The sequence below is a fragment of the Rosa rugosa genome, chromosome 4 (genome assembly GCF_958449725.1).
Source record: "Rosa rugosa chromosome 4, drRosRugo1.1, whole genome shotgun sequence".
NCBI lineage: Eukaryota > Viridiplantae > Streptophyta > Magnoliopsida > Rosales > Rosaceae > Rosa > Rosa rugosa.
Genome location: NC_084823.1, coordinates 15137876 through 15209964, shown reverse-complemented (window position 1 = coordinate 15209964; position 72089 = coordinate 15137876). Strand labels below are relative to the sequence as shown.

At 42.7% G+C, this 72089-nt stretch overlaps 2 protein-coding genes across 4 annotated transcripts; both read left to right on the top strand.

Moving 5' to 3' along the window:
• Window positions 1-13793: 13793 nt before the first annotated feature.
• On the top strand, window positions 13794-17398 carry LOC133707089 (immune-associated nucleotide-binding protein 9-like). Of its 2 annotated transcripts, none has more exons than XM_062132622.1 (6): window positions 13794-13894; window positions 14435-14681; window positions 14830-15107; window positions 15741-15905; window positions 16031-16165; window positions 16923-17398. In XM_062132622.1, exons 2-6 carry the CDS (start codon window positions 14450-14452, stop codon window positions 17142-17144), a joined length of 1032 nt encoding a protein of 343 aa, XP_061988606.1. In that variant the 5' UTR covers window positions 13794-13894; window positions 14435-14449; the 3' UTR covers window positions 17145-17398. The 2 variants fall into 2 exon arrangements, with proteins under 2 accessions (XP_061988606.1, XP_061988607.1); XM_062132623.1 differs by having other exon boundaries at window positions 13796-13868.
• Window positions 17399-64183: 46785 nt separating this feature from the next.
• LOC133707092 (immune-associated nucleotide-binding protein 9-like) lies at window positions 64184-67907 on the top strand. Of its 2 annotated transcripts, none has more exons than XM_062132629.1 (6): window positions 64184-64320; window positions 64955-65201; window positions 65329-65606; window positions 66262-66426; window positions 66524-66655; window positions 67452-67907. In XM_062132629.1, the coding sequence occupies exons 2-6, from the start codon at window positions 64973-64975 to the stop codon at window positions 67659-67661; spliced, it is 1014 nt and encodes a 337-aa protein (XP_061988613.1). In that variant the 5' UTR covers window positions 64184-64320; window positions 64955-64972; the 3' UTR covers window positions 67662-67907. The 2 variants fall into 2 exon arrangements, with proteins under 2 accessions (XP_061988613.1, XP_061988612.1); XM_062132628.1 differs by lacking the exon at window positions 64184-64320 and adding an exon at window positions 64539-64876.
• The last annotated feature ends 4182 nt before the right edge of the window (window positions 67908-72089 follow it).

Genomic DNA, 72089 nt, shown 5'->3' with positions numbered 1-72089 from the left:
AGTTGTGCTAGCGGGATGCTAGATGCTACGGGCCTATGCTGCTTAGCAGGGGCCTGGAAGAGATGAACCTGATCCAAGTAGAAATCATCATCTCTATGAGTTGATGTGCAAGACTAGCTACTCCGGGAATGGACCTTGATTTTTGGACTTGCCGCACCTTGGTGGCTTGTGGTACCCGGAAGCTCATGTACCCGTACATGACCCTTGCTCAAGGTCGGAGGCTCGTTACCCAAACTTAGGGACCCTCCTTCTAGCGCCAATGTTTCTGTTGAAGAATACGGAACGGGAAGTGTGTGTGGATCATGATGGAGAGAGAGAGAGAGAGAGATAACACCGCATGTATAGTGGTTCACCTTGCACTTGAGGCAAGGCTACGTCCACTTAGATAGTTTACTATGAGTGAGGCCAAGTGACCTTTGTAGTGATACAAGTATAGGGATCATGGATCCATCCTCTCTAAGAAGGGGAGGACTTCCCTTTATAGCTAAAGGAAGTCCCCATCTAGTTTACATTTCCGATGTGGGACAGAATACATATATTTACTTCTCTTGAAGGCCTCTTGGAGAGCATGGGAGGGTGGCCTCCCTACGAGGTACCGGCCGACCTCCACCACAGCGAGGTAGCTCGGGTGTCGGACTACCGGATGCATGTCGTAGGCGGGACTAGCCATGTCGCGGGGCCCACCTAAGAGGTCGTTGCTTATGCTTGGCGGTATGTAATATAGGTGGTATGTACAGCCATCATCCTAATGACTCGTCATATGGATGATTCGCTCCAGTACGAGTGTATGAATGAAGAAGACCCCAGAAGGCTGTGGGTCTCACTCGAAGAAAGATTTGGCAACGTCCATGACTCCCTGCTTCCTGACCTAGAAGTGAGATGGCATAGCCTCCGCTTCTGTGATTTCAAGTCAGTTCTTGACTACAACTCGGAAGCACTTCGCATTAAATCCTTAATGGAATTCTGTGGTAAAGACATCACAGATGCGATGTTGATTGAGAAGACTCTCTCTACCTTCCCCGTCTCTGCATTGATGGTTGCTAAGAACTATCGAATCGATGTTACTGCAGGACGGATCACAAGGTTTCATGAGCTCATTGGAGCTATGAATGTCGCTGAAAAGCATGACAACATCCTTGTGAAGAACTATAATTTGAGATCCGTGGAAATAGAGCATATTCCGGAATCCAATTATAGTCGCGCCCCTAAGAGAAGGCGCCAAGAGCGAAACCCTAACCTTAGGGATACCTCAGGACGTTCTGGTCCATATAATCGCTCTACTTGGGAAGGTAATCGCCAAAATAGGCGAACACGGAACCGAAGAGGTCAACGTGGAAAGAGAGAGGGAGGCAACGCCTCTGGCCATGTTGGTGGCGCCACCAACACTAAGAGCCATCTAAATGACGCTTTCAAAGCGCCTCAATCAATGGAGTTTGAGCAAAGAGATGTATGTTCTCGATGTGGAGTGTCTGATCATTGGGTACACATTTGTAGAGCTCGTGAAGAACTTGTCACCACCTACAAAGCATATTGTGAAGCAAGAGAAGCTCACTATGTGGAACAAGAAGATCAAGAAGATGATCTAGAGTGAAGGGTTGAAGACTACAAATCTGGCTGGGATCAATAGATCGCCAATTCTGTTTAAGTCTTTATTTTTCCAAGAGATGTAATAGGCAATTGCCATATTATTTTTGTAGTAGATGCCTATGGTTTAGTCTTTCTTCAAAGTAGGCGTACTCAATGTAAATGTGATGTCTAGGAAGGTTTTGAGATAAGTGGTAATTAAGCGAGCTTTGCTCCACCGACATCTCCCTACTCACCTGGTCACATTTGCGTTGGAATTACCGAAAGAAGTTAGACGATTATCATTGTTTTGCATTAGCTAAGCATTTGGATTAGATTCTCCTAATGGTTAAGAGACAATGATGTACTCCGTTGGCTTATGAATAAAATTTTGAGTTCTTTTCATTATGACTCCATTTTTCATGAGCATGTTACTTTGTGACTACGATGGCTGGGCCATCAGTATTAATTCAAGAACATGGAATAGCCCAAGTTCCCTTTGCCAAATGGCACCTTGATTACTGTCACAAAATCTCTCTACGCTCCTAGGGCAAATCGCACCTATGAATAGCCAACGGATTCCATGCGAAAATGCATGTACATAACGGAAATGAGTTCCTTTCCAATACCTCTAATGATTGCGAACAAAGGCGCATCTTAGAGAAGTTTATGTGTCTCTCTAGTGGACCCTATGTCACTATTCGAGCTATTAAATCCAATAAAGTTATGAGAGAAGATCTCTTAGATTTAGACACATATTGGCTTTGTCACGACAGGATAGGTCATCCTAGTCATGATATGATGATCCGTCTACGACAGACTTCACATGGACATCTTTTCTCTCGAGCGAAATGAAGCATGAATCAAAAGTTGATTCCTGGACTAAGTGTGACCAACGCTGCTGCCTAGGGCACTGCCTCCGTCCACCACCAGCTTAGGGCTGGCGTAGTCCCTATCCATGACGCCATGGATGGCATCCATCATGGTGATGGCGCCCCAGGTGATGCTGCAATCACCAACTTGCTTCAAATAGCGTTTCAAACGCTCAGGCTCAACCAAAATCCTCATTGGTTGCTTTTAAAGCCTCTCCCTCGTTTTACAAAGCCTGTTCCTTAGGGAAATTAGGACTCAGACCGTCCTATGCAAAGGATATAAAAATACTCATTATGTTCTTACATAGAATCTGTGGACTAGTTCAACCAACTTGCGGACGTTTAAATCTTTTATGATGTTGGTTGACACGCAAACACACTGGTCACGTGTTGTGTCATTGTCCACTTGTAATGCTGCTTATGATACACTCCTAGCACATATCATATGACAACGGGCTCACTCCCCGAATCATCCTATTTCGTCAATTGGACTTGACGATGCTAGAGAGTTTACATCGAAGACTTTCGATGGTTATTGCAATGGGACTGATGTTGGACATCATATTCTCATGAACACACCCAAATGGTCTCGCGGAAACGACTACGATGGTAGTCCGGACATTGGTAATGCGCACCAATCTCCTCATATCCGTTTGGGGTGATGCAATATCGCATGCAACTATGCTAATTCCTCTACGACCCACCGCCACTCAATGAACCTCTGCGTTACAGCTAGTGACTGGGTACAAATCTTGTACTTATGCATATTTGAGTGTGCCATTTATGTGCCAATTGCGCCGCCACAGCGCTCTATGATGGGTCCTTACAGACGAATGAGCAACTGCGTTGGATTTGAGATTCCAACAATCGTCCGCCACTTAAATGCCCTTGCTAGGCGATCTCCTTATCGCTAGATTTGCGGATGTCACTTTGATGAGACAGTCTTCCCGTCGTTAGGGGGAGATAAGAACATGAATGTTCAGCAGGAACGACAGGAACTGTCGTAGTCTTTCCCTACTATGTCTCACCTCGATCCCCGTTAAAGTGACGAGATCACACACATTTGCTGCAAATATTCCTACAAGGAAGTACGTCCCTACAAGAGGACGTAGCGCCACCCTACACGGAGGTAGGCATGGCGCCAACGCCAAAGAGAGTGGTACTCTGGCGTTACAGGCCATGGCCCCAGCTAGGATGCGTGTGAGGCCCGTGAGTTCGAAAGATATTTTGGCACATTCCAATCCTTTGATCATCGACACTCAAAATCGGTCTCATGAGAATCTTCTGGGTTATGGTTATCGTTGGGGGACGCCTCAACGTCAGAACCTATTCCTGAGAATGTAGAGCTCTATGAAACTTACACTAGTGTACATGAGATGTGCGATAGAAACTCCATCATAATTGATGATGTAGTTGCGTATTTCGTTGCGCATGAGTTTGTTTGAGTTCGATGATATCGAACCACGCTCCGTTGATGAAGAATGCCAACGTAGAGAAATCTGGCCTAAATGGAAAGATGCGATCCAGGTTAAGTTGGATTCTCTAACGAAGAGGAAGGTTCTCGAGCCAATGATGCCAACACCTCCTAAAATAAAACCTATTGTCTAATGGGTTTTCGTTAGAAAGCGTGATGAGAAAAAGAGATGGCAATCTCGCCTTATGGTGCAAGGCTTCTCACAAAAACGCCCTGGAATCGACTACGATGAGACATATTCTCTCGTAATGGATGTCATTGCACTCCACTACCTTGTCAGTTTGGTAGTTTCCAAATAACTGAACATGCAGCTTACAAATGTGGTCACTACGTAACTCTATGGGGATCTAGATACGGAATATACATGAAGGTTCATGGTGAACTTCATTTACCCAAGTCAAGTGGCTCTAGACCACGGAGCGCGTTTGCAATAAGGTTAAAACGCTCACTAAAGTGACTACTTGATTGGGAAGAGATATGCCCGCGCGTTTCCATAACAAGTTTCGGATTCTATCGCGGTTCATGTTGGACATGATCTTCATTAGAAGCCCTTAAAGAGTTAAGGGAAACCGCTGAACACTTGAAATTCGAGTTTGAGATGAAGGATTTTGGGAGAACACGATTATGACTCGGTTTGGAACTTGAGCATCGTGTCGATAGATGCTTAGGCATTTTGACAATGTCAAACCTTCAAGCACCCCATGATCGTCCGTAGTCTTGATCCTGAAAAGGATCCTCTTCGTCCAAAGGATGATGACGAAGATGTGCTAGAGGCAGGAGTGCCTTACTTAGTACAATAGGCGCATTATTGTACTTAGTTCAATGCACAAGACCGGACATCTCATTTGCCATGAACTTGTTAGCTAAGGTATAGCTCTGCGCCAACGCGACGCCATTGGATTGGTGTAAAAGATATCTTTCAATACTAGATGTACGACTGATATGGGCATGCTTTATCCCTACAGAGAGATGATGGATTCAGACCCATCACACACTAGGAACGCTGCCAACATTGGCCTGCGTCCACTATCCCCATCCCAAAACAACATGTGTTTTGGAAGGTTTTGCTGATCTTGGGTATCTCTCTAACCCACACAAAGGTCATTCCCAAAATGGTTAAGAGTTCACCATGGGTAAAGACCGTGATACCCTGGAGGTCTACAGAAATAGACCCTAGTCGCTATATCTTCGAACATTGCAGAGATCATTGCTCTTCACGAAGTGTTTCGTGAATAATGGATTGGATCCATAATTACGCATGTTCGAACAATTGTGGTTGAAGTCTACCACAGATGAGCCTACAAGCATTTAGAATAATGCTACTTGTCTTGAACAAATGAAGCAGGGCTACATCAAAAGCGACAACACCAAGGATAATCAGCAACAACAGACTCTCCTCAAGATCAAAGTGAACTAGGTTCAATCTGAGGACAGTATGGCAAACTTGCTCTCTAAGTCATTGCCTAAATTCCACTTTCGAGAAACATGTTGGTAGCATCGTTTGCGGAAGTTATCCAAACTCCCATGACCGTAGTCATCAGGGGGAGATGTCTACATGTATCGTCTCGAAGCGTGAAGGGTGTGTTGTGCTCTTTTTCCCCTTCGACCGAGGTTATTTTTGTCTCACTGGGTTTTTGTTACTCGGCAAGGTTTTTAATGAGGCAACGAGAGAAGCACCGCGTTTGGGCAACACAAGGGGGAGTGTTCAAGTAAAACCCTAATTTGTGTTTGGCCCAAACTCTAGGTTACTTGACCTAGTGGTAATAGGGTTAAATTAGAAGGATCTAGATTTCTATTCAATGTATGATTACTTTCCTTGTATGATTGAGATTCTATACATTGTAATCCTCTATATAAAGAGGCCCCTATTATCAATGAGAATACACAACGATTTCCTCTCAATTTCAGTTTCTCTACAACAAGAAGCAAAATTTCCCTCAAAGAATTCATTTTTATGTAAATTCCAACCTTGTTAAGGCTAGCAATTATTAAACAAAATTATTTTTATTCTTTTATTTTTGTTTTTTTTGTTAAATTTCTTTTGTTTTTCTTTTATTTGTGAATTGATCATTTTATCTTTGTCAAATATTTCAGTTAAAATGTTTTTTAATATTTGAGGGATATTTTGGTAAAATTATTCTGTTTTGGCTGACAAACTCTCTTCTCTTAATAATAGTATAGATACCGAAAGATGATCCAATTCCATCCATGAACAAAAACCCCAATTGAAGTTTGGCATACAAATCAGAGACCAAGCAAAACCTAATTTTGATTACATTCGCTCGAGCTAACCCAATTTAGAAAATTAACAGAAGAAGAGTATAAGCTTCGATACAGAAAATTAGAGCGATCAAAGATTGAACAGAGGACTGAGAAATGGGGAGGGAGGAGGATGATTACCTAAAGGCTAAAGCGAAGAGTGGAGATGGTTCAGATCGCAGTGAAACGACGGCGTTTAAGGGACATTGAAACCCACCAAAACCACAGATTCGCTCTCCCTCTCTCATTCAAAGTACCACAGACTTACCAGTTACCACAAAGCAAGGATGCCAGCCGACTGTGAGATTGCGAGAGAGAAACTGGCAATAGCGATGGAGGAGTCCTCTCATCACATAAAGCCCATGAGTTATAACCGATAAATCTTCACAATTAAAAAATTGAACTAAGTATTACTCTATTAGGGTTTCAAATCAAATCTCACAGGAGACTTACCACAGATTCAAAAGATGTGAGATCACAAAGCAACTATGATGGAGATTGGCGGCGAGTGTGAGACGAGATTGATACTGTCAGCGGTTGGAGGCTTCTCGAGAAACTGGAGATGATGGCGGGGAGAGAGAGAGGGGGTTGATGCGAAAACCAGAAGTGAAGCAAAATAGGCAAAGTCGATGGCTTTTCTTCTAAAGAAAATAAGATGACGTCGTTAAAGGAAAAGAAAGCAGCGACGGAAAACATGCACAATCGCAAACATAATCTACTTTTGCGACCGCATTGGTGTAGCCGAAGCAAGCACAACCTAATTTCGCGATGGCATCATTTGCCGAAGTAAATATCGGAGCAAAGGCGACGGCGATTTAGTGCCGACGCTGGCTATGTGTAGCCATTGGAATTCTTTTTTGTAGTGTCATGGCGTGGGGCCATTCTGTTTGGTAGACACTGTAGCTATTTGGAGTTTATAATTTGAGGAATCATCTTGTGCCACTGAATAAGTCAGCTTGACTGCATCCCAAATCTGTTTTGCAGTTTCGAGTCCTTCATAATTTTCTCTGCCATCCCTCTGCATGGAATTGAGAAGCTAAGCTTGAACAAGACTGTCTTCTTGGACCCATGTTTCATATTCATCTTCATCATCTTCTAACGGAGCCTTTTTCTTCCTCGTAATATATCCGAGTTTTCCTCTCCCAATAATATTCAATTTAGCATGTTTGGACCATAGATGAAATTTGTGCTGTCCAACTTATCAAGAGCAATTGGACCATGATCATTTGAGTAGGATCGTCCCATAACCTGGGATGAAAATTCAGCCTTTCTCAGAGAGTCTTTCTGGGACGAGTCATTGTTGACTTCTTGGTCAACCATAGTGTTGGTTTTTTTAATTCGAAGAGTGGGTGTACGAGGTCGAAGTCTGAAAGCTTGTAGTCGATCTGACTATGCAGAAGACTCAGATGCAGAAGATGGAGCCTTGGCAGTTGCAAAAGACGCAGATGAAGCTTCTGGTCAGGGTCGAAGGCGAAGTCCGAGGGAAGAATGTCGGTGAGCTGAGTTGCCGAAGTGAGCAGTCGAGGTTGGAATTGCCGGCGGCAGGTGCAGGTCGTGTACAAGGACAAGTCAAGGTCGACGTCTGGCTACAAGGGTGGTGCTGGTTCATGGTGAGTCTGAAGCCATGACGAGAGGACCCTGGCCGGCCGGTTGTCGACGTCGAGGCTGGGTCGGGCTGAACCTGCAGATGTAGGGTCGTGGAGTGCAAGTCTTGGTCGAAGCGTCGATCGGTCGTGCAGCTGAGGTCGCTTTTGTTGGAGCTGGTTGAATCAGGGTTGGCCTTGAGGCGTCCGAGGTGGTCGGTGACCGGATTGGCATCAAGTCTAAAGGTGAAGCTGGACTCAGGCTGACGGCGAGGAGGACGCTGAGATTGCTGGAGGTCGTCGCTGAGATAGCTGATTTCACCGGTGATCTAGATGCAGATGGAGGTTTCCGGTCGAAGGGAGACTGGTTCTGGGCCGGTAGTCGTTCAGGTCGGTGCTGCACAAGGCTTCTGGTCGAAGGACGTTGGCTTGCAGATGGACTGCTGATCGTCGGCATTGAGGTGAAATGAAACCGGGTCGGGTCTGGTCCTACAGTACTGGGTCGGGTCTTGGGACGGATCTAGTGGCTTACTCTCTTGTATAGTCGTATTAGTCTTGGTATTAGTATAGGTATGAATATGGTACTAATATGAGTATGAAGAACTTCAAAGTCCTTATGGTACTTGTATTTCTGCAGCGGAATTGGGTATGAGAGTTTTAGGTCTCAAGAGTGTATTGCTCTGATACCATCTTGAACTGTATGGGAATAATGTTGTAAGTATATTCATCTCTTAAGAAGGTTTATATAATATTACAACCATGTACATATAAAGAAAAATAATTAATGCTGATCTAAGTCAACTATATTACTAATGCTAATGGATACACAATAAATCATAATAAAGACTCTAATTGATATGATACAGCTCATGTCAACATAAACATATTTTCCCCCTTTTTATATGAGATGCGGGGTGGTTTGAGTGGGATTTCCGCAAAATTATTTGTAGACTTTGAAAGATGGGATCAGCAACCCATGTGATTTCAGTAGTGTTTTATGATCATCTCTTTTGTTTCATGAGTTGCATCTAAATGTAATATGTCTTCTAGTCGTAGTTAATCAAGTTCAAAGTCAGCTGTTGCATCTTGGACCGACAGGTAAGGTAGCCCTTAATATTTTCAAATATAAAGCAGGTTATAGAGTTGATTTGGTTATCGACTCGAATCATTCATGTACAAACCCGACTAACATATCAAACCACTGAACCAGTGGTCAAGAGGCTGCATACATAAAAACTTCAATGCAAGTGTAACCAATGTTTTAAAACACTGAGGCATAGGCTGAGGCGTTTCGGAGAGAGCCTCAGTAAGGCGTTCGCCTTGAGGCGTAAGGCGTAAGCCTTACGTATAAACGATCCATATATGTCATTATTTGTCCCTCTCCAAGCATGACTTCTCTTTGTTGTTCCACTAGTACTAGAACTCATTGTGCCTGCACTACACAAAGCATTCTATCAATTACACTCTTATACATGATGATGTCCGAGATTATAAATGAGTAACATGACCAAACAACATGATAATCCCAGATTGGTTTACCAGACTAAATGTAGTGTTGTTTTTGTTTGCAGAGTAATATCAATTCCCTATATCTTTATATCTTTGAAGTTGAGAACTCGGGTAGTTCTCAAATCGTAATGACAAATGATTGACCCCAACACTATGGTCTGCCTATTTAGCAAACCTTACCAATACCCAAGTTCTTTCCCTCATCACTGCACCGATTGCTATCATACATGATTTTCATTCATTTATGCTATTATCATAATCCCACATTCCCAGTTGCACCAAAGTGATCAATTGAACAACATTTACTAGACAAGCGTATTAACAAAATGGGCACAATCGACAATCTGGGGATAACAATTAAACAACATTTACTTGTCAATCTCGGGAAGCTTCTAATTAACAACCATCCATTCTCTGATTAAACATCAACCCAAAACACAACAACAATAGTAACCAGATCGTACCTTCAAATCTTGTCTGCTAGTCGAACTCCAAGTCTGCAAATCGAACTCCAATAATCGAAGTCCAAGTCTGCAAATAGAACTCGAATAATCGAACTCGAAGTCTGCGAATCGAACTCCAATAATCCAAGTTGAACTCTACAAATCGAACTCTAAGTCTGCAAATAATCTTGTGCGTGAAGTCTGCAAATCGAACTTTAAGTTTGCCAAATCCTTGAGAAAACTAATGGGTTCTAAGAAATTTGCATCAGCTTGCTGCCTTTTGGAACTTTGGAATTGCGAAGGCTGAAATGGAGAGTCGGACGATGTCCTCTGCTCAATGTCGCGACCTAGATGGGTCTTTAAACCTCAAAAATCAAACACGACGTCGTATCGGAAAAAGACCCAAAAATTAAAAAAAAAAAACGCTGCATGTACGCCTTGGCCGCCTCAGGCGTCTGTTGTGAAATTTTAATTAAAACTCGCAAGCGCACGAATCGTCGTTAGTATAGTGTGCAAGTACGAGGTTGTTCCAACTGAGGATTGATAATCAATTTAAATCCTAACCTAATTAATCCAAACTCAAAATCACATAAACAATCAAGCAAAAGAAGATATTGATTTTTGGGTTTTTCAATAAACAAATAATTTGAGAATTAAAGAAACAAACTGTACATACATGTACATTTGCAAGCATAATTAGCTATAATGGGCCACGCTCATTGTACCGTCAAAGGTACTAATTCCAACCAAAGGAATGACATACAGATACACCGCCAGGCGGGCTACAACCTCAGCGTCGGATCACCCCAGATCACCGCCGACGCGCCGCCATGCGCCGTGCCAAAATGGCATCAGTAGCTCCCAGAGCTGGGAACTGAAACACTTCAGTCCCACATCGAAAACAAAGAAGAGAACCTCCTCTTCCTCACCTATAAAAGGTTCTCTCCTCTCTCCTCATTAATTACGCATTCAATACTTACCTATTGTTACTTTGTCAACATAAATACATTGACTAACTTAGGCATCGGAGAGTTGAAGACCGCCCAGCGCGGTCTCCCTCTGACGCCCTTTGTATTTTACTTGACAGGTAGCGGAAGCTTTGAGAGCACCACAAGTTCGATCCGCCCACTGGATCAGCGTTAACAAAGGTTCAGCTACCGCCAAACTTTTAGACATTAACACAAACAAATAATGATAAAACCTAGGGTTTCGGAATTAACCACTAACAATCCTATTTATGTTTTGATGCAATTAATAGATTCTTTTGTTCCTCTAGATGATAATTCCCGTATCTAAATCCTTCTCAGGTACTCTATACCATAGTTTTCCTTAAGTGTATGATGCTCTCCCTCTCGGGTAAAGATCGTATATCCTAACTATGCAGTTTATCCTTCTCAGGTATAAATTTAACATGCAAGACTCATTACGCTTTAGAAAACAAGGAAATCAAGCAAATCATTAGTCTTTCTCAAGTAATAATGTAATTTACCACACTTAATCACAAGAAGCTAATCAAATTATATTGCATCTCTGCTTCAAATTTGTTTTCCAATTACTATATGCAAAGCCCTAAGGTGATCAATCAAAGAACTTAAACATAAAGCATCAATTCATATAGTGATTAAGCATTCATCATAAAGAAACTATAAATCCATCAATAAAACATCAAAGTACATAAACAATCATGCTAGGGCATCATCCTAACCCTAGAAAAGGTTTAGAAAAATAAAACTAAATAAAACATAGGAAAAACATAAAAAGAATGGAAAGGGAAGATGGATGAGTCGTCTCCGTTCCTTAGGCATCTTCAATGTGCTCCGAGACTCCCTAGGCGTCTTCAATGTGCTCTCGAGACTCCTTCTCATGTAAATTCGTGCTCCCTTATATAGGGAAGATTTCTGCTCATCTTTGGCTTCATGTTTCCTTGTAAAACTTGGGTTTAGATTCCTTTCTTCATTTGGAATGGGAAAACCTTGATATATCTCTTGTAGAAGTAGGAATAAGCTCATCATTGAATCCTTATCTGAATTAACTTCTTTGAAATATTAGGATTGATGATCTTGTGCCGCGGAACTTGAGTTCTCCATGAATGGTTGTAAATTCCCGATCAGATTTCCTGTTCGACCTATCTTCACTCAAATAATCATAACTTTCTCCAAAAGAATCGAAATCGAGATCCATAAAATTATACAGAAAGTAGACATCCGTACCTTTCCATGAATATAAGGCTCATTATCTGATTCGATCTGGGTAACTGCCAGTAATTCGATGAAGTTGGGTGTTCTTCACAGACAGATTCTGGGACCTGGGTGTCTTTCAATCCTAGTTAGCTCATTTTAGCTTCTTTTCTTCTCTTTATGAGACAAACCTACAAAAACACTATAACAACATAAATGACTTATAACAACATAAATGACTCGAAATAAGGAGAACTAAGCATAAATACTAAGATTACAAGGCATAGAAATATACGATAATATGAGCACATCAGCGTCGCCTTTCACGCCTTGGACACCTCGGTCGCTGCCTCAGAAGCCTCGTCGCCTTATCATCGAAACTCACTCAATTTCCTTGCTGATTTCTGCTTTTTAAGCCTCAGGCGCGCCTCAAGGCGCGTTTTTTAATTCATTGAGTGTAACTGAAGATGAAGGAACTGTTATTTTTCATCATATACCAGAAACAATACATATACAGGAAACAATTAACAAGCATATTGTCTCCGGACATGTTGATTCACCGAAAGTAGCTTATTAAGATTGTTCGAATGTACAGCTTTAAGTACTTCAATTAACTGCACATGTGATCTATGCAGAGATTCGTAAGAATCTTGTTAAGAGGTTTTGCATCTAGTATGATATGGTGTGAAAGGTATATTAGAGAAATTGATGAATCGGTTAGTCTTACAAATGCTTGATCTTGGAACAGGTCAAGCTGTATTTGGTATTGAAGTATTAAAGTTAATTCTATTTTGTCATCACCTCGAAAGAGAACTCTTTCAGCTGACACGGCTGTGAATTGAATGAAGGCAGTGATTAATTCCAAACCATCGGCGCCATAAGTTGCCTAACAGAGTTTAGTTGTGTTTGGAGAAAGAAATTTGTAAGAGCTAAATAGAGGTAGGTTAAACACTAAGGGAAGGATGATTTAAGATGTAGAACCAATCTTTGTTAGAGATTTTTTTTTCAAAATGAGTGAACTATTTGCTGCTGCTTTCTTTTCATTATGTTTTAGAAAGACAATTCTATTCAGCTTCTCCTTCCACACTGATATAAATGTTCATTATTCAAAACTTCATCATTCCATATTTGATATTTCCATAGCAGGATTTACAATACTGCTTTGTTGTTTAATTTTTTGGTCAAAGTCTACAGTTTTGCTGGAACATCAGAACCAGAGACATTCAAAATTGAATTAAACAGTACAACTGTTGTGCCCTTTGCGAGATCTCTCCCACAGTGCCGGCACCGGCAAAGGAATGCATATATTTTCCTCCATTTTCCCAAAGAAAGAAGAATTAAAACAGAGCATCTACTCTTTTCTGCAACTCAATTTGTGCAAGCAACATTTCATGTTGTTGCAGGTGGTATAGAACAAGAAAAAGATAACAGTAAAAAAAAGAAGAAATGAACCTGCATGACAAAGGATCTGCAGTCCTTTTATGCCCTTGATCTTAACTATTAGGATTGCTTGAAACACAGAAATGCAGAAGCCTAATGTCTTCATGTCAAATATGGTACTCATAGATTTAAGGCCTTGAATGCAGGATATATCATTTTGACAAAGTATTAGCCTTGTATGAGTGAAACCAGATGGATGTGCTGTAGAATGAAGAAACCCTTGGTGATAAAGTTTCCTGCATTTATTACGAAAATATATGACCATATTCCTGGCCTTTCCAAACACTGGAAAGGAAAATTGATGGGAATTTCAATTTCCCATCCCCCCCTGGAAAGAGCAAGGAATTGATTTCCATTCCTTTCTTTCCATGTAAATTAAGTCAGCATCAATGTAGGAGAGTATACGAGCAGAAACCTCGAGGAGGGATCGTATAAATTCACAACTCATACACACACAGAGTCATAACAAAAAACTTCTCTAATTCTCTCTTTGTGTGGCCTCTGAAATAGGGTCTCTTTGTTCTTGGCTTCGCTCTTCCTCTACCTGAGTTGAGTTTCCTTTCGAGACGATCTTGTATGCTTTTATTCCAATCGTACCATCTCTTTTATTATACAGTTTTTTTCCTTGTTCCAATTGTCGGCGTGCCCGGTGTTCATCAGACGATTCTCTCTCTCTCTCTCTCTCTCTCTCTCTCTCTCTCTCTTCCCCCCGAACAAAATGATTGTGGATCTTATGGTTAGCGTCTTCGGCTGGTTTAGCTTTTGGACTGTTGATCGTTTATGATCGTTTCCTTTTTTTTTCTTCTTTTTTTCCATAGATAGGTCTACAGTTATTGGTGCTGCTGACTTATAGAACTGCATATGGCTTACATGTTTAAAAATCAGTGTCTTTTGCTCAAATCAAAAATTAATTTTTCTTTACTCATATAACTTAAGTCATTGCAATTGTCTGCGTGAGTCTTCTAAGTAATGCAAGTATTGCCGTACTTTTGTCATTCTGAAGCAGTGAGAAAAGATAATATAGATTATATGCTTGCTAGGTATCCTCTTTCTACTTGCAATACTTTCCTTGTTTATGAAGCATTGACAGAATATAAAACATATATGGTTTCAGGTATTCTGATTGTGTATGATGGATGGAAGTTCAATTGATGTTGACCAGGAACTTCCCTTTTCTAATGCTGCTTGCACTGTGGTCTTAGTTGGACGCACTGGTAATGGAAAAAGTGCAACAGGCAACAGCATTCTTGGCAAAAAAGCCTTCAATGCCAAGCGTAGCTCTAGTGCTGTGACGACCACTACTGAATTAAAGACTGCTATCTTGAGAGATGGACAACAAATTAATGTTATAGACACTCCTGGTAAAGTCTTGCCGACGTGTATTTGTTTTGTAATTATGTATCCAAAAATGTCTCTAGGAGTAGCACTACGAGTATATAAAGTAGTTGCATTTAAGAACCTGCTTTTCAACGGTTATTCTTTCCTTTTGATTTGTGTGGTATGCTGCAGGTCTTTTTGATAATTCTGCCAAATCAGACTTCATTGGCAAAGAAATTGTCCAAAGCATTAAATTGGCCAAGGATGGAATCCATGCTGTTCTTGTGGTTCTCTCAACTAAAACTCGCTTATCTGAAGAAGAGGAGTCTGCAATCCGTAGCTTGGAAACTCTATTTGGAAGTAAAATCTTTGACTATATGATTGTTGTCTTTACGGGAGGAGATGAGTTGGAAGAAAATGATCTGACTTTGGAAGATTATTTGGGTCGTGATTGCCCAGAGCCTTTGAAGGTAAATTTGTTTATTCAATTTTGTTTTCCTTTCCCTAGTTTAAAATGTCATGATAACATCACTACTTTCGTTTCCATTTCTGAATGAGCGGGATATGATATTCTTGTTGACTGTATCTGTTACATCATCGTGTATTATTTCATTTGATAAAGAATATACTCAAGTTGAGACATGAGTTTAGAAGTGTTGAAGTTCTGTTGAAGCATTCCTGTTGGTTCTCCATTTTTTTCTTTTCTTTGCTCCCCAAATTTTTTTCCAAATGATATCAAACTTAGTGAAAATGTTTGTCCTCTCTAAACTGAGACAGTTCTTGGGAACTCCTCCATGTTCATTGCTTACATCAAATGTGTATTACCTCTTTACGAAAAGTATTGGTGTCATTGTCGTTTGTTGTTCCTAGAAATAAAGTTGGTCTTTATTAACGATGTGTGGTGATATAAGGTAGATTGGTTCAAACGACCAGTATCATTAGAAGTTGCAACAAGGAATTAATGGAAGATCATTTTAACATATTTTATGTAAAAGTTTGCTTTTATTTTTATTGCTTGATCCAGTACTCTCTTTGATATAAGTCTATCTTTGATATAAGCCTATCATGCACTGGACTTATAATCAATTCTTGCAATAATTTAGGAAATCCTTGGTCTGTGTGGAAATCGTTGTGTGCTTTTTGATAACAAGACTAAGGATGAAAGCAAGAGGGTCGAACAAGTGCAGCAACTTCTCTCACTTGTAAACTCGGTTATAGCACAGAATGGTGGACGGCCATACACGGATGAGATATTTGCTGAAGTTAAGGTATTATTACTATGTTGTTTTCTTATTACTATGTTGTTTTCTTTTTTTTATTTATAGTAATTTCTTGAGATTATTACTATGTTGGTATTGAATATAATGATCAAAACATTATTGCATCTGGACAGAAAGGGGCTATGGAACTTAGTGATCAACAAGAAGGGGTTGCTTCTTTAAAGGGGTATTCAAAGCAAGAAATATCTCATTTGAATGAGCAGATACATCTTGCACATGATCAGCAGCTTAAACAAATTACTGAGATGGTATATTTTCACCTGCATTTTGTTTGCATCCAATAATTGCCATCAGCATGTTTAACAGTTGGCTTAGTTAAAACTACAATTTGCACTTTGCTGCATCCTGTGCCATAGTCCTGTGTCTATTGACCAACCCCTCTAAACTGATCGAGATCTTTGTATTTGTAAAGAATAAATTTGTGTATATTTTTTTTTGCATTGGCGCGCTCTTAGTCTTATTTGTACAATGAATAGAAAAAGCCTAAAAAACTTAAATTTAGAGTAAGAGATTTGAACAGTTAAATAGAAATCTGTAAACACAATATTAACATTCATACTAAATGTGATTTAAGGTGTTTTAACATTCCCCACAACTCTCACAATCTTGGAGACACGAGATTGGGAGAAGTTTGAATTGTTGGGTAGAAATCTGGATACACAGAATAACTACGACATTAAATGTGACTTAAGTGGAGCTTAATGTACTTGATAGTAGTTAATAAAATTTGTAGAATGAAATACTTATTGGTAGAATGAAACAAGTTAAGTGGCCATATCATCTTCATTTATTGAGTTTAGAATCTTGCATTGGGAATCTTATGATTCAGGTGTCTCCCATATAAAAACAATTCATTTTTCCTTTCTCTAGATTTGAAAAATCGAGTGGGTAATATAGATCTCAAAGCACAAGGTGTTTGCCTCTACTAATAAGTTGTTTTTATATGCTTGTAAATATTGAACTTTTACTTTCATGTATACTTTTATCTAAATCACAAATATGCAGCTTGAGTTAAAGATGAGAGTGAATGCTATGACGCTTGAACAAAAGTTAGCAGATGAACATGCTGCACGACTAAGAGCAGAACTGCAGATCGCCCAAGAGGCTCAACAAAGGTCTGAGAATGAGATCCGAGGGCTTAGATATGATCCACATGCAGAGAAGCGGATATGCGATGGAAACGGCAGAGGCCGCATAGGCCTCAGAGACATATGTGCTATTCTTTAATGTAATGATTGATAGGCTATGTGGTAAGGACATTGTGGAGTTTGCGGCAACTGTTGCGACGTCTGGTTGATAATGGCTATGGTATCCTGTGTAAATGTGAAAGATGCTGGCTCATAGTTGGAAGTTTAATATCTAAACTCGATCTTGAACTGTATGGGAATAATGTTGTAAGTATATTCATCTCTTAAGGAGATTTATATAGTATTACAACCATGTACATATAAAGAAAAGTAATAAATGCTGATCTAAGTCAACTATATCACTAATGCTAATTGATACACAAAATAAATCATAATAAAGACTAATTGATATGATACAGCTCGTGTCAACACTCCACCTCAAGTTGGTGCATAGATGTCTCGAATGCCTAACTTATCAAGTGAGCTGTGAAATACTTTACTTGAAACAGCATTAGTCAGAATATCTGCAAGCTGGTCTTCAATCTTCACGTGTGGCACATCAATGATCTTTGACTCTAGCTTTTTCTTGATAAAGTGTCTGTCCAACTCAACATGTTTGGTTCTGTCATTTTGAACTAGATTGTGTGCTATGTCTATGGATGCCTTGTTGTCATATAATAGGTTCATAGCTTGTTTAGGCTTGAACCCCAAGTCTTTCAATAGGTTACGGAGCCACAACATTTCACATATTCCTTGGACCATTCCTCTATATTTTGCCTCTGCTCTAGACCTGGCAATTACTTTTTGTTTCTTACTTCTCCAAGTAAGAAGGTTACCTCCCACAAAAGTAAAGTATCCTGAGGTTGATCTTCTATCAGTGATAGATCCTACCCAATCTGCATCAGTGTACCCAGCAACCTCCAAGTGTCCATTCTTTGAAAACATAATTCCTTTACCTGGAGCTGACTTTAAGTAACTAATAATACGGTAAATTGCATTCATGTGAGCTTCACGTGGGAAATGCATGAACTGACTTACCACTCTCACAGCATATGCAATATTTGGGCGTGTGTGAGATAGGTATATGATGAGTCTGCCAACTAGTCTTTGATACCTCTCATTGTTGGTGGGCACTTGATCAAGATATTCCCCTAACTTGTGACTTTGTTCCATCGGCGTATCAGCAGGTTTGTAAGCTAACATACATGTTTCAGTGAGTAAGTCCAAAATATATATTCTTTGAGATAAGAAAATGCCTTCTTCTGATCTAGCCACCTCAATGCCTAGAAAATATTTCAACCCACCTAAGTCTTTCATTTCAAACTCAGATGACAAGTAATTCTCCAACTTCTTTGCTTCTTCTTGATCATCTCCTATTACAATCATATGATCTACATAAATAATTAGAGCAGTCAGCAAGAAGAGAGTATGATTAGAGTTACTCTACTTGTAGCCAAATGTCTTCATTGACTCACTGAACCTCCCAAACCATGCTCTAGGAGATTGCTTGAGCCCATACAGGAATTTCTTCAATTTACACACCGTACCCTTTTGTGATGATGCTATAATTCTGGAGGTAAGTCCATGCATACTTCTTCCTTGAGGCCTCTATGTAGGAATGCATTTTTCACATCAAATTGCTTGAGAGGCTAATTCAAGTTTGCAGCTAAAGACATTAACACGCTGATGGTACTGATCTGTGCCACTGGTGCAAATATTTCTTGATAATCAATTCCATATGTTTATGTGTAGCCTTTGGCGACAAGCCTTGCTTTATACCTATCGAGTGTTCCATCAGCTGCATACTTCAATGTGTAGATCCTCCTGCACCCCACAGTTTTCTTCCCTACAGGTTTTGGCACAAGTTCCCATGTACCGTTCTTTTCCAAGGCTTACATCTCAGTCTTCATTGCCTCAGTCCATTTAGTGTCTGCCAAGGCTTCCTGCACTTTAGTTGGAATGACAATAGTAGATAATTGGAATACAAAAGATGCTTATGACTCGGATAATCTATGGGTCTATACATGGTTGCTAATGGGATATTTGGCCTTGGCTTTAGGATCTAGTTCATAATTGACTTTGGCTTTCCCTCTCGTAGATAGAGATGGTAACTGATACTTTGGGACCTCACTTCCTTCCAGGTTGGGTCTTGTTTCAGGTGACCTTCACTATGTATACGGTCGTCAGATTCAATATTGGGCTCATCAAGTATAGCATCATATTATAAGAAACCTTCAATTTGGGTTGGGCTCAAGAAGTTGTGGCCAACACTCTTGAAGGAGTTCAGTAGTTAGTGGGGGATGGCATTTTAATTAGATTTTGGAGAGATAATTGGTTAGGGGAAGTTGTGATGCCCCGGAAATTCGTATTTATTTTTCGAGGATTTTCTGGAATTTAAATTGTGGGTATCAGACGGTTTCGTGGCTCGTTGATGGAGCGGAAGTGTTTCGGGCGAATAATAATTCAGGAAGCGTTATTTTAGGAGGGGTGCAAGGGTTGACTTTTTATTCGTTAGAATTCTCCAAAAAAACTTCCTTCACGAAAGTTGTAGAGCGCATCGATACGACTTCGTGGACATGCGGAACATGAGAATCGGAGTTCGTATGAAGAAGTTATGGGCTTCGAAAAAACTTTCCATTTTTGTATAAAAGGACGAATTTTTGGGAAATTTGCAAAAGAGCCCAGATTTCCCAAAATGGAAACCCGAGCTCGGTCTCTCCCTCCCGAGCCCGCGCGCAGCCAGCCACTTCGCAGGCGTCGTTCTCGGTCCTCCGGCCATCGTTTGCTTCGATTCAAAAGTGTATTTTGCTCGCCCAATCCCCTCTAGAGGTCTGTGGAAGGATTGAAGAGAGATTCGAGCTGTGGAGGGAGCTACATCGACTGGAAGAGGCCGCTTCGGGGATGAAATCGTCTTGATCGGAGACAGAGATTCCGGCCACCATAGCCGGTGGTTCTTGAGGGCTTTTGGAGCCCTGAGGAAGTGGATGGTTCTCCCAAAGTGGCTTGCATCGATTCAACTCGTGGAGGTCGAATTTTGGAATTGAAGTTCTAGGGTTTCAATCGGTCCGATTTGTTCTAAGGTAAAATTCGATTGATTGACTTATAATTGGACTTTGTTGTAGTTATGAAAGTTGAAATTGGGTTGAGATGAAGAACTTTGTTGTTGGAAGTTTTGCCAAATTCTGACTTTGGATTGGCGGCGGCACCGCCACTGTGGTGGTGGTTTCCGGCGGTTTTCGGCCACCTTTGGGATAGTTTCTGTTCCTGAGTTTGATCTACTCGTCGATACGAGCATTTCGATATATTGTTTGTAATTTTTGGAGATCGTATGAGTATGTTAGGGTTTTTACGGTTTTGGACTGTTCGATGATTCGATCTGTGAGGATCCGACTATCCGATCGACTTGTGGTTTTGGCATATCGATCGTAGAAGTATTCCGGAAACATTGGGTGGTCTCGGATGTGGTTTCGCCTCGATTGGCGTCACTTTGGGTATTTTAGTTCAATACAGGGGTTTCGGACTTAAATCGTTTGTGGATTGTTGCTAAGTTGAAACCGTCTGTGATTTGGTACTTGACGAGGTATCCTTGGACAGTTGTTTTGTGGTGTGGCTGCCTTGTTCTGTATTGAAGACGCAACGGGAGTTTAGAGGTGAGTAATCTCACGTGGTTCATTTATGAACGAAATTACCTTTATTGTTTTGAGAGTTATTTAGTTAACTGCAAACTATTGTTGGTATTAGTGGCATTCCTGAGTGGATGACCACGTGCGTATATATATATTTACGTGAAATATGTATATTCTTATAGGTTGATGGGTGTTAACGTTAGTGATCCGTGGGGATCTCTAGTTAGCTATAAATAAAGAAAGAGAGACAGAGAGAGAGATTTGACACAAGATGTATAGTGGTTCGCCTCCGCATGAGCGGGAGACTACGTCCACTTGAAAGCTTATATAAGTGTGTCGAGCCTTGCGGCCTAACAAGATTACAAAGTATGTAATGGGATGGATGAATTGTGTTGAGTTGTGGGAGGAGGCATTCCTTTTATAGATGAAGGAATGCTTCTCCTTTACTTGTTCTTCGATGTGGGACAAGAAATCAACTATTCCTTAGTCTAATTAACATGCAGAAAGCTATGTTATGGAGGCATGTTGGCAAGGGCGGGAAGGTGGCTTCCCGGTGGCGGATTTGCGACTTCCGGATACCGCCGCGTAGCCTGAACATAGGGCTACACGATGTATGTCTCGGTTGGGCCTTGCCATGTCTTGTGGATGTCCCAAAGTGGGTGTTACTTATGATTGGTGACGTAGTAAATACTCCATATTATTGGAGGTATGTACAAGTCCCCGAAGTCCCCGAGTAAGAGTAGCTTCTTGGTTGGGGAGTTATAACCACGAAGTCATCAAGCATAAGTAACCGGGCGGCACGGAGCCCCTACAAGTCCCCGAACTCCGTAAGCAAGAAGGGACTCGTATAATCCTGCACAATGAGACAAAAAACACGCATATGTAGAATGCTTGTTGTATTGGTTACCGTCCGTATTAATGGAATGCGAAAAAGAATTTGATTTGAAGGGAACAACAAATGGTAGAAGAATTCAATATTCCATTAATGTGTATGAACATGTAAAATATTGGTAGTTGTATATGCGGATCTTATGGTCATTAATACGCACAATAGATAGTGGCAAGTGTAATGGGTGTCCATAGTAATTTTGTGGGAGTAGTCCCGGTGACATAGAATGAAGCGTTTGTGAACTTGGGGCTTAAGTAAAACATGTTGGACATGACCGAGCAAGTTGGGTTGTTCGAGCAAGTTGGGTGTAGTTGAGTGTGTAGGCGCTGTGCGAGCATGCGAGGCGTGGCCCAAGCGCAAGTCGTGGCCATACTCGATACCCAAGCGAGTCGTAACCCGAGCAAGTCGTTTATCCGAGCATGTTTTAACGAAGTCGTAAGTGTCACAAGCTTCTAGATGAGTGTCACATATTTATGTAATTGAGTTGCAATTAAAATAGAAGCATGGCATGTGTGTATAGCATGTACTTGTAGTAAAGTTGCTAATAACATTGTGTAGGCATGCTTAAGGGTTATAGAGACATGTATAGTCATGGCATCGGCGGTAGCTCAAATTGCAAGAGCGTAAGAGATAAGATAGTGACTTATCTTGTGCCAATTTGGAGGCTGGCGGAGTTTGGCCGAGCATGGCGGTCCATTGTTTGTGGCGGATAAAGTACGCCGATAAAGTCCGTCAACTCGTGGTTAAGGTTGAGTGCTCGATAGAAATAATTGAATTTCCTGGAAACAAAAGAGGTGAGTAGTACATGTGTATGTAAAAGCAATACTAATATTTATGTTTATTTGCGGTAGATCACGTAGGAGAAATACAAATAAGCAAGGGATGCTAGCGGTTGTGCTAACTACCTTAATAGCACAAGGCACATGCAGCTAATATACAAGTAGAGGGATATTAATTAGCATGTTCACGCACAGTAGTTCACATAATTGATTTCCACAGTTAATCCATATGTGAGCATGCTTTGTATACACATGCACGTGAGCATGGAGATAGACCCATTGATTAAGGATGGGTATGCCGTATAATGTACACCAGTTTATTTGAACTTGTGCCAAATATGCAAAGTTTGACTTTTATAGCTAGTTCACACGCAAGCATGCTCTATTTAATCAAGTTGGACCACAACTATATATATATACATATAGCCCATGGTTTTAGATGCAATTGTATGACAAGACCAGTCATGAGACCTGAGACCTATGACGTATGACGCACTAGCTCAGTTCACATCTCTCTAGGAGATAAATGGCAAATAAGTTAAAACATATAATTGTTTACTTGAAACGTAGCTTAATAGGCAGTGAATGTGTCCATAGCTGAAGGGAGCGGCATAAACGGGCCATACATAAACATTTATATATGTGAAGTGCATGTGCAGCAGTGCAGGCAGGTGTCGCCCAAATTATGCAAAAGGAAGAAGCATGTGTTGCTTATATAGTAATGAGGAGATTATCAATCGATGGGAAACTTAGCTTGTCGGTGTACAGAGCAAATTGCTCGATGGCTAGGTGCGAAGGCCCAGATACCGCTGATCGATTGCCTGAACGCTCGGAGTTGCCATGGATTGTTCAGCGGTGATAATGGAGTTGCCATGGTGCCCAGAGAAGATAGACTGAACTTGGGTACCCAGAGTAGATGATGATCGATGGTGGTGGCCGGCTTTCAGCAAAGTGAGAGGGATGGCCCAAGACCTGGTAGCGGTGTATTGCCAGGAGTGCTTGGCCAGCGGTGATTTGGAACTCAGCGGTACTGCCCAGCGGAGCCCTTTGGCCGGCGGGGCGGAGCTTTAGCTTGTGGAGCTTTGTCCAGCGGCGGACTGCTAGCAGCGGAAGCCTTAGCTAGCGGTGGTGGAGCGCTGCCTGGAGGTTGGCGCTAGAAGGAGGGTGGCCGGAGTATATCTCTGGGTGACCGGTAGACTGATATTCCGCCTTGAAAGTGCAGGTCGTCCAGGGATTGAAGCTCCGCTGGGGAATTGATGCAGGTTTGATGCTTTTTTTTTTTTTTTGGCCGGCGGTGGTTGTCCGGCGGATGCAGACTAGCGGAGGCCACGGAACTTTGCCGCTTGTTGGACTAAGCGGATTCTTGGCTGCTGGTGGTGCAACGTAGCGGGAGTTTCTGCCTGGCGGTGTCGACTTGGGAACTTGGTTCTGTCAAATAACTCTCCGCGGAGAAGATGGTTACCGCGGGGACTTGGTGGGTAAGGCTACTTGATGCAGTTCCTGACGGTGCAACGTCCTGCGGAAGAGAGCTGGCGGTGAAGATAGTCAGCGGAGGTGCTGGGTTACCGCTGGTCTGGCAGGCGGAGCGGTTGGTGGCAACTAGCTGGCGGAAGACTCGCTGCTGGAGCTAGGCCTGGTAGCGGTCAAGCTTGCTGGCGGAGCAGAGCTGGCATCGAGCCCGGTGAAGAAGGGTTGCTGCAGTTCTCTGGGCTGAGCGGTGGAGCACCGGGCGGAGAAGAAGAGCTGGCGGAGGTGGCTGGGTGCCCAGAGCAAACCTCTGGGTGTCCAGAGAAGTTTGCCGCCAATTTGTCAAATTTTTTTTTTTTTTTTTTTGGAGGTTCAGCGTTGACCAAGCCTTGATGGGCGTTGACCGGCCCCGCCGGGCGTTGACCGATCCCGCCGGGCGTTGACCAAGTGTTGTGGAAGTTGACCGGAGTTCTCACTAGCCCTTCTAGCTGGCGGTGACCAACTTTGCCAGCGTTGACTTTTTGAGTTGGGCGTTGACCACGTGTTGACCAACCCTCAAGGTGCAAATTTCTGCACATTCTGCTCTAGTTGTACCGCTGGAGTTATGTTGATCATGCCTTGGCAAAAGTTGCCGCCAAGAAATATCAATTCAAACATGCATTCACTGGGAGCCAATGATGACTCAAGAATGATGGCCAATGATGTTGAAGTAGCTCAAAGGAGGGAAAACTTTCTTTGAGCTCCGCTAAGCAGACTTAGCTCACAGTAGGTGATGAAGCCATTGTGTTGGCTTCCCACAGACGGCGCCAATGTTAACGTTAGTGATCCGTGGGGATCTCTAGTTAGCTATAAATAAAGAAAGAGAGACAGAGAGAGAGATTTGACACAAGATGTATAGTGGTTCGCCTCCGCATGAGCGGGAGACTACGTCCACTTGAAAGCTTATATTAGTGTGTCGAGCCTTGCGGCCTAACAAGATTACAAAGTATGTAATGGGATGGATGAATTGTGTTGAGTTGTGGGAGGAGGCATTCCTTTTATAGATGAAGGAATGCTTCTCCTTTACTTGTTCTTCGATGTGGGACAAGAAATCAACTATTCCTTAGTCTAATTAACATGCAGAAAGCTATGTTATGGAGGCATGTTGGCAAGGGCGGGAAGGTGGCTTCCCGGTGGCGGATTTGCGACTTCCGGATACCGCCGCGTAGCCTGAACATAGGGCTACACGATGTATGTCTCGGTTGGGCCTTGCCATGTCTTGTGGATGTCCCAAAGTGGGTGTTACTTATGCTTGGTGACGTAGTAAATACTCCATATTATTGGAGGTATGTACAATGGGTGATTTATGCAATAGGGATTGATGGGTTTCATTCTATTGCTTGAGGCTTGACTTTTCCGGAGACAATGTGTTAGGAATTGGGAATTCCTATTGTTTGGGAAGTGTCAAGATTTGTGTGGGTTGTTTAATGTTTTGATCTGACGACCTGGGGAGGTTTGAGGATTCGGGGTTGCTGGGAGTGATCCGTGTGGTGATCTGTGTGATGATCTGTGTAGTGATCTGTGTGATGATCTGTGATGATATGTGTGGTGACCTGTCTAACGATCGGGACTTCACGCCTTTGACCGGGTGAGTGGATACTGTTAATGCTCAAAGTCTGGCGGTAGCCAAACCTTTGTTTAACGCAGGTCCGGTGGGCGGACCGCTACTCTGTATACTCGGTGATCTTCGCTGGCTGTTCCGCTGGCGGAGTTTCGCTCAGCGGAGACTTTGTCACGAGATGAAAAGTGAGAAGTTCCGCTGGCGGAGTTTCGTTCAGCGGAGACTTCGTCACAGAAAAGTGAGAAGTTCCGCTGGCGGAGTTTCGCTCAGCGGAGACTTCGTCACTGAAAAGTGAGAAGTTCCGCTGGCGGAGTTTCGCTCAGCGGAGACTTCGTCACGAGATGAGAAGTGAGAAGTTCCGCTGGCGGAGTTTCGCTCAGCGGAGACTTCGTCACGAGATGAGAAGTGAGAAGTTCCGCTGGCGGAGTTTCGTTCAGCGGAGACTTCGTCACTGAAAAGTGAGAAGTTCCGCTGGCGGAGTTTCGCTCAGCGGAGACTTCGTGACGTGTTGAAGTTGGCCCAAGTGGTTGCTTCCATTAGACTCTTCGTCTGATGGTGGCCGACACGTGGCAAACTGCGAGAGGGTTAGCGTCCGGAGGCGTGGTCTCTTCAGTCCGGCCGTCTTCTCGCCATTAATGCGAGTAATGATGGATTGCGGAACCGAGGCGTCGCTTCGGTTAATCCGGAGAGTTCACTGCAGACGTGGGACACGTGTACGGTCGGTAGACGATGTCGTTTTTTACTCGACGGCCCAGAATCCCCTGAAGGGGACATAAAAGGGGGGGGAACTTAGCGAAATTTTGTCAGTTTGGCAAAACTTCAAACCCTACGCGTCTTCAAGCTCTTCGCGTCTGAGATTCAAGAAAGAGGCTGCTGTGTTGTTGTGGAGTTCTCGTGCTCGGAAAGACGAAAGCTTCTGTCGTCGGAGACCAACGCGCACCACGACCGCACAAAGTTCAGCGCTGAGGTTAGCATTTTGGTTCTCTGTCCTGTTTCGTTTGTTTTGTCGATTTTTGGGTTATTTGCTATTTCTGGGATTGATGTCTTCTTTGCTGTTCTAGGAGGGTGTAGAGTGTGATTTGGTTGTGGGTTATGGTGTTTGACAGAGAGTTGGTATATAGGGTTTTACTAGATGGTCGAATCTGGGTTGAGTGTGTGTTCGTGTTTTGGTATTTTTCTGGGTAGCTGTTCTTGGTGTTCTTGGCTATAACTGGTGTGGGGATAGGTTAGATCCGTTTTTTGAGCTAACTGATTTGGGTTTTAGGGTTTGGGATGGCTAACGTCGTAGAGATTTCGAGCAGTGAGGACTCCGGGTCTGACGTGTCGTTCAGCGCGGCGGATAGGATTTTTATTGACTCGTTGCGTCCGTCTGCCCGTGCAGGAACCTCACTGCCAGAACCGCTAGAGGTTGGGAAGTAGTCATGGGTCGTGGTTCGCGTCCGGAGAGTTCCAGGGCGGGGGAGGCTGCCGCTGTGCAGAATAGACGTGAGGAGCGGCTGGCAAGTAACAGCGCCGCCAGTGGTTCCGCTGAAGGGGTAGATGTGACGGGTGAGGATACCGAGTCGGCATGGGTTCTCCAGGATGGGACCCCTGTTGATGAGGCTGGAGGGAGGATGAATGCCGTCGCCGTCAATCGGTTGAAGCGGGTGTACCGGTTGCCTGGCGTGGTGAAACTGCGTCCGCCGACGGTGGATGAGAAGGCTTCCATTCTTCCAGCTGGGTTTGCCGCTGTGCATGAGGCAATATTTCGTCAAGGGGTGACATTCCCGCTCGTGCCCAATCTACAGATCTTGGTGTGCGAGTTCGGCCTTGCTTTTGGGCAGATCTGCCCCAACATGTGGCGGTTGATGTTGGCGATGAACTCACTGTGGCGGCTGTCCGGCTGCGAGGGGCCAACTGTGGCGGAGGTACTTCACTTCTATGAACTGGTGTACGTGAAGCGCCAAGGTTGCAGAGGGCAGGTGAATTTGAGTCGCCGCCAGGGAGCGCCCAAGCTGATTGAGAATTTGAGGGATTCGATGTCCTACTGGAGGGGGACCTTCTGCGTTGCCACGGCGGGTTGGAAGTACCAAGCGGAGTCCAACGAGGAGGAGCCGACGTTTAGGATTAAGTCGGAGTTTCAGCCTATCCGAGGTTGTCTGGCGGTCTCCGCTAAACACGTCTGGTTTTACGTTATGTACAGCCTTTGTACCGTATGCTAACCATTATTCTTGTTTTGTAGCGGGCTTGCGGTATACCCTGACTCGTGAGGAAGAGTGCCGAGTGGCGCGCATCAGAGGCTTTTGGCGGAATCGCAATTTGCTGGACTTCCGCCTGCTGACCGGTTGGGAGTTGTTGGTCGATCAACAACTGACTCGCGCCGTTGGTAAGACACCTCCGCCAGACAGTGCCTTTTGCTAGGTTGTTCGAGGCTGACGTGTTCGCATTTTGTTTTTGTTGTAGAGACTCCGCCAGGGAACAAAGCTAGCCGCGACGCTTTCGAGAAGGCCATGGACCGTGCTGAGATTAACAATTTTTTGGAGGCCATGTACGCCTCAGGGCAGGCGGCCCAGGAGACGGTTGTAAACCCGGAGACATTGGCGCTGAGCCCATCCGAGGTTCCGGTGGTGTTGCCCATGCCGCACCACTCCCACCTTGGCGCCGACGGCCTGCCAGTTGTTCAGGCTGGTGCCACTGTGGAGGGCGGGAAGAAGGGGTCCGGTGCTCCTGCTCCGCAGAAAGAGAGGGTGGTTGCCCTCAGGCGTGGCTCGCAGAGGGCGGGACAGCCGGTGGGGACTGCCACGGCGCCCGCTGGAAACACACGGGTGCTCCTGCGGAAGCGCCGGCAGAACGACTCCGCCGAGGAGGATGAGGATGAGGATGTGGTCATCAGGATCCGCCAGCAAAAGAAGGTTCGACAAGCTCCGCCAAAGGCCCCGGCGGTTGCTGAGAAAGAGGCGGTTGTGAACGATCTGGACTCCTTCGCCGAATATGCCGAGTTCATGACCGACAGTGAGCGGGAGTTTCTCTTCCATCTCTGCGAGCGGTTGGGCTTTGGCGGCCTAGCGGGGATTTCGCGCCCAACGGCGATTGACAAGTCCCCCTTCAGCTCGGCCTTTGGTCACCTGGCGGTTGGGCTGAATGAAATGTTCCTGGCGGCGTCGAAGCAGCCCCGGATCGAGGTGCAGCTGAGGGAGGAGGTCAAGAGACTCGAGGGGGAGCTTGCGGATGCCAAGGACAGACTGGCGGATGTGGAGCGGCGCCTGATGAAGGCTGACTGCGATGTTGCGGACGCTCGCGGCAATCTGGAAGTCGCCATCCAGCGGGATGTGGAGCGAAATGATCACGTCTCCAAGCTGGAGCAAGACAGGGCCCTGCTGCAGGAACGGGTGGCCGCTAAGGAGAAGAAGATTGATATCCTGCAGCGGGAGTCTGCCGCCAGGCAAAGGGAGGTGAAGAAACTAGAGGGTGAGGTGGCCCGCCTGAGGGACGAAGGGAGCCGTGTCGCAGCCGCCGCTGTGGTGAAATTTAAACAGTCGGCGGAATACAAAAAGGCGATGAATGACGCGGCGAAGGCGGGCGCCCTAGCCAATGTGGAGATGCTGCGCCAAAAGGGTGCCATTGACTGGGCAAAGGCTTCGCAGCCCGCCGTGCCGCAAGCGCATAATGTGCCGCCGGTGAAGAATGCCCCGCCAGTGCAGAATGTCCTTGACGCTGGCTCAGGCAGCGGAGAAAATACTGCTGGGCCGGTGGACGGTGCCCAGCGGACTCCTCCTACCCAATCAGATGTGTCCCGTGCCGGTTTTATGGCGGCGCATACTCGGGCGGATGGGACTATAGAGACTCCAAGTCCCACTACCCGAGAGTCTGAACAAACAAGCCGGGCGCAGCCGCCGCCGCATGCCGCCGAAGAGGATGCGGAAGCCAACCCTTGAGATGCTGAACGTTCCCTTTTTTTTTTTTTTTTTTTTTTTTTTTTGTGTAGCCGCTGAGGCTGAATATTGTGTAGATGTAAAGAATATTTTTGGGTGGGGAGTCCCAGCCCTCAATATATGAAATGAAATTTGGAATTTTGGCTGGTGATGATATGCTTGTACCGCTAGAGGTTTGACTTAGAATTTTCTTTTGCAATCAATGAAACATTAAAGGAATTAAGATTGGTCCAAGTGCACAACGTAGCGGACGTAGTCCGCTGACGATTACTGGCGTTGCCAGTTGCCCTCAGTGCTAGACTTGGTAACAATGGTTTGAATAATTCCTCGTTTCATTGATAACTGACGGATAAGTGTTTACAAAAGTGGGGATGTACCCGTTGGGTAGCTTCCCTTAGCTAAATATTGAACAAAAATTTAGCTAAGTCAAGATGCTCCTGGGTAGTGGCATGACTATTTATAGTAATACCGAAGGTGTTCGGTATTCCAAGGGTGAGTGGTTGTGACGCCACCCTTGTCCATTAAGTAGAAGGTGCCAGGGCTAACGACGTCTACTATTTTGTATGGACCTTCCCAAGTTGGGCGGAGTTTTGTTGGCGGTGGAATGACTTCCTTCATTACCCAGTCCCCCAGTTGGAGGTTCCGGGCCTTGACCCTGGCGTTATAGAAACGTGATACCCGCTGCTTGTTTTGCAGGTTGTGCAAATGGGCCTTGTGTCGTTTTTCCTCTAGGAGGTCCTTGTCCAGGTTGATGCCGTCACTGTTGGTTGCTGGTTGGTAGCCTTCGATCCTAGCGGTAGGTTGAGTTACCTCAATAGGCAGGACAGCCTCAGTGCCGAACATCATACAAAAAAGGAGTTTCACCAGTGGCGGAGGCCGGGGTTGTTCTGATGGCCCATAGTACTTCTGGAAGCTTCTCCGCCCATAAACCCTTGGCGGTGTCGAGTTTCTTTTTTAGCAGTTTCTTGATTATCTTGTTTGCTGCTTCGACCTGGCCGTTGGTTTGGGGGTGTGCGACAGATGCAAAACTCATCTTGGTGCCAAGATTGGCGGTGAAAGAGATGAGTTCCTTGTTGTTGAACTGTGTGCCGTTGTCTGTAATGATTGTATGTGGGACACCATAGCGGCAGTAAATGTTCTTCCAAAGGAAGTGAATAACTTTGGCGGTAGTTATTGCCGTCAGTGGCTCTGCCTCTATCCACTTGCTGTTGTAGTCGACGGCAACGATGATGTACTTGAACTGTCCCTTGGCGGTTTGGAATTTCCCCATCAAGTCGAGGCCCCATGTAGAGTGAACCCATGGACCGATGATGATTGAAAGTGGTTCCGCCGGTGCATGTGGGAGATCAGCAAACTGCTGGCACTTGTGGCAAGATCTTGATACCTGCCTGGCGTCATCACCGAGCGTAGGCCAAAAGTAACCTTGTCGTATTGTGCGATTGGCCAGGGATCTGGCGCCCGAGTGGTTTCTGCACTCCCCGCCGTGGATTCCTGCCAGCACGACCTTTCCCTCCTCTGGGGTTAAACAGCGGAGGTTGGGGTGAGTGAACCCCTGGCGGTAAAGCTTGCCATTCTGGATATTGTAGCGGGTTGCTCTCCGCTGAAGTTGTCGTGCCCTGACCTTGTCTTCTGGCAATGTCCCGTTGCGCTTGTATTCGATAATCTCGTTCATCCAGCTGGGATTGGTATCAATGTTGAAGATCTCCGCCAGGGTTTTTGTGATGCTAGGCTTATCAAGACATTCCACCCTTGTGTCTGCTGGACTTTGGTGTGGTTGGGCGGTAGCCAATCTTGCCAGTGAATCAGCCTGGGCGTTCTTTTCCCTGGGGATTTGTGTGATGGTATGAAATTTGAATTTTTTCAGCAGGGTTTTGACGTACCCCAAATATGCCGCTAACTGCTGGTCCTTGGCTTGGAAGCTGTCGTTGACCTGGTTAACGACTAATTGAGAGTCGCTGAAGATGTTGACGCTGTCAGCACCTGAGTCAATGGCGAGTAGTAGGCCGGCGATGAGTGCCTCGTACTCCGCCATGTTGTTTGAAGCCTTGAAGTTGAATTTCAACGCGTACTCCGCGTTCAGTCCCCCGGGTCCTGTTAAGATGACTCCGGCGCCGCTGGCCTTGGCGCTGGCGGAGCCGTCCACATGCAGGTTCCAATCTGACTGTAGGGGAATTGCCTCCCCAACGGTTACCACTTCTGTTCCGGGCTCTGTCTCAATACCGGGTTCAGGCTGACGCTCGATGAGTTTAGCAATGAAGTCCGCCACTGCCTGGCCCTTCATGGCGGTTCTTGGCTTGTATTCTATGTCGAATTCGCTGAGCTCAATGGCCCACTTGCTGAGGCGCCCCGAGTGTTCAGGGTTCTGCATCACTTGCCTCAACGGTTGATTGGTTAATACATGGATCGTGTGAGCCTGGAAGTATTGGCGGAGGCGCCTGGCGGCAACGATAAGTGCGAGGGCCAGTTGCTCCAAGGGAGGATATCTTGATTCTGCTCCGTTCATGCCTCTACCGGCGTAGAACACTGGGAGCTCATCTTGGCCTTCCCGCCGGACAATGGCGCAACTTACCGCCGATGCCGAAACCGCTAGGTATATGAATAGTGTTTCTCCTTGCACAGGGACAGAAAGGAGAGGGACTGCCGCCAGGTATTCCTTCAGGCCTCGGAACGCCGCCTGACATTCTGGGTTCCAGTCGATGACCTTCTTGTGAGTTGTTTTGAGGAGTTTGAAGAATGGGGCACACTTATCAGTGAGTCGAGAGATGAATCGAGAAAAGGCGGTTAACTTGCCCTGGAGGCATTGGACGTCCACCTTATACTCGGGGTCCGCCAGGTTAAGGATGGCCTGTACCTTGTCTGGGTTAGCCTCGATGCCTCGCTCGCTGACGATGTATCCCAGGAATTTGCTAGCGGTGACCGCAAAGAAACATTTTTCTGGGTTGAGGCGCATACCATAGGTCAAGAGAATGGTTACTATGACCTTGAGGTTTGCCACATGTCCGCTGGCCTTTATGCTCTTAACTAGCATGTCGTCCACGTAGACCTCGATGATTTTTCCCAGATGCTCGGCGAACTTGGCGTTCATCAACCGCTGGTAAGTTGCACCGGCGTTCTTCAGACCGAAAGGCATGACATTGTAGCAATAGAGGCCTTTGTCAATGGTGAAGGTGGTGCATTCCTGGTCGCTGGGGTGCATCTTGATCTGATTATATCCGGAGAAAGCGTCCATCATGCTGAGGAGCTCATGACCGGCAGTTGAATCGACTAGCTGATCGATATGAGGTAGCGGGAAACTATCCTTTGGGCATGCCTTGTTGAGATTTTTGAAGTCGACACACATCCGCCACTTGCCGCTGGGCTTTTTGACCATTACCAAATTGGAGATCCATTGGGGATAGATGACTTGGCGGATGAATCCAATGTCCTGGAGTTTGGCGACCTCCTCTCCGATTGCCCGGTATTTTTCCTCATCAAAGGCCCTCCGTTTCTGCTTGATGGGATAAAAGGAGGGTTTGATGGTCAGCTTATGAGTGATAATGTCAGGAGAGATACCTGGCATGTCCGCGTAGGACCATGCAAAAACGGCGGCGTTATCACGTAGGAACTGAGTGAGTTCTGCCTCCACGTCTGGGTCTAGTTGGGCTCCTATGCGGACTGTCCGCTCAGGGTGTTCGTCTGAGATGCAGATAACCTTCAACGACGTGTCCGGGTTGACCGGTTCCTTCTTTACATATTTCTCCTCTTCATCTCTAGGATCCTCAAAGATGTTTGGTGGCGGTGCCTCATTACCCACCGTCAGAATTTCATGGTGGCGCGCTGACCGCGCTATAGTTGTTGAATAACATTCTCGTGCCAGCTGCTGGCTTCCCCTCACACAGCCCGTGCCATTAGGTGTGGGGAACTTCATGAGAAGCATGTATCCGGCGATGATGCACTTAAGCTTGTTGAGTGCCGGTCGTCCGAGGATGGCATTATACGAGCTGAAACAATCAACGATTATGAATTCTGTATGTACCTCCGCCATACATGGACTAGCGCCAATAGTCAACCGCATGTAGTCAGAACCGAGCGGTTGCGTGACGTCACCGGAGAAGCTGAGCAGTGGCTCATGGTCCTGGAGCAACTTGTTATTCCACTTGAGGTGGCTGTAGCAACCGCTGAAGATGACGTTGACAGCGGACCCGCTATCCACCAATACTCTCCCCACTGAGAATCTGCCAAGAATGGCGTCGACCAAGAAGGGGTCATCATGGGGTAGATGCACCCCGCGCTCCTCCTCCTCTGAGAATGTAATAGGTTCCCAACCCGCCTTTGGGAGTTTGGCGGATCTCTCGTAGCGGATGTTGCAAACTTCCTTTGGGTGATTAGCGCGTGCATAACGCTTCCTTGCCCTGTGAGACATGCCCGTGATTGGAGCATCGCCGTCGATGGTGTTAATGCGGCCCAAGGTCTCTACGTTGGCGATCACAGGTGGCGGTTGGCGCACCTTGAACTGCTCCATCTTGCCTTCACGGTATAAGGTCTCAATGGCTGTTTTCAGTGCGTTGCAGCTGTTGGTATTGTGGCCGCTGTCTTCATGGTACTTGCACCACCTGCTGGTGTTTCTAGGTTTGCCCGTCTTTGGGTATTTTGCTGGGGGTGGTGGCAGGATTTGATCCTTGCACTGATTGTATATTTCCTCGTACGAAATCGTGAGGACCGTGAACACTGCATACCGTTGAGAAGACTCCGTTTGCTTGTTGCGGTTATCCTCCTGGGTTGGGCGGTTGCCCTTGTTGTGGTATTGGTCCTTCTGCCGCTTGTTCTGGTAGTGGCCCTGTTGCCATTCCCTCTTCTTGTCAGTTGGCGGTGCGGCGGGTGCTTTATTAGCGGTCTCATGCTGACTGGAGGTGGGTTGTGTTGTCTTTGCTGGCGTTGCCGGCGGCGGTGGGGCTTCTCCATATGTAATGAACTCCGCCTGGGCGTGAATGACCGCCTCACTCATGATATGGTCATATGCCGCGTTTGGATGGTTGTAGTTGAGGTGATAGAGGAATGGTCCCTTGAGGAGTCCCTGCTTGAAGGCCGCCGATGCCATTGATTTGTCTAGATCGCGGCACTGAGATGCTGCCGCTCGCCACCTTGTGACGAATGCCTTTAGTGATTCGTCTTTCCCCTGCTTGACGCTGAACAGCTGACTTGTGTTATGATGTCCGGCGGACAATAAGATGAACCGAGAGAGGAAGGTATGTGATAGTGCATGGAATGAGTCAATGGATCCCGGCGGACACTCGAAGAACCAATTCATTGCTTCTCCGTCCAGTGTTTCGCTGAACAAGTGGCACAGGGTGGGGTCGTCAAATCCCTTGTTGTTGGTGACCTTCTTGAAGGTGTCCATATGGACGAAGGGGTCGGACGTGCCGCTGTAGTGTGACATCTTTGGAGTTTTTGCGTATGCCGGTCTGATAGCTTGCAGAATTGCAGCGGTGAAGGGCCCTGGTCTGGACGTGAAAAGTGGACTTTGAGTGGGCGCCGGGGCGCCCGACTCCGCCCGGACCAACCTCTGTTCCAACTGTTGCATCCTCTCCAGAATTTGGGCTGTTGCGTCGCCGGCGGATCCGGCATATACACTCCGCTGGGCCTGCCTACGCCTTGGCGCGGGCGGATTGCCCTAACTTCCGAGCGGTTGGTGCGCGGTACTGACTCCGCCTCCTGCTCTAACATTAGCTGGGGGATGGGCGGTGGTCCCATCCCCAATAGTTCAGGTGGGTCCAGCGGAACCTGCATCTGTATGGCTGGTCCTGGTGCTAATGTGCCAGTGTTGGGCTGACTACGCCTGGTGCTGTGTGAATGCTCGCTCTGCGCTGGATTGGCGGTTCTTTCCAAAGTCCTTTTCAGGTCATCAAAACGTGACATCAGCGTAGCCACCTGTTTTTGGGCCTCAGTCTTCTCTCTGCGCTCCTCTTCACGCTCTCTGTTTGCCTTGTGAAGGTCTGCTAATGCCAGCTCATACATGGCGGCGAGATCCTGGCCTGGTGGGCGGCTGCTGCTTGGATTTGCCTCACCGCCGGGGTTGGCTGGGGTGTTGAATAGTGCGCGGTTAACACCTACCGCTGGATTGGAGGGTTGGGGGATGGCGGATTGGTCTGCCTGCTCCTCAGCGTTTCCCCCGCTACCGCTAGTCATGGTAGTTGTGATGGGATGACCTTTTGTTCAAGAGTTCCCACAGACGGCGCCAATGTTAATGCTCAAAGTCTGGCGGTAGCCAAACCTTTGTTTAATGCAGGTCCGGTGGGCGGACCGCTACTCTGTATACTCGGTGATCTTCGCTGGCTGTCAAATGAAAGACAGGGCGTCAGAGGGAGACCGCGTTGGGCGGTCTTCACTTCTCCGATGCCTAAGTCAGCCAATACATATAGGCAGCACAACAATAAATGAGTAGTAAATGCGTAATTAATGAAGAGAGAAGAGAGGACCTATTTATAGGTGAGGAGAGGTCTGATCTTCTCTTTGTTTTCGATGTGGGACTGATATGCTTCAGTTCTTAGTTTCAGTAGCTTCTGACGCTGTCTTGGTGCAGCGCGTGGCGGCGCGTCGGCGGTGATCTGGGGATGATCCTGTGCACAGGCCGTAGCCCGCCTGGCTATCTATCCGTAGGACATTACTTTGGTGGGAGTTGGTACTTCTGGCGGTACAATGAGCGTAGCTTATTATAGCTAATTATGCTTGCAAATGTACATGTAGGTACAGATACGATCAATTAGCGATCTGTGTGACCTGTGTGGTGACCTATCTGACGATTGGGACTTCACGCCTTTGGCCGGGTGAGTGGATACGATCAGTTAGAGCTCTAGTCCGTTGTTGGTACATCATGGGGGGTAGCGGGGAGCTATCTGATGCTCATAAGTACGTGTTTTTAAAAGAGAGTTTCGGGGATTCTTTCTTTTAAATGTCCTGGGAAGACTTGTGAATCATATTCTATTTGTTAGGTTAACGATAGATATGATTGAGGTGTGTGTTGATGTGTTGTGTGTCTAGGTTGGATTTATGTGTTGTGTGTCCAAGTTGGACTGATGTGTTGTTTGTCCAGGTTGGACCGATGTGTTGTTTGTCCAAGTTGGACTGATTTGTTGTTGGTACATCAAGGGGGGTAGCGGGGAGCTATCTGATGGTCATGAGTACGTGTTTTTAAAAAGGGAGTTTCGGGGATGCTTTCTTTTAAATGTCTGGGGAGGACTTGTGTATCATATTTAAATTGTCAGAGTTTCAATTAATATGATTTTTGTCATGGGGTGATTGTGTTGTGTTTTTTTGGGAAAAGAATGTGCTGTGTTGGGAAAAAACAAGGTGTGTGGTTCTTTTTCACGAGTTGATGGGTTTCCTCGTTGGACGAGTTGTGCGTGTGTGTTTTGAGTTACTTATACGGGCTTGCAAAAGCTTACTAGGTTTGTTGTGTGGCAACCCGGTGCACCATTCAAACGGTGTAGGGGTTATTTCTGCTGGTCAGGATAATCGTGGCTGAACCTGAGGTGGCGTGCTGGTAGCATTACGGTAGGAAGTCAATTTTGTGACTTTACCGTTATAAAGACTTCCGTTGTAGTGAGTTCTGAGGAGCATTTACGTTTTATTTTATTGTTGACAATTTAATTCGTAAGCTTGTGTAAGATATAACTCTGTGGAGCGAGTGTATATTGATTTTGAGGGTTCAGGGCATCAGTTTGTACTTGGTTTAAAGGGAAAAAGTTTCTAGGTATTTTGTATTGATGGCTGAACGATCACGCATGTATAATTATGGGATTATATATCGATTTTTATTTGTGTTAAAAATCAGGGGCGTGACAGAAGTTCTAGTAAATTCTGCCAATTATGCTTTGGAGATCCAAGAGCTACTGTAACACTCCGTACCCAAACTTACCCGTTTACTAGTCATTGGGATAGTAAACGATAATTATTTTTACGTTTTACTTTCATTTTTAAGGGTTTCAAGAGTTGACTTTTTGTTTAGGTCAGTTTTTGAGGAAACTTCCTTCTAGAAAGTTGTAGAGCACAATAAACCGAGTTCGTGGACATGTAGCACGTTAAAATCAAAGTTGTAATGAAGAAGTTCTAAAGGTTTAAACGTAGTGGCAATTTTGTAATTTTGGGGGATTATTGTATTAAATTGGGATGTTTCCCAAAACTCACTATTTTCGGGCCTTCTATTTTGGGAAGTCGAAGAGACAGAGAGAGAACCTCAAAGAGAGAGAAAGAGCATACCGACAACAAGTTTCCTGACCTCGCCGGCGACGTTTCCGGCCACCTTCAGCCATGAAACTAACCTCTTTAGAACTGCCTTGTCCTCCTCTTCCTTGCTATGTTAGTGGTTTGGGATGATTTGAGATGTAGAAGGAGAATCAAGCCAGAAACCGATTGTAGTGCAAAACCGAAATCCGGTCCGATCGCCGTTTTTCGACCATCTTAGGCGGCGCCACCATCTGGGATTTTTAGCCCTTTCCTCCATGGTCCTAGCCCACCAACTCTTTTGCTTCAATTCAGCTGGAGGAAGGAGAATTCAAGATTTGAGCAAATCGTGGGGGTTTCGGGTTTAAGGTAAAATCGACCCTATGCACTTGAAATTGATCAATGTTGTAGTTATGAAAGAGGTTGAGGATGATGAGATGATGCTGTGGATGAAATTTGGTAGCCAGATTTGGGGTGGGAACTGGCGGAGCGTGGGACCCACACGCAATCACCTGTGGCGGCGCGTGGGGGCACGTTCGGCTGTTCTCGGCATTCTAGTTTGGTTTGTTGGGTCGAGTATATTGTTATGAGCATGTAGATATGAACTTCGTATCGATTGGTGCACATTTAGGAATTTCCAAAGTTTTGGGAAGTTCGGAGTTTGATTTGGGAAGATCCGACCATTGGATCGATCATATTTTCTGATATGTTGTTCTAATTATTGAGTGGATATAACTTATGAAGTTTGGAGTTGTTTTGTATTGATTTCGAGCATCCAATGATTTATTGGTTTTAGGGTTTTGAAATTATTATCATAAATTAAGTCCCGGTTCTTAAGGAACAATTATTTGTTATATTGTTTGTTCAGGACGACGGATAATGCGAGTTGAGGAAGAAATAGTTGGACGGTCGTCATAACCAAAATCTGTGTGTGGACATTTATTTTAATTTAATTGTGCATGCAGTATATTATTATTTTTCGATTGAGATTTAATTTATGATTTGAATTATTGAGTTTTATGATTTTATAAGCTTTGATTTCTTGAGATTTACTTATGCTCTATGAATTGAGATTACTAGTGGATTTCCTTCCTGAGGACTTTTAGTAGATTTTCGAGCCTATTTATTAATGAGTTATTGAGTTGAGAAGTGATTTTTGGGAAATGGTTGATTAAGAAAATATACTGAGAATTATAGATTTTGAATATTTGAGATATCAAGAATTCTTGATGCTATGTTTTTCGAATATCGATTTATATGTTGATATGCAAGTATGAATTATTTATTGAGATATTTTTGAGTTATGCTTTCGGTGATTTATGGACGATTTATTAAACTAATATCGGGTTTCTTTCCGAAAGCAATTATTTTAAAGAGATTGATTCCAGTTTATTGAGGAGGTTAATAAGTCAGTGCATACATGCATTACCTGGTCGACAGTCCTCTCTAGAATATTCCGGTCGGCAGTCCCTTCCGATGCTTCATATGGTCAGTAGTCCCCTCTAACTATCTATGGTTAGTCGGCAGTCCCTTCTAACCATCACCTCCTCATCTGGTCGGCAGTCCCCTCCGATGCGTCCCTGGTCGGCGGACCCCTTCAAGTGGCATGAGATGACTAGTCAGCAGTTCTCTCTAGTCATTGCCTGTTTTTGAGACATGAATATTTTAACAAGAATTAAGAGACTATGAGATTTTAAGAGATTTTGAGACGTTTGTCCAGATGATTTACAACATGTGGTCATGATTTCAATAAAGAGAAAGATTAAGAGTAATTTCAAGATTTTACTGCATGCTTGGTTTTTAAGAAAATAATTTGGGAAAGCATTAAATCTTATATTTGTTTCCTTCGAGATTAGTTTTTTTTATATCCACTCACTCTAACGTTTTAAATGCTTTTCCCCTGGGCCTTTCGGTTTTAAATGCCCAGCTTGCAGACTAGATTTGTTGAGGTCGGGCATACATGGAATTGAGGCATGCATAGTCGTCACTGCTTCCGTATTGTAGGATTTATCAATCCTTTTATCCTTTTTGTTTTGTATTCTTGGGTATTAGATTATTCTGGTAATCTAATAGCTATATATTGTTAAATGGAGATTTGTGTTATGTGAACTAGGAGATAATGTGATTCGGGGAACAGGGTGGCTCCAGGAGAATAAGGATGGACTGTTTAGAAGTGTTATCATCTTTCTACAAGTTCGGGTAGTCCATTTTAGGGGAAGTATCGCCAAATTTTTGGTAATTTTTTTTTTGAGATGGGCCCCGCAAGGCCACTTCGTATTTCAGGGTGAAATCTGGGGGCGGGTCCTGTCAGCTACTCAATGACAAAGTTTGTGGTTTTATTAATAATGGGCAATGGTGTCTTCCTGCAAGTTTCTGTCGCACCTTTCCTGAAGCAGCCCATTCAATCCATTCGGTGGAAATCCTAACAGAGCCTACGGCGGATCAAGTGGTCTTATCTGCCACGGCATCAGGCTCTTTGACAACTAGAGAAGCTTACAACACCCTTGCTTCTCCTTTATCTGGGCCCATGTGGTGCAAGTACATTTGGCGCGGTGCAAGTACATTTGGCATGCTGCAATTCAGCCTAGGAAAAGTATTACAACATGGAAAATTCTGCTAAACAAGATTCCAACTGATGATTTCATTCAAAAACGTGGAACTAGTCTTTGTTCAAGGTGCTTATTTTGTAGTAAGAGTCTAGAAACCACACAGCACCTCTTCCTTACATGTGATATTGCTGTGGCGCTTTGGGATTGGCTTTTGCAATTATTTAGGCTACATCCTCCTCTAGGTGCGTCCCTACATGACTTATTCCAAGATCATTTCCTTTCTTCTCTTAATAGTTCCTTAAAATTACTGTGGTACATATCGGTGTGTAATTTGCTATGGTGCCTCTGGCAAGAAAGGAATAAAAGGAAGTTTGACAAAGGAGAAATCAGTTCTGCCAGATTAAAGCAATTCTTTGTACTATCTCTAGAGAAACAGAATTGTGAAGATGTTTTCTTAATTGTATTAATTGATATGCTTTGGTACAACTTATATACAGAGTGGATATCAGCATGATCCACAATTGTACGACTATCTATGGTAATACAGATCAAACAAATCAATCAGCTAATTACATCAGATTCCTAATAACATGAAACCTCTAATCACACACGATCTCTTTCCTTAATACTCCCCCTCAAGTTGGAGCGTATATTGATTACACCCAACTTGTCCAACAGTGTAGTGAATTGTTTCGAATTCAACGCCTTGGTGAACAAGTCTGCTGGTTGTTCCTTTGTTCGATCATGTACGGTCTTGACTAGTCCTCTCTGTACCTTCTCACGCACCACATGGCAGTCTATCTCTATGTGTTTTGTGCGTTCATGAAACACAGTATTCGATGCTATGTGAATTGCAGCCTGATTATCGTAAAATAGTTTGACTACATAAGTAAGTCCAACATTCAAATCCTTCAGTATACTTCGCATCCACGTTATCTCATAGCATGTCGTGGCCATGGACCTGTACTCCGCCTCCGCACTTGAACGTGGCATAGTTCCTTGTTTCTTTGTCTTCCAAGATATGGGCGCATTACCAAGAAAAATGCAATAACCAGTTGTAGACCTCCTTATTGTGTCTTTACATCGTGCCCAATCCGCATCACAAAATGCTTTAAGTTCCAATGATCCTGTAGAAGGCAAAAGGATTCCTTGTCCCAGTGTCTGCTTTATATATCTCAAAACCTTGTATGCTGCATCCAAGTGAGGTTGTCCTGGTTTATCCATAAACTGGCTCAGAATGTGTACAACATAGACTAGGTCTGGCCTTGTGATTGTCAGGTATATGAGCCTGCCAACCAATCTTCGATATTGAGAAGCATCTTGCAATAAAGCTCTATCTCCTTGCGTCAATGTCAAGTTGTGTTCAATTGGTAGCCGAGACGGCTTAGCACCAAGAAAGCCTGCATCTTCCAGTACTTCGAGCGCATACTTTCTTTGGCATAAAACAATCCCTTGCTTGGACCTTGCCACCACTATTCGGAGAAAATATCACAGCTGCCCCATGTCCTTCAGCTTAAACTGATTTAAAAGAGACTGTTTAGTTTCTTCAATGTCATGCAAGCTATTTCCCGCCAATATAACATCATCAACATAAACTAATAATGAAGTGGATCTTCCTTGCGTGTTTTAGACTAATAATGAATAATCAGATCATGATTCTTGAACCCGGCAGCCTTGAGAGCCGTGGAGAGCTTCAAAAACCACTGCCTCGATGTTTGTTTTAAGCCGTACAATGATTTGTGCAACTTGCACACTCGAGTCTCCCCCTTTCGTCCGAAACCGGGAGGCAATTGCATATACACATCTTCAAAAAGGTCACCATTAAGGAATACATTGTTAACATCTAATTGATGAAGATGCCAACCTTGAATAGCTGCTAGACTCAGTAGGACACGGACAGTGGTGAGCTTGGCCACCGGAGCAAAAGTTTCTCGATAGTAGACTCCTTCAACTTGGCTATAGCCTTTAGCAACCAAGCGTGCATTGTACCTCTCAACAGTACCATCGGGATTGTATTTGATCTTGTAAACCCATTTACAGCCAATTAGTTTCTTGTGAGTAGGAAGTGGCACCAAACTCCATGTCATGTTGGCCTGAAGGGCCTGTATTTATGCGTTCATGGCCTCTCGCCATCGTGGTGCTAGAATAGCTTGTGAAAAGAAGTTGGGTTTTCTTTCGATAGTAATTTTGGCAGTGAAGACTCTATGGTTAGAAGAAAGACGATCATATGATAAAACATAGGAAAGAGAATGATTTTTACATGAAGAAACGACTTTGTTCAAGGAAGAGGATGAAACGGTACGTGAGGGGAGAGCTGCTTCAACGAGTAGATCATCGTGGTGATGGTTCTGTTGGCCGTGGTGATGAAGAAGGTAGAGGTCGTGACGGTGAAGGTGGTGAGGAATGATGAGCAACTGTGTTTGGTAAGTTTTGAGAAGTGGATGGAAGGTTTTCAGCAGAAGATATGGGAAGAGAAGATGTTGGAGGGTCCACGGAATTTGTGGAGATTGAGTTATGAATGGGAAGTGATTGACTTGGAGTAGAAGATATGGGAGGATCTACATGATTTGTGGGAGAGGAATTGTCAAGGTGTAGTGATGTGGTCAAAGAAGGAAAGACATGATTAGGAGATGCAATATTAGTGGAGATTGAAGGTGTGGAGATATCGGAGGAATTTTTGTAAGGAAATTCTGTTTCAAAGAAGGTGACGTCCCAAGATACTATCACTTTCTTGTCCCTTAAGCTATAGACCCTATATCCCTTCTGACCAAGAGGATACCCAAGGAAAATGCACTTGGTGGAACGTGGATCAAATTTGGTAGGTCGAAGTGGATGAGTAGAGACGAAACAACGACAACCAAAGACACGTAAATGAGAATAAGTTGGAATTTTGTGGAAGATTTTTTCAAATGGAGTTTTCGCTTTAAGGAGTGGTGTTGGTGTCCTGTTTATGAGATAAGTGGCAGTTAAGATAGCATCCCCCCAGAATTGTTTAGGCAAGTGGGCTTGAAAGAGTAGAGCACGTACAACATTTAGTAAGTGTTTCCGTTTGCGCTTAGCCACGCCATTTTGTTGTGGCGTTTTGACACAACTAGTTTGATGCACAATACCCTTGAAAGAATAGAACTGTGTGCACTTGAATTCTGGACCATTATCACTCCTAACTACTTTCACCCTTTTTCCAAATTGATTCTCAATTAAGTTGACAAAGTGAACAAGTAGATTTCGTGTTTCAGATTTGTGTTTCATGACGTAAATCCAAGTGCATCGTGAATGTGATCATTGACTATTAAGAAATATTGCGCTCCAAAAATGGATGGTACGTGATAACAACCCCCCCCCCCCCCCCCCCCAAATGTCAACATGTATCAAGTCGAAGCAAGAATCACTAGAAGAAATACTCAATGAAAAAGGTTTCCTAGTCTGTTTAGCTACAGGATAGACTGAACAGTTACTTGTATCGCAAGATTTATTAGCAAGAAAGGGAAATAATCGAAATACGTTGCTGGATGGATGGCCTAGCCTTTGATGCCACAGGTCTTGTGTTTTGGTGCTCACCACATTGCATCTTTCTTTCCCTAGCAGATTGAGGTAGTAAAGTCCCTTACTCTCAGTTCCCGTCCCAATCATCTTCCTCGATCGTAGGTCCTGTATAAAACAAACTTGTTGAGAAAGACAGTGATATAAAATGAGTCTAAGGCAAGTTTGCTGATAGAAATTAGGTTGAGATAGAACAATGGGACACAAAGAACATTGTGAAGGACAAAGTCTGGGGTAAATGTTACGGTTCCAATATGAGAAACTTGTAATGAAGTTCTATCAGGCAGTTTCACAAAACGATATGCACGAGTATGAATCTCAGACAAAGGCAAAATTTCTTCTTTTGTTGTCTGAATGTGCCGAGGCATCCCCGTGCATTCCATGCCAGGTGATTCGGTGCATATACGAGCGCCTCACGCATATAACACGATCATCAAGTTTAGGGCAAATAAATTAAGCTCCAAGGATCGTACCCAAGGGAATAGGGAACCCCACTTAGTTACGAACAACTAAGCACAAGTACAAATTATCCTAGTGTACATACCGCCTATATCACATACCGCCAAGCATAAGCAACAACCTCGTAGGTGGCCCCCGCTACATGGTTAGTCCCGCCTACGACATGCCTCCGGTAGACAGACACCCAAGCTACCTTGCTATGGTGGAGGTCGGCTGGTATCTAGTCGGGAGGTCACTCTCCCATGCTCTCCAAAAGGCTTCAAGAGAAGAAATATGTGTATTATGTCCCACATCGGAAATATAGAATAGATCATGGGTCTTCCTTTAGCTATAAGAGGAAGTCCTCCCCTTCTTGGAAAGGGATGGGATCCATGATCCCCATACTTGTATCACTACAAAGGCTACTTGGCCTCACTCATAGTGAAACCTCTAAGTGGACGTAGCCTTGTCTCAAGGGCAAGGTGAACCACTATACATGCTTGTGTCACCCTCTCTACCTTGCCTCATACTTAGTTCCCGTTCCGTATTCTCACACAGAAACATTAGCTCCGTCTGTGGAAATCGATACAAAAAGTCATGTTGCTCTTCCCACTCATATTCATCTCGCCCATGATACCCATCATGCTTCATAGAAGGAAGGTACCTAGGTATGGGTATGAACCTCTGACTTTGAGCAAGAATCATGCGAGGTACCACGAGTCACCAGGTACATGGGTACATGCAGGACACCCCTCTCCCTCAACCTCACCCAAGCCTCCGAGGAGCCATCGGGTACTACGAGTCAGCGGGTACGTGCACACTCCGCCCCATCCATTCCCATGCTTCACTCTTTTCCGGGAGTCTCACGAGTCTGAAGGTACACGGGACTCTCACGAGTCATCGGGTACGCATAAGACCCTGCACCCTTAATCATACAAGCCAAGCCATCAAGATCATACATGCACCATTCGTGGACTTCAGTCCTAACCAGCAGGTACACAAGTCAGCAGACCAACGACAACAACAAACTCATGGGTCTTATGAGCTCTTGGAGGTGGACAGGTCAGAAGCTTCAGTACCTAGAAACTCTTGGCCAACTCTCAAGGTCTCGATCATCGAGCATCACTTCTCTCAACAAGGTACTTGAGATGCTTCCGGCAATCGACATCTCACCGGTACCCGCTGCCATCACCAGTACCCCCTGCTCTCACCGGTATCCGCTGTCATTACCAGTACCCCCTGCCCTCACTGGTACCCCCCGCCCTCACCGGTTTCCGCTGCCATCACCGGTACCCCCTGCTCTCACCGATACCCGCTGTCATCACCAGTACCCCCTGCCATCACCGGTACCCCCCTCCCTCACCGGTTCCAGCTGCCATCACCGATACCAGCAGACCACCGTGTCAACTATCATCGGTACCAGCTATCCAACCCGGAGATAGGTACCGGCACCCACTGGTCTCCTTCACTCCGAGAACCAAAAAGAAAAAAGAGGTGGAGAAGAGAGAGAATTTGGTTTGGAGTTTCTTTCTCCTTAGTCAACAAACCTGGCAGTAGCTCCATGTATTGGTGACTCATCCCGGTCGCTGGTAGTCACTCCGAGTTCACTTCTCATCTCTGCCCCCCTCGCCTCCCGGCAGCACCTGCACTTCGACCAGCAATTCAACTCCCCAGTTGCCCATACATTTGCAGCGATACTTTGCCTATTGCAAACTCAACGGTATCTCAAAAAAAAAGAAAAAAGAAAAGCTTCTACTCTGGGCACCCGGGAGGGTTTGGACACCTAACCCACCCCGATGATCCTCACCACCATCTCGGTGATCCACCCTCCCGGTGACTTAACTCCTTGCAGCAACCCGATCTCTGGGACCTCTCCAATACTCCTAGACTCAAAACAACAAGCCTTTTGAAGTCAGACCTGCAACGCGGTGCCGCTGCAGAAAAGCTAAGTCCTTATCCTAAATTATACATATATGTCTATGCATTGGAAGTGCGGTCTGGCATTCATACATTTCTGATGTCTATGGCCCTTTACATATATACATACATGCCTCTGTGATAGGACATGGGCACTCAGCCTTAATTGAATGGTGATAGGAGCATAAAATGCATCGATTTTATAGTTCAAACCTTAAAAAGTTCAATTTAACTTTGTTATTTTCTTAGGTACTTTGAGAAGCAGTTAAGGAGAAAAGAGAGCTACAATGGGACAATCAAGGCACTTCACATGAAGTAGTGATGCAAAGGATGGAGTCTGATCCTTCATTGGTCATAAAACTCAAGAGAAGACGGAGAAAGTTGCCGTGCAAAACAATTGCCGAGAAGCAGAAAACAGAGTACTAGAGTCTGCCTTATTTTCTTCTGTCTTGGGAAGCTGTTTTGAAGAACTTTGGAGTGGAATTATGAAGGAAAGCCTGGAAATATTTGAAGATCACATGTTCTACTATAACTGCAGGCAAAGAGTTGGTCCAGAATGATAAAGAGGAAGCCGGAGGCTGTGCTCAAAGTTGGTACCCCGAGAAGACTGTTTCCATCAGCTTTTCAGGAAGCTTTTTCAAGGACTTTTCTACTGGACTTAAGGGATGAAAATCATGAAGTTATCTACTCAGTTTCGAATAATATATGTTGTAGAGCAGTTCAAAATCAAGAATCATCCAGAAAGGTGGTGGAATGCATAAGTTATGATGCTGCAAAGATGAGCAGAGGATAAGGAAAATCTGGAATTTTTGACAAGTCTTTCTGCGAAGCATTTTCAAGACCGTTGTTGGGCCACGTTTCAAGAAGGTTTCTAGAAGGTTTTTGTACATTTTTGAAGAGTGACATCAGAATTATTATGTGGCAGAATATCACCCTCGTATCTGCTGGGAACCCTTGTCAAACATGGAGAGGAAAATCAATCCTAGTTGAGAAAGGAAAGTGAATTAAAGGCTATATTTTCTGAAGATATTCTTGGCAGATTTTGGGACGAATTTTATTGGATTTTTGCTGCATTATACTTATCAAGAGATGGTTAGAAAGACTTAAGGAAGGTTCAGAAGATTGTGTGGCAGCTAAGCAAGTCGAATTGGAGAAGAATTAGGAGAACTCAACCCGGTTTTGAGGAGAAAAGCTAGGGGCTTGTAAACCATAAAAAATAGGAGGCTTCTTTGCGTCATGGCAGACCATATCATACAGATTTCATGCCTAAAAACAGTCCTAGCTCTCTGATTTTCGAAGCTCCATACAAGCATAAGGAAAAGAAGCTGCCAAAGTCGCCATCTGCCACCGCCGTGAACATCCATCTTCAAGCAACATCCACCGTGTCTCTTCACTCCCTTTTTTTGCGACTTTGTGCTTTTATTTTCAATATGCTACTGTGTGTTTACCTTAGAACAGTGAGTAGCTAAATACTTTTGTGTTAGGGACTAGTTTGAAGCCCTAAACTATGGTTCAAGTTTCATAATAAATTTCTATGTTTTAGTTACTTTGTCAATGAGATTGTTCTTTGGTTCTGGATTAGATGAGTCTTTTATATGTATGTTTTATGTGGTTGCAAACATATAGGATATGCATGTAATTGGTGCTAGGTTAAATAGGAATTCACCTAATAGTTTTATGATTTTAACCGAAGTAGTAAAGCCTCTCGCCAAGGTGTGTACCAAAGATGAGGAATGCAACTAGACACGCTTGTTGTACTAGTTTGTACACTTAGATTGACATCCTTCCATATGTGCTTAATGCTTTAGAACTTGCTAAATGTAGGAGCCGCTTGTGATCTCTATGTTGCATGTTTTCAAACGGGTCTAATAACGGTGCTTGATCTTGTTAGAACAATATAGGGAAGTAATATAAGGTACTTAGCTTGCTTCTAGCTTTGTAACTTGGTCAATCTCTTTCTCATGACTTAGTAATAAACATAGGAAGAAAAATTGGAACTTGGATTGTGTTTAGTGGTGGATAACGAACTCCTAACTGCTCATCATCATATTCAAAAACTTACTCCAGTTTCATCTTTTGTTCTTACTTTATTTTCAGCATAATTAATCAACAATCCCCCCAATTGTGTTTTTCAAATTTGTTTCATACTGTAGTTTAACATTATAGTTTTCTTTGTTTTGTAGGTTACATAAATTGAAGGTGAACCCTTGATCCTTGGCGTAGAACGACCCCCTTACTTTCACTACTACAACTTGACAACAAAAAGGGTTTTAAATTGTGTGCTATTTTTAGTAGAGCAAATAGCATAATTGGAATGTCATCATGCCTATGCAACATACATCCACACGTATGTCTATGTCCATGCTCTATCTGAAGTGGGTAATTACCATTTATAACATCTCTGCACGTGGCATTTACAAAAACCATAATTGATTAATTGTTGTTGTACATACACTCATAATCTGCTAAGTCTTTTGAACCCATGTGCCCACTGACAAATACTCTTTACTACACATCAATTACTTTCTCTCAGTAACCATTATGTGCATGCACCCGTGCACATTGCAGCGGAGATTTTCAACATTGAAGTCAACCCCAGCTTGATGGATGAAATAATCAATTACAAGCGCAATGGAACGCTGCCAACTGACAAGGTCGAAGCGCGGCAACTCAAGCAGAGAGCAACTCGCTACAACATACAAAATGGCAAGCTTTACCACCAAGGGTTCACACATCCTAACCTCCGGTGTCTGACCCCAGAAGAGGGAAAAGTCGTTCTATCAATGATACACGCTGGGGAGTGTGGCAATCACTCCGGTGCCAGGTCACTGGTAAATCGCACCATGCGACAAGGGTACTTTTGGCCCACGCTCGGCGACGACGCCAGACAAGTCTCCAAATCTTGCCACAAGTGTCAACAGTATGTTGACCTACCTCATGCCCCAGCAGAGCCCTTCTCGATAATCATCGGCCCATGGATTCACTCCACTTGGGGCCTCGACCTACTTGGCAAATTGCCAACCGCTAAAGGGCAATTCAAATATATCATTGTCACCATCAATTACAATAGCAAATGGATCGAGGCGGAACCGCTGACAGCAATAACCACTGCCAAGGTCACTCACTTCCTCTGGAAGAACATCTACTACCACTATGGCATCCCCCATACCATCATCACAGACAACAGAACACAGTTCAACAATAAGGAGCTCATATCTTTCACCGCTAACCTGGGCACCAAGATGAGCTTTGCATCTGTCACTCACCCCCAAACCAACGGCCAGGTCGAAGTGGTGAACAAGATAAAAAAGAAGCTGCTAAAAAAGAAACTCAACGACGCAAAGGGTTTGTGGGCAGAGAAGCTCTCGGAAGTTCTCTGGGCCATCAGGACAACCCCAACATCCGTTACCGGTGAAACACCATTCTGTATGATGTTTAGAACTGAGGCCGTCCAACCCATCGAAGTCACCCAACCTACCGCTAGGGTCGAGGGCTACTGGTCTGAGACCAACTGCGAGGGCATCAACCTCGACAGGGATCTCCTCGAGGAGAAACGCCACAGGGCCCATTTGCACAACTTGCAAAACAAACAACGGGTATCACGTTTCTACAATGCCAGAGTCAAAGCCCAGAACCTCCAACTTGGGGACTGGGTAATGAAGGAAGTCATTCCACCACCAACGGCACTCCGTCCCACTTGGGAAGGGCCATACAAAATAGTGGAAGTCGTCAGCCCCGGCACCATCTACTTAATGGACAGGGATGGCGTCACAACGACCCACCCTTGGAATACCGAACACCTTCGGTATTATTACAAATAGTCATGCCGCTACCCAAGAGCATCTTGACTTAGCTAAATTTTTGTTCAATATTTAGCTAAGGGAAGCTACCCAACGGGTACAACCCCTCTTTTGTAAACGCTAATCTCTCAGCTATCAATGAAACGAGGAATTATTCAAACCATTGTTCTCCATAGCACAAGTTAACTGGCAACGCCAAACAACGGTCAGCGGACAACGTTCACTACACGGTGCACTTGCAACAATCTTAATTCCTTTAATGTTTCATTGATTAACAAAAGCAAGTCAAAACTCTAGCGGTATGTCAACATTCAAACAACACAATCATGTTATCAGAAACAATCCCACACTTGGCAAAATTTGAGAGACATAACGACACTTCATATATTTAGGGTCGGGACTCCCCGCCCAAAAATATTGTCAAGGTTACAGACAAACAAATGCCTCAGCAGCAATAACAAAAGAAAAAATGTAGCTACAGAGCTATGACAGTCTTCAGGCATTGTCGGGACCGACTGCAACATTTTCACCGTCCACCGGCGGCTGCTGGGTGGCCAAGCAGCTCGTCTGATCTGACCCAGGTGCGGTAGGGGTAGGGCTCGACATCACAATGGTGCCATCAGCCCGAATGTGGGCCGCCATGAAGTCGGCACGGGAAAATTCAGACTGAGTGGGAAGTGGAGTACGCTGAGAGTAATCTGCCGGACACTCACCACTCTCACCACTGCCTGAGCAGGCACCCTCAGGTTGAGCAGGGGCCACACCGCTTGCGGAAGGTTCACCCTGACCCAACGGCCCGGTTAGCCCAGACGCTTTAACCCAATCGATGGCACCCTTCTTGTTCAGCAGCTCGAAGTTGGCGGCGGCACTGGTCTTCGCCGCCTCCGTCAGGGCATGCTTGAATGCTGTAGACTGCTTGTAAGCCTCCACAGCGGAGGCCTCGGCACGGCTCCTCTTAGTCCCCAGCCGGGCAACCTCGCCCTCCAACTTCTTCAACTCTGCGAACTTGGCGGCAGACTTCCACTGAAGGATATCAACCCGCTTACTCTTTGCAGCCAACTGCTCCTGCAACAGAGCTATGTCTTTCTCCAGCCGGGATACCCAATAGTTCCGCTCAATGTCCCGGTCAATGGCGACGTTCAGCTTACCGCGGACATCCGCCAAGTCGCACTCTGCCTTAGTAAAGAGGCGCTCGGTTTCCGCCAGCTTGTCATTTGTCTCCCCCAACTCCCTTTGAAGACCTTCAAGCTCCTCCCTCAGCTGCCGCTCAACATGAGGCTGCTTTGATGCCGCCAGGAACACCTCGTGCAGCCCAACGGACAGGTACCCAAATGCCGAGCTGAACGACGATTGTTGAACAGCCGTAGAGCAGATGGTCCCATCCAACCTGCCGAACCCAAACCTCTCGCAGAGGTGGAAGAGGAACTCCCACTCGGGATCCGTCAGGAACTCCGCATAGGCAGCAAAAGAGTCTAGACCGCTCGGCGGCACCTCGTCGGCGACGGCCACCGTCACCGGCTGCGAAGCCTGTTTTACCCTCTTCTGTTGTCGGGCTCCGATGGTCTCCGCGTCTTCCTCCTCACCTCCTTCATCGGCGTCATTTTGCCGCTTTATATCCCTTCCCAATCAAGTAGTCACTTAGACGGGTATACCACATCCGCCCGGATTGTTTCAATCCGTAAAGTGAGCATTTCAACCTAATTGCAAACGCACTCCGTGGTTTAGAGTCACTTGACTTGGGTAATGTAAGGCCATCAGACACTTTCATATATATCTATGAATCAAGATCCCCATAGAGATATGCAGTAACCACATCCATGAGCTGCATTTCCAGTCCTTCGGAAACTACCAAGCTAACTAAGTAGCGGAACGTTGTGAGAAACCTTGCACCACAAGGCTAGCCTTGTACCTCAGGACTTCATTCTTCTCATTACGCTTTCTGACAAAGACTCATTTATGTCCTACAGGCTTTACACTTGGTGAGGTTAGCACTACCGGACCAAATACCTGTCTCTTTGCCAGAGAATCTAGTTTTGCCTGGATTGCTTCTTTCCATTTAGGCCAATCTGCTCTTTGTTGACATTATGCAACAGAGCGTGGTTCAATATCATTGTGCTCTATGATTTCTTGAGCAACAGAGTACGCAATACATCATCAATGTGTATGGAAGATCTTTCTATCAACTCTTACGCACTCTCACAATCCATTGAGATTTCTTTGTTCTCTGGAATCATTTCAAACATCGGAGCGTCCTCCAGTATTGATTCATGGACATAACTATAATTAGAGACAATCTCATGAGAGGGATTCTCTACATTGATGATTAATGGATCAGTTTGTACCTTACTCACCCTCTTCTTCCTTGGGTGAGTGTCAATCGAACCAAGTGGCCTCCCCCTCTTCCTTTGGGGAGCCACGGCCTCAACCACACCTCCACTAAGTGTGGTTGTAATGATATGCGGCGCTGTGCCCTTTGTTGGGGACTTCTAACCTTGCAGACACATTTGCAGCTGGTATATGTGATCTCGTCACTTTTGCCATATCAGTAAACGCATCAGGCATCGAATCTGCTATGTTCTGAAGATCGATTATTCTTTTCACTTCACTTTCACTTTGTGAAGTGTGGGGATCAAAATGAGACAGAGTTGGGACAAACCACGACAATTCCTGTCGTTCCCTTGGAAAATCAGTTTTCCTATCTCCCCCTAACGATTAAAAGATTGTCTCATCAAAGTGACAATTCGCAAATCTAGCGGTAAGGAGATTGCCTGTCAAGGGATCCAAGTAAGGGATAATTGTTGGAGATTTGTATCCAACATAAATACTTAATCGTCTCTGAAGACCCATTTTGGTGCGCTGTAGGGGCGCAATAGGCACATATACTGCGCAACCAAATATGCGTAAGTGTGAAATGTCAGGCTCATATCCAGTTACCAACTGGTACGCAGAAAATGGTTGGCTAACAGTGGGTCTGAAATGAATAAGTAAAGCTGCATGCAATATTGCATAACCCCTGGCAGATATAGGCAGGTTGGTGCGCATAACCAGTGCCCTAGCCACCATCTGTAGCCTTTTGATGGTGGCTTCTACGAGACCATTTTGTGTATGCACATGGGGTACAGGATGCTTTACATCGATCCCAATAGACATGCAAAAATCATCAAATGCTTTTGATGTAAACTCTCCAGCATTATCAAGCCTTATAGACTTGATAGGGTGATCAGGGTGGTGAGCCCTTAAGCGTATAATCTGTGCTAGGAGTTTTGTAAATGCAGCATTTCTTGTGGACAATAAAGCGACATGTGACCAGCGTGTCGAAGCATCCACCAGAACCATAAAGTACTTGAATAGTCCACATTCTGGATGGATAGCTCCACAGATATCTCCTTGTATCCTTTGTAAGAATGGAATGTTTTGTCCCATTTTATTTTCACTCGAAAGAAGGGATGTCCGTGTGAGTTCTTTAAAATACGGATCATCATGTCACGACCAGAGTGCTCTAGGTGGTCATGCCAAAGCCTGTATGAGTTAGTGTCCCACATTTCATTATTGGTGACAGCAGAAGATTCAATTATCTGAATAGTAGTGAGGTATAGTCCACTAGATTGACTAATTAGTTTCTCTAAAATGTGTTTCCATCCACATTCATTAGAGGTAATATAAAGGTATTCAGTTCCATTCTCACAGTGTGTTTCTACATGATAACCGTTGGCACAAATATCTTTGAAACTTAACAAGGTTCCATTAGCTCTTGGTGAATATTTCTATTTGGGTAGAATGACAATCTTTTCATTCTAATAATTTTTCCTTTTTCTAGATGTATTGCTTTACATCTTTATAGTGCTATTTCAAACCATGTAAATATTTGTAGTAAATAAATTCGAATAAATTCAATGCTTCAGAATAAAATTCAAAATTTATTAATAAGCCAAAGATAATCAAATCAAAGTCTTGTTCAGAAATCTAATTCATCAAACCATTCTTTAAGACCAAACAATAGTCTAATTAAAAATGAGGCATTATGCCTTCACAACTGTCTTTGGAAAATAAGATAAATAAAGCAGATCAGTCAAAATCTGGATCATCCATTGACTGGGCAAGTTTCTTGTTGCCATTGAAGTCTGTAATTGTGAGGTTGAAGTCTGGGTCATGTCCTTCTTCTTCCATATAGTGAGCCTCTTGTTCTTTAGACTCCCTACATCTCTTGTAAGTGGCTGCAACTATGTTGCTTGCTTGGCAGTTCTTGTACCAATGCCCAATGACTCCACACCTATAGCATGGTTCATTGCCAACTCTTTCCTGTTTGACTGGAGGGTTCTTCGGTGCCCTTTGCACCTTGTTTACATGACCACTAGGGCCAGCACCACCATCTCTGTGCCATACATTGGGAGGGCCTCCACGGCCCTTACTACGACCCCCACGTCCCTTGCCACGTGGTGCATTGTTGCCACGCGGGTAGGGATCAGCACGTCCAAACCCCTTTGCATTGGGGCTCTTTCCACCTTTCATTTTGCCATAATTAGCCTCGGAAATTTTCTTTGTCCCAATGGGCCTGGCATTGTTGTTCAAGAGAACCTCATTATGCCTCTCAGCCACTTGCAGTAGGTTGATCAGCTCATTGAAGGTTGTGATTCTTTTGTTGTCATACTCCAGCCTATACTGGTTCGCTAGTATAAGTGCTGAAGTAGGAAAAGTGGAAAGAGTCTTCTGGATCATATCATCTTCTGTGAGTTCCTTTCCACAGAAATTGAGACGTGCCTTGAGGCGCAACATGTCCTTGTTGAAGTCATTGACCCTTTTGTAGTCAAGCAAGCCGATTTCATTCCACTGAACGGTCAGTTCTGGGAGCAAGGTGTCATGAATGTTCCCAAGACGTCCCTTAAGGGCATCCCACAGTTCTTTGGGTGTCTTCAACTGAAGGTACTCCCAGCGTAGGCTAGGATCAATATATCGCCTCAGAAACATTAAGGCATTTGCTTTTACCTTATTAGATGGTTCATCATCTTTGGGGTCGGTAATGGTGGTAGTGTAGTCTTTTGCAACAAAGGCAGTTTCTACATTGGAAACCCAACGATGATACTCAAGTCCTTCTGAGTCCAAGATGTCAAATTTAGGTCGAGTTGGATCAACCATCTACATAAACAAGAGGGAAGATATAAATTACGCAGTCATAAAGACATCCATGTGAATTATTTTTCAAAAATATGAATTAGATTTCAGGATCAAGATTCGTAATGGTCATATTTTTTTCGATGCTATGTGAAAATACTTTATCATGGTAATTATGTGTTTATAATGCGCATGAATTTTCATTATCATGGCAACGTAATTTATGTATAGCATTCTAAATAAGGAATAATCATAGCATGTGTAAACATAGCATATATAAAAAAAAAAATTACATGGCATGCTCAAATTTCACAAATATACAACAAAAAATATGTTACACATAATAATCACAATAATATATCATGCGTAAAATAAAATATAAACAATAGCATAATATAAAGACATGGGTAGGCATAATTATATAGGCGTATATAAAATAAAAATATGCTCAAAATTTCATAAGTAATAAAAACATAAACAATAAAATATAAGGCATGCTTAAAAAAATACTAAACATAAATAAAATTCATATGCTTTAGATTCCACGAATATATATCACATATATAATAAGCAATAATATAACATGCTCAAAAGTTCTAATGATAAACAATTAAATATACCGGATATGAAATTAAATAAATAAATAAATAAACATACTTGATTTCGATAAAACAAAACAATCCTAGCGCACGCGCGTGTTGATGCAGACGGCGTAGCGATGTTTTTGGGCTTGAGAAAAACTGGGCCGCTTCCTCTTTCTTTTCAGCAGTGGGCTACTGGGCCTTGTTTTTTTTTTTTCTTTTTCTTGGCCTGCTTTTTTCTTTTTTTTTCTTGTCTGGGCCGCAGGGCCTGTTTTTTTTTTCTTTGCTTTTTTTTTTCTGGGCCTCAGATGCCTGCTTTTTTCTTTTTGGGCCGGGTCACTTTTTTTTTTTTTTCTTTTTTTCTCTTCTTTTCCTTCTAGTTTGCGCTACAGGTGGGTGGAGGCGAGCAACTGGGCAAGGGACCGCGTGAAGAACTGGAGGCTGCAAAGGTGCTTGGCTGTTGCAGGTGGCGGGTTGGAGGGCGCTGGGCCGAGGCAGCGACGGGATCGGGGTTGGGCAAGCGCTGGGTTGAGCAAGGCGGTCTGCGATTGGGCTGCAGATGGGGATGCAAGGGTGCTGCGAGGCTAGCTTAGGCTGATGAATGGCGACGAATCCAATCTGGGTCTAATGAAGGATGGCGCCACTTGGAGAACGTGTAGGCAGATGAGTGTTGGAGGCTGGGCTGATGCGCGCAGGCGGGGCTGGATTTGTGCGCTGTTGTGCAAGGAAAAGTTTTTTTTTTTTTTTGGAATTGTTGGTGACGGCAAAAAAAGAAGAAAAAGTTTTTTTTTCTTCTAGGGTTTTGGTTCTTGTTTTCGACGGAGAGAAGAAAGAAACTGGAAAACTAGGTTTTTTTTCTCTGACTATTGGCTCTGAGCGTGCTGATAACGTGTAAAAGTAAAAATGAGAATTGGAATTGGTCTTCTCATTTCATTTCATCGTCCCTTTATATAGAGAGAGAATTACAACTGAAATATCAATTACAATAATGACATTAAATGCTGATTGATCCGTAATCCTTGCTGATTTATGGTAATCGCTAATTCCTTGATTCCCTCTCCGTCAGTCACTTGACGAAGGCACATGTGCTTTTCCTTTAACAGTGTTGTTTAAAAATGACACATGTCAACATTTAAGTGGGTAATCTGTTAACCGGTTCAATGAGTTTCCACTACATTAATTTATTAAAAATTAAAAAAAATAGAAAAATAAGGATATGACATACATCAAGGTATCCAAAACGACCCCATAAAATGTAACAAATACATTTAAAAAGAGATTTGGCTTACTTGAGCATTGATTTTTGTAATAGTGGTTGCACCTGAGTTATCGGAAGATGCCTTCTTGTACCTCTCTATAGTAGTTCTTACGAGGTATTAAAAAGCTGAGAAAATTTTACAAACAGTACCCGAACTAAGACCCACTCTAAATTTTGGTACCTGACTATGCAAAACTACAATTTTGGTACCCGAAGTTTGAAGCCCGACCCAACATTCATACACGTCGTCCATGACGGTGTTACCTAACAATCCACATGCTAAATTTAGAGGGGTATTTAGGTCATTTTGTTACCCACACCTTATCTTTTGCAGATCCATTCTTCTTCTTCTTCCCTGATCTTTTGCAGATCCTTTCTTCTTCATCTGGGTTAGGTTGTCATTGGAATATGGATTTGAGTGCTTTATTTGATTTGAGCCAATGTTCTTTCCCTCTTGAAAATTAGGAAAATTCTACACAACAATGAGAGAAACATCTAGAAACTTGAAGATTAATAGCAGCTATGACACGAATCATCTGTGCATAAGATCAAGGAGCATCAAACAGAAACTTCAAGTCTCTACTTTTCCTGAAAAATCTACTACCTTTCTTTCCCAAACTGGTTCTGACGATGGTTGATGGAAGAAGAGATTTGGTGTCAGGTGTCCATTTCATATTATGAGAATAGAGAATATGATTGAGAGTGTAGGAGAACCACCCACCATACGAAAGTTTACAAGATTGAAACCTCAGAGTCTTCAAATTCTCACAATACGAAATCAGCCAACCACACACCATGCATCCTATGATCACAGAAACTCAAATCCTCCAACATAGGGGCATTATCATTACCACATAAGCTGAAAATTACCCTACCCGGATCCCCAAACCCGGATCCCTTGTGGTGAAATTCTGAGATAGAGATAGTCTCGTCGTCATCCTTGGACTCAAAACCGCTTGAACAAAACCCTACCACCGTCGCCGTCGAGGTCCCTATAATCGATGTCTTCTCTACTTCTGCTTACGGTGATTTTCCAAAACTCAGGACGTCTTCTCTGCTTCCCTCACACCCAGAAAGCTCAAGCTTCACTAGCCTAGTACACTCCTGAGCCAAAATCGTCAACCGGAACAAGCAACGGGCACCAAAAACCCACCATGATTCAGCAAAATCCTCTCCTTGAAGATTAGCTCCACCGAAAACCCAGCTCACCATTTCCCTTGTTCAAAGTCCCGTCATTCTTCTCTTTGAGCTCACACTACCAATGTCTAAGATTGTGATTGCAGAGCCCATCTATGATGGGGGAATAGAGGAAAAAAGACCCATTACAAGGTATCTCACTATGGGCAGTAGGATGATTGACATGTTTGTTGAACTGGGTTTTGGTTGGAATTGAAGATGGACTGAGAAATCAAAGCTAGTGATCGAGTGCTGGGGAGTAGTTTAAACAGTGACGGGACCGAATTACCCCTCAAAATATGCAACATGTCAGCTAGTTAACGCCGTCCATGACGGCGTGTATGAATGTTGGGTCAAACTTCAAACTTCGGGTACCAAAGTTGTAGTTTTGCATAGTCGGGTACTAAAGTTTAGAGTGGGTCTTAATTCGGGTACCGTTTGTAAAATTTTCTCTAAAAAGCTAAAGCGTGAAGCGTACAAGAGAAAGCCTCTGTTTTGCAGATGAGGCGTAGAGGCGCTCAAGGGGCTGCTGAAGGCGTGAAAGGCGTCCAAAGCGAGCCTCAAGGCTTCTTGCGCGAACGCCTGGGGATTATTATTTTTTTTTTCCTACACCAAAACGTCGTTTTGGTGTTTTGGGAGAGAAATTCATTTAGGTCCAGTTCTGAAGTTGAGCCAAGCCCCAAATTAGCCAAAGCAGCCTCCTCTCCGACTCCTTCACTCCCAAGTCCCAATTCCCAAGCAGCAAATTTGATAAAATGATCAAGACCCATTGGTTTTCTCAAGAATTTCTCTCCAAAAGAGGCTGTTTGCAGAATTGGAGCAAGAAATTTTATTACTTTCGGAGTTGTAGTTCGATTTGAAGAGTTTAATTAAGTGTGTCTTTCTCTCTCTCAGTCCCTCTGTATTTACTGTAATTCATGATAAGGTCGTAAGCTTCTACTTGTTCCCCTTCCAATAATATATATCATCCACTGTATTCTAGAGAAAACACTCATATGTTCCTCTGTATTTGCTAGTAGTGCATGTTCATGTTAGTTTGTACTCTTCTACTTGAATATATTGGAAATTCGACTGCACATGGAGACAATAAGAAGTAGGATTGTAAGCATCTTAAGGGGATTCTATTAACCAGGGATTGTAATCAAAATTTTCTTTTAATGGTTACCCGGCCAACTTTAATTTAGGATCTCACATGTCCTTTCATCTGGTTTATTCGGTTGTTTTTTTTTTTTTTGTTCCTCTGGTTCTTTCTTGGCAGAATTGGTTCGATGTGGTGGGGATGATGTTTGTATTGCTCACTGGAAATCTGATTGTCAGAACATCAATATCGCCATGGGTCCTTTTCCTGTAAGTAGCAAAGTATAGTGCAATGTACCTATGCAATTGTTCTGATGTTTGTAGATTAACTGTTCTAACTGCTCTAGATAAAAATGTATTGTATTTTTGGTTGTTAGGTCCCAAATATGCAATTTTGTTAAGCAATTGTTCTGTTAATTGCTAAGCACGTTTTCTTGATATAAGTTCTGCTGATGATATAAGTTGATATATTTAAGTACTTAGTTACTTAGTTGTTCTGTTTATGATATAAGCACTTAGATGTTCTGCTTAAAACTTTAAGTTGATGTAAGTTTTGAAGTTGTCTAGTGCAGACACAATAAGTTCTAGTATTAGTGAGACAACAAAGAAATATCATATATATAACTCATTTATACGTAAGGCTTACGCCTTATGCCTCAAGGTGAACGCCTTACTGAGGCTCTCCCGAAAACGCCTCGGCTACGCCTCAGCCTTTTAAAACATTGAGTTCTTATGCTGCTATATATATAATTATATATGTCAGACAATATTCAGGACAATGTGTCAAAATCAATATTTCAGATATGAAACTTGTATGGTAAAGAAAAATACATTCACTAATCACCAACTCTGGGCCTTAATGCAAGTATTTTCATGTCCGATAGAAAGAAAAAATTCTCAAACTCTAAAGCCAAATGAAATTGGAAGCATATATACTGGTAACTGAACAAGATTTTGGTTGCAGGTTCCTAATAAATGGTGCATAGGGACGTGTGCACAGATGGATACAAATTAAAGGTGCCTTTAATTCGAAGATCCAAAACCATGAAGGAAAAAGTTAACTAGAGAGGAACAAAGATGCACTGACTATGAATCTATGATATATTCGGCTTAGCTCAGTTGACTGAAGAACAGACCAGGGCTCAAATGAAATTAATAATTACGTAATAAATAAAACATTTCCAGTCAATCAAATATGAGGAAGATGGCTGAATATAAGGGGAAATGGCCTATATATGTATTCACATGCATGCATACATATAGACTGAAAAAATTGTGAAATAAAACAGCAAGAATTTGAAGAAACAGATCAAGAAGAAACCCGAAAAGTGACCCATAAAATTAAGAATTTAAAGAGAAATCTTAATCGAAACCAAACCACAGAAGGAATAAGAGCTCAAGGGCATTAGACAAACAGAACCTGAAACCTTTAGTTTCTTTACATGGATTTAACCGTGTCTTATATGCATATAAAATTAGAAAAGTGTTAATTATAAACACTAAAAAGGCTAGAAAAACAAGTGCAGCAAGGTAAAAAAACACTTACGAAGAAGCAAGATCATGAGCTCAACCCAGAACAGTTTTCTTCTTAGTTTGAGAGTCAAACAAAAGAAATCAAAATCTAGAAGAAGGGTGCTCAAAAGAAGTAAAATTGTTATAAGATCAAAACCGGTTTTTATGCAAGGAAAAAAGATGACTCTCTTGTCTGCCAATTAACAGACCGCAGGCTCAGATCATCTTAATGAATGAGTACTGAATGCATATGAGAAACTAAAAAGAAAGAAACAGACCTTTGGTTTGGATTCACTCCAGTCACTTAAGCTTTGGGTAAAAAAAGGCTAGAAAAACACTAAAGAAAAAGTGTTAATTATAAACACTAAAAAGGCTAGAAAAACAAGTGCAGCAAGGTAAAAAAACACTTAAGAAGAAGCAAGATCATGAGCTCAACCCAGAACAGTTTTCTTCTTAGTTTGAGAGTCAAACAAAAGAAATCAAAATCTAGAAGAAGGGTGCTCAAAAGAAGTAAAATTGTTATAAGATCAAAACCGGTTTTTATGCAAGGAAAAAATATGACTCTCTTGTCTGCCAATTAACAGACCGCAGGCTCAGATCATCTTAATGAATGAGTACTGAATGCATATGAGAAACTAAAAAGAAAGAAACAGACCTTTGGTTTGGATTCACTCCAGTCACTTAAGCTTTGGGTAAAAAAAGGCTAGAAAAACACTAAAGAAAAAGTGTTAATTATAAACACTAAAAAGGCTAGAAAAACAAGTGCAGCAAGGTAAAAAAACACTTAAGAAGAAGCAAGATCATGAGCTCAACCCAGAACAGTTTTCTTCTTACTTTGAGAGTCAAACAAAAGAAATCAAAATCTAGAAGAAGGGTGCTCAAAAGAAGTAAAATTGTTATAAGATCAAAACCGGTTTTTATGCAAGGAAAAAAGATGACTCTCTTGTCTGCCAATTAACAGACCGCAGGCTCAGATCATCTTAATGAATGAGTACTGAATGCATATGAGAAACTAAAAAGAAAGAAACAGACATTTGGTTTGGATTCACTCCAGTCACTTAAGCTTTGGGTAAGTTTCTAATCCCAAAGAACCCCAAGTTTATATCCAACTCTACCTTTCTCCTCCATTTATAGCTCTTTCTTTATTTGTTTATTTTTCTTTCATATACAATATATCTAAATAAATGTTAATAATTTTATGTGGGTGTTCTAATCGAAAAAAAAAAAAAAAAAATCTTATGTGGGTGTGACAGAGGGATGAAGAAAATGACACGAGGATGTTATTTGCTGAAACGGATAGGAGATGATGTAGTTTTAGGTGATTTAAACCACCATGCAAGTTCAAATTCGCACCAAAAACAGCAAGTTTTGTTCCATTCTTACTTCTTATAACATATTACTTCAGTGAACTAAAATGACTTGTATAACCCTTTCCAGAATCTACGAAACCATATATAAGCCATATCCAAGTAATAATAAAATGTTGAAAATTAAAGTTTGGGAGATTAATTAGGCATATAATTTATTATTTATGTCCTAAATGAAGTTTAAAAAGGTAATTAGTTAGTTAAATTTGGTTAATGGAGACAGGTCTAATCTTTAAATTAGGCAACTGGCAAATCAGTGGTCCATTATGGATGTGGATTAAAGATTATTGTATACAAATTAATGAATCATGTATCTATATATAATAGTTTGATTTTCGTGATCTAGCTATTTACATGAGCCCAGGTCATGCGTTAAGCCTTGGTGCCAACATTAATTTTAGGGTTTTGTTTGCAACGCCCAATATGATTGCGACATCTAGCATTAAAGTCTTATATGCAACACTTTTGAGGTCACATGTAGAGTGTTTTCATACTTGTTTGATAATTTCTTTCTTTATTAGTTATTCCATTTCTTTGCTCGTTAGTGATTTCGTACCTTAGCCCCTAGCTAGGCCTTGTGTGGAATGCTTGCTATGCTTCATTAATTCTCTAATTTCTCTTGGTTCTTAATGAAATTTTTAACTTCGTTCATACCGTACGCGTTGGACAGTTTGATAAGGTGAAGAATACAAGTCAAGCTCAAGGTCAACATAACCAAGCTCAAGGTCAACAAGATCAACGTTCAGATCAGCAACATTTATCAGCTGAAGACCATGCGCGTACGTGTCACTCATGAAGAAAAGGAGCAGGAGCGAGAAAGAAGTTGTTGGTATTAACAGCTTGCTGCTAAACACGTGTCAAGCATCCAACGAGTCTGTTAGGAATTAGTTAGGGCTAATTAACTGGTTTGCCATGCATGCATACCCTAGTATAAAACCCTTAATTAATTAATTAGTACCTGTAATTTTCAGCTAATCATCAATACAAATTCTCATCGTTCCTTTATCTGAGTTTCTCTTACAACTTCCAAGTTAGAGCAAACCCATTGATGACATGAACCCAACCAAATAAAACCCATTATGTGTTTCATGAGTCAAAACTCAACAAGAAGAAAGCTACGGACCCTTGGCATGAACAAACTCAAACTATGCTTCATAACCCCAACTAAGCAGAATAGATTCAAAAAAGAGAAAAGAACAAGAATTTAGAGAATTTATTTTCTTGAAGACCGACTTTTTCTTTCAGGAAACCGAACAAGCAATTATAAACCAAACAAACTACACATATGCCAATAACTTTGATCAAGTTTCGATGATGAAGGGGACTCAGCATCTTAACATCAGCCAAAAGATTGATGACCTCGAAGAAAAATTTCTAAAAAATCTAAGCAACTCTCATCCCTCAAACCCTACCCCCACCGCCACCACAACCCAACCCCAGTTCCGACTCGGACCAAAGCAATTGCCTCAACCCCTACCGAAAACCAACGGCGGCTTCATCTCACTCTCCTGCAGATCGCCATGGACTCCTTCGTGCTTCGTCGTACCTGCCTTGATCCTCTGCAGTGATTTTAGTAAGATCCCGTTGGCTTTTGCTCATCACGAGTGGGTATTTTGAACAGATCCAGGTCTTTAGGATTTTACGAATTTTTTAGACTGGTCTGATTTGTTCACAGAGAGAGAGAGAGAGATTTAAAAAAACAAAAAAAAAAATTATTAAAAAAATAGCTAGCAGTGAAAAGACTATTTTGCTTTTTGATAAAAATTTCACATGCGTGATACGTGCTTGTTACGTCAGCTTTTTAACGAAGCCGTCACAGAAATTGGACGGAGATATGTCGTCAATATCAAAATAAGACTTCAAGTATTACATTGATAAAGTTGAGAATTTAGGTATCAAATTGGCTTTGGTACCAAAGTGTGTGCACTAATAATGGTGAATTTTTCTCTTTAGGCCATATTTGGTTTGCGGAATCAGGGCTTTGGAAAAAGAAAGTCATTCATTTCCTGTGTTTGGGATGGCAAAGGAAAGGAAAATAGGGGGGAAATGGTTCCTCCCACCCACCCTCGGATTCACTTTCCCTCCCAGTTTCCTGCATTTATTACGAAAATATATGATCATATTCCTGACATTTCCAAAACTAGAAAGGAAAATTGATGGAAATTGCAATTTCCCATGCCCGTGGAAAGAGCAAGGAATTGATTTACTTTTCTTTCTTTCCGTGTAAATTAACTCAGCATCAATGTAGGAGAGTATACGAGCAGAAAGAAGACTTGATTTCCTTTCCGCGAAGACTTGAAGGAGTCCATTTCCCTCAAAGTATCATTCCCTCGAGGAGGATCATATAAATTCACAACTCATACACACACAGAGAGAGACTTCTCTTTTGTTATCTTCTCTACTTTCTCTTTCTTTCTCTCTCTCCGTTGGGCCTCCAAGAGAGAGTCTCTTTGTTCTTGGCTTCGCTCTTCCTCTACCTCAGTTGAGTTTCCTTTCTAGACGATCTTGAATGCTTAATCTATGATTTACTATTTTAACTTGTATCGTACAGATTTAGTTCATATGCTTTAACCGCTTCGTTGTTTTTCATTACAAAACATGTCAAACATGGTTATTATTATCATTATTATTATTATTATTATTATTATTTTTTATTATTATTATTATTATTATTATTTTTTATTTTTATTTATTTATTTTTTTTTTTTTTGCTAAAGAGAAGAATTTCTGTTGCTTTAGTTCTGGTTCTTGATCATCTTTATGTGGAATATCCTGTACTTGTTCCTAACTTGTGTTTGTGGCAATTACATTTAGTTATTCGTCCTGCTGACTCATAGAACCACATATGGCTTACATGTTTAAAAATCAGTGTGTTTTGCTCAAATAAAAAATTAATTTTGCTTTACTCATATAACTTTAAGACGTCATTGCAATTATGTGCGTGAGTCTTCTAGATATATACAGTAATGCAAGTATTGCCGTACTTTTGTCATTATGAAGCAGTGAGAAAAGATAATATAGACTATATGCTTGCTAGGTACGTATCCTCTTTCTACTTGCAATACTTTCCTCGTTTATGAAGCATTGACAGAATATAAAACATATATGGTTGCAGGTATTCTGATTTTGTATAATGGGTGGACATTTGATTGATGTTGACCGGGAACTTCCCCTTTCTAATGCTGCTCGCACTGTGGTCTTAGTTGGACGCACTGGTAATGGAAAAAGTGCAACAGGCAACAGCATTCTTGGCAAAAACGCCTTCAAGGCCAAGCGTAGCTCTAGTAGGGTCACGACCACTACTGAATTGAAGACTGCTATCTTGAGAGATGGACAACAAATTAATGTTATAGACACTCCTGGTAAAGTCTTGCCGACGTGTATTTGTTTTGTAATTATGTATCTAAAAAATGTGTCCAGGAGTAGCACTACGAGTATATAACTTTTCAATGGTTATTCTTTCCTTTTGATTTGTGTGGTATGCTGCAGGTCTTTTTGATAATTCTGCCAAATCAGACTTTATTGGCAAAGAAATTGCCAAATGCATTAAATTGGCCGAGGATGGAATCCATGCTGTTCTTGTGGTTCTCTCAACTAGAACTCGCTTTACAAAAGAAGAGGAGTCTGCACTCCGTAGCTTGGAAACTCTATTTGGAAGTAAAATCTTTGACTATATGATTGTTATCTTTACGGGAGGAGATGAGTTGGAAGAAAATGATGAGACTTTGGAAGATTATTTGGGCCATGATTGTCCGGAGCCTTTGAAGGTAAATTTGTTTCTTCAATTTTGTTTTCCTTTCCCCAGTTTAAAATGTCATCATAATATCCCTACTTTCGTTTCCATTTCTGAATGAGCGGGATATGATATTCTTTTTACCTGCATCTGTTAACATCATCGGGTGTTTCATTTGGACTTATAAGTTTGATAAAGAATATAGTCGATCAAGTTGAGACATAAGCTAGAAAGTATTGAAGTTCTGTTGAAGCATTCATGTTAGTTCTCCATTTTTTTTTCTTTTCTTTGCTCCCCATATATGGTTCCAAATGATATCAAACTTGGTGAAAATGCTTGTCCTCTCTAAACTGAGACAGTTCTTGGGGAACTCCTCCCTATTCATTGCGTACATCAAATGTGTATTACCTCTTTACAATAAATATCGGTGTCATTGTCATTTGTTGTTCACATAAATAAAGTTGGTCTTTATTAATGATATGTGGTGATATAAGGTAGACTTGGTTCAAATTAGCAGTATCACTAGAAGTTGACAGAAATCTATTAGTAACATGGAATTAGTGGAAGAACATTTTGACATATTTTATGTAAGAATTTGCTGTTATTTTTATTGCTTGATCCAGTACTCTCTTTGATATGAGCCTATATATCATGCACTAGACATATAATCAGTTCTTGAAATAATTTAGGAACTCCTTGGTCTATGTGGAAATCGCTGTGTGCTTTTTGATAACAAGACTAAGGATAAAACCAAGAGGGTCGAACAAGTGCAGCGGCTTCTGTCGCTTGTAAACTCGGTTGTAGCACAGAATGGTGGGCGGCCATACACAGATGAGATATTTGCTGAAGCGAAGGTATTTGTTGTTTTCTCTTTTATTTGTAGTAATTTCTTGAGATTATTACTATGTTGGTATTGAATATAATGATCAAAACATTGTTGCATCTGGACAGAAAGGGGCTATGAAACTTCGTGATCAACAAGAAGAGGTTGCTTGGAAGGGGTATTCAAAACGAGACATAGATCTTTTCAATGAGCAGATGCAGCGTCAACATGATCTGCAGCTTAAACAAATTACTGAGATGGTATATTTTCATCTGCATTATGTTTGCATTCAATAATTTCCATCAGCATGTTTAACAGTTGGCTTAGTTAAAACTACAATTTGCTACTTTCCTGCATCATGTGCCATAGTCCTGTGTCTATTGACCAACCCCTTTAAACTGAGATCTTTGTATTTGTAAAGAATGAATTTGTGCATATTTTTTTGCATTGGCTGTTGGTCTTATTTGTACAATGAATAGTAAAAGCGTAAAAACCTAAATTTTGAGTAAGAGAATTGAACAGTTAACTATAAATTTATAGTTAACTGTTCAATTCTCTTACTCTAAATTTAAATCTGAAAACACAATATCATCATTCATACTAAATGTGATTTAAGGTGGTTTAACACTCCCCACAACTCTCACAATCTTGGAGACAAGAGATTGAGAGAAGTTTGAACTGTTGACCGGGTAGAAATCTGGATACACAGAATAGCAATGACATTAAATGTGACTTAAGGGGAGCTTAATGTACTTGATAGTAGTTAATAGAATTTGTAGAATGAAATCCTTATTGGTAGAATGAAACAAGTTAAGTGGCCATATCACCTTCTTCATTTATCGAGTTTGGAATCTTGCATTGGGAATCTTATGATTCATGTGCTCTCCCATATAAAAACAATTCATTTTTCCTTTCTTTGGATTTGGAAAGATCGAGCGGGTAATATAGATCTCTGAGCACAAGGTGTTTGCCTCTACTAATAAGTTGTTTTTATATGCTTGTAAATATTGAACTTTTACTTTCATGTATACTTTTATCTGAATCACAAATATGCAGCTTGAGTTAAAGATGAGAGTGAATACCATGACGCTTGAACAAAAGTTAGCAGATGAACATGCTGCACGACTAAGATCTGAACTGCAGATTGCCCGAGATGCTCAACAAAGGTCTGAAAAAGAGAGATACGATCTGCAAGTAGAGAAGCGGATACGTGACGGAAATGGCAGAGGCCGCATAGGCCTCGGAGACATTTGTCCTATTCTTTAATGCAATGATTGATAGGCTATGTGGTAAGGACATCGTGGAGTTTGAGGCAACTGGTTGCGACGTCTGGTTGATAATGGCTATGGTATCTTGTGTAAATGTGAAAGATGCTGGCTCACAGTTGGAATTAATATCTAAACTCTTGAACTGTATGGGAATAATGTTGTAAGTATATTCATCTCTTAAGGAGGTTTATATAGTATTACAACCATGTACATATAAAGAAAAGTAATAAATGCTGATCTAAGTCACCTATATCACTAATGCTAATTGATACACAAAATAAATCATAATAAATAGTTAAAATACTAATTGACATGATACAGCTCATACACTCCCCCTCAAGTTGGTGCATAGATGTCTCGCACTACTACAAAAATTGAATCAGACAACGCCTCTCAGACGACGCATTATAGTTTTCCGCTGTCTGATTGATTTTTATTTTTTTTGTATGTCGTTTTTATAAAATTCGTTGTTTGATATGAAATTATGAGTTAGTTTAGAAGATGTTTAAGTACATAACCGTTGTATGACCCTAAAAAAATTGAGCGGCAAGTTTCCCACCATATTTGTGGTGCCAAACCCCATCGCAAACCCCAAATTTTCCGCCAACACGTATTAATCATACGAGTAGAAACAATAAAACTGTGGTCTGATTAATATGTTTGACAGAAATGAGGGAGACTTCCCACCACCATTTTTCTCCAACTCCCCAAAAAGGGAAGTTAATTTAATAGGAGACAAACCCTAAATTTAAATGGCTGCATTCAGACCACATTCATACACAAATTTGTTGTGTGAGTCCTTGTCCAAATTGATAGGGCCTCACAAACCCGGCTGAAACCCTAACACTTAAGAAAAAAAAAAAAACAAAACATACCCAAAACCAAAACCCTCGCTCGACAGCGCCTCACTCTTGACTCGTCTCACTCTCAATAAACCCAAAACCAAAACCCTCTCTCGACTTGCCTCACTCTTGACAGACCCAAACCCAAAACCAAAACCAAAACCCTCACTCTCTCGCCAAAACCTCACTGTCCTAAGCCCTCATTCTTCTCTCTAACCAATCTCATCTCTCTGCGTGAGATTGTTGATCGCTAATGGGATTGAGCCGGTGAAGTTGTTAGAACTGAGATCGAGCTAATTCAGCCTCTCTAGATGGAGCTGATTGCCCCTTAGAACTTAGAGCTGACTCAGCCGGCCGAGTGTGTTGGGTGGAATCGGACCCACAAGCCCAACACCGGGAAGGTGAAGCGAATGCACATACGATTGGTTCCAGTCACACGCAACTGTAGGCAGAGACCGAATTGTTCCACAGTACCAAATTCACGTGCGGCGTCGCATCTCTCTTTCTGCGTAATTTTGATCATAAGTAACATATCTGGGCTTGTTTTTATTAGGTCGTTGGTGTCCAGATGTGTCTTGTGTCTATATTTTGTAATGGAAAGTTCTATTGTGGTCGAGCGACTTCGCCCAATCCCACTTTGAATCAGCCATTAGGAACCAAACCCTAACCCACTCACTCCTCCTCTCAGTCTCCACCAAAACCCCCCATTTTGAATCCCTAGAATTGGACCGTCTTCCCTTCGTAGACCGTACTGAAGAAGATTCATTGCTCTGTGAAGTGCTAGTTTGTTACTTCTTTCTTGTGCATTTGGGTTTATCTGATTGTATGTTTGTCTGTCTTGTGTCATTCTAATTTGCATTGGTTGACATTAGTTACTGTGTAGGTGTTTTGTGAGGTTAAGGTCTTCTTAAAAGAACCATAACATCCTTTTCCATATGTATATTCAGCTCTCAATATGACAGGGAACTGTATCAATTTTTGCATAAAGGATTTAGGTTTTTTGCGTTTATATTCTACCCTTGTATTACTCTAATCAGACTACGATTTTCAGTTATCTATGTTTGGGTTTGTTTATATGGAACTACATAAGTTTGTTTGGTATACTGCTTGCTTGCTCATATTGCTGTTTAATTCATAGCAACTCTTCGGAGTCTGGCAGCAGCTCTACTATAGATCATAATAACCCTGTCAATGTTGTGGACTATTTTCTTACGTTCTGAGTTCTGAGTTCTTTTCCGATTGTTGTTGTGGTGGATTGTTTCCTGTTATGATGTATTTGTTTCTCTGTTGGGCAACCTGAAGTAAAACACCAAGTTTCCATCAATAAGATGTAATGTGCCATTTGGAGAATTTTAAATGGATGATTAATTTAAGCCTCAAAGATCTCATTGATTGTAGTAGTGTAGAGAGTGTCTATTATTGGAGGTTGGAGATTAATTTAGCAACTTAATTAATAAGCATGTTATGGTCTAGATGAGTTGATATTTGTTGCTTTATTAATTTAGATTGAATGATAATGGGGAATTTAGTAACATTTTTCAGAACACATCACTACTAAAAAAAATTGCAATTGCTTCGCCTTTTTACTTCGGCAACAGTTGTCGTCGCAATTGACACCCTATTGCTATGGAAAATGTTCTGTCGCGATTAAGCCTTATCATTTGCAACGGAAAATCTTTGCCGTAGTAGTTTTGTACTCAATTGCAATGCCTTTTGCTCTTGCCGTCGCAAAACGTATTTGTATTTGTACTTTACCAAAAAAAAAAAGGACGAAAAGAAGTCATGACAATACATAAACGTCATCGTATTACTCTTTGGCGCTAACCCAAATATTTTTCCCTCTATTTTTCCTTTTGTTTTTTTTTTTTGACCAAATTGCCTACTAACAAAACAGCCCTAATTCTTTTTCCCTCTTTTCCCCAAACATCACCTCTCTCTCTCTCTCTCTCTCTCTCTCTCTCTCTTTCTCTCTCTCTCGCCCAAGCTTTGCAGCTCCTCGAACTGGAACCTACCGCCGACACCGACGAGCTCCTCTGCTGACGTTGATGAGTTCCACGCACCGGAATCTACCACTGAGGCCGACGAGCTCCTCCTTTCCTTCACCAAATAAACTGTAACAACAGCTTCTCCTTTACCCAGACACAACAGATCAATTTCTTAAGGTAAATTCCATTGTTCTTTCCATTTGTCTCTCGTTAATTCTAGGGGAACAGTTGGTTGTATATGGGAGTTCAATTTTGATATGAAACTAATTGGGATTTATTTCAAATTTGAGCACTAGCGGCCAATCCTCCTGGATAATCTTCATGTTTAGTAAATAGATGGATATCTTTCTCTTAGACATCAATACAATGACTAGTTTGAGGTAGAACTTGATTTGAATTTTTTTAGGTTGAGTTTGAGTTTTGAATAAAGAGTTTAGCTTTTTTTGTGGGTGATCTAATATTGTCAAGTTTTTATGACTGAAGAACATTGCATGTTATGGGTGTGGACTCTACGCTCTGCACTGACCAGAGATTTGATGAAGACCCTTTTCATTTTAATCGGACTGCTTTCTGCTATAAACCTTTTAAATGAAGGTAGGATGCTTAAGTTGTTAATTAGACTTGCATTTGATTGTGTTATATATCTAAGATGCGTATTTTCTATCAACTATTGGGCTGCAGTTTTCTCATATAGTTGTGGGTATTAAAGAAACAACTTTCTAGAGTTTCCATTCACTATAATTTTGATATAGTCACTTTGAAAGCCATGTTTTCAAAAGGCAACAAGTAGTAAAAGTTAGTAACTTGTTTACAAATCAGGTAGCAGTTAAAAGGGGTTGACTGGCATTCTTTGAGTCTTGCTACAATGCATTTATCTTAATTGTAGACTTGTAGCTGAGATCATTTAAGCGATAGCTTCAACTCTCAAGGACTACTATCAACAATCAAATTCTCCTCATTTGGTCTTTAACTGGACAGAAAGTATATAGAAGCTGGGGAGAGAAGGTAAGGAAGTGGAAAGAAATAAACAAAAATATTTGTTGTTGCATGCTCGTGTGCTAACTTCTGTAAGTTAGAAAGATAAGTGCCTTAATAATTTATGACCAACAAGCATTATTACTTTGAGTTGTGATCACTTAAAAGCAAATTGATGTGATAGATCTTGGTCAAAAGTGGGGTTACATGTACATATTGGGAAAACTGGAGAGATTTAATGACAACATGAAGTATATTTAGATAGCTGTCTATAGGAATGAATACAAATTATCTGGGATAATTCATTCAACAGAAAATGAGATTATTTTTCTTTAATTTTAAATACTGTACTATTACAACAGAAAGCAGTTTGATTAAATAAACTGCTTGACTACACTTCATGAGCTTAAAGTCTGGCTTGACTGCTATAAAAGGAGGCTATGGCTTTCCTGCCATATAAAACGTAAAATTTGTCCAGTAATTGATGTTGGAAATTTAGTTTCAATGCTATACATTTTTGTCACTTCTTTTGTTGTACTTGACATTCAATTCTTGTGGTTCAATGTTGACAGGCACGAAGCAGCAGGGTCTCTAGTTTGAAATCGGTTTCTTTCTCCATTATTG

Bases quoted from the DNA above. Each gene is read 5' to 3' on its own strand.
- LOC133707089 (XM_062132622.1), top strand. From the start codon at position 14,450: ATGATGGATGGAAGTTCAATTGATGTTGACCAGGAACTTCCCTTTTCT. The intron at 15,108-15,740 runs GTAAATTTGTTT...GCAATAATTTAG, and splicing joins ATTGCCCAGAGCCTTTGAAG to GAAATCCTTGGTCTGTGTGG. The intron at 15,906-16,030 runs GTATTATTACTA...GCATCTGGACAG, and splicing joins AGATATTTGCTGAAGTTAAG to AAAGGGGCTATGGAACTTAG.
- LOC133707092 (XM_062132629.1), top strand. From the start codon at position 64,973: ATGGGTGGACATTTGATTGATGTTGACCGGGAACTTCCCCTTTCTAAT. The intron at 65,202-65,328 runs GTAAAGTCTTGC...GGTATGCTGCAG, and splicing joins TAATGTTATAGACACTCCTG to GTCTTTTTGATAATTCTGCC. The intron at 65,607-66,261 runs GTAAATTTGTTT...GAAATAATTTAG, and splicing joins ATTGTCCGGAGCCTTTGAAG to GAACTCCTTGGTCTATGTGG.